At 42.3% G+C, this 72089-nt stretch overlaps 1 protein-coding gene across 2 annotated transcripts; it reads left to right on the top strand.

Annotated features, from left to right (window-relative positions):
- The first annotated feature begins 32704 nt into the window (after nucleotides 1-32704).
- On the top strand, nucleotides 32705-58882 carry MAT2B (methionine adenosyltransferase 2 non-catalytic beta subunit). Of its 2 annotated transcripts, none has more exons than XM_072145959.1 (7): nucleotides 32705-32862; nucleotides 44001-44195; nucleotides 45987-46101; nucleotides 49279-49431; nucleotides 49518-49711; nucleotides 55596-55709; nucleotides 56770-58882. In XM_072145959.1, exons 1-7 carry the CDS (start codon nucleotides 32833-32835, stop codon nucleotides 56938-56940), a joined length of 972 nt encoding a protein of 323 aa, XP_072002060.1. In that variant the 5' UTR covers nucleotides 32705-32832; the 3' UTR covers nucleotides 56941-58882. The 2 variants fall into 2 exon arrangements, with proteins under 2 accessions (XP_072002060.1, XP_072002059.1); XM_072145958.1 differs by lacking the exon at nucleotides 32705-32862 and adding an exon at nucleotides 41283-41444.
- Nucleotides 58883-72089: the final 13207 nt, after the last annotated feature.

The raw sequence follows: 72089 nt of genomic DNA, 5'->3' as shown, positions 1-72089 counted from the left end.
CAGGCACTCAATCTATTCCATTTTACTGGAGGGCCACCTACCTGCTCCTCTGGTTTGAAACATTTTTGGGACTGCCACATACAGGCACTCAATCTATTCCATTTTACTGCAGGGCCACCTACCTGCTCCTCTGGTTTGAACAATTTTTGGGACTGCCACATACAGGCACTCAATCTATTCCATTTTACTGGAGGGCCACCTACCTGCTCCTCTGGTTTGAAGAATTTTTGGGACTGCCACATACAGGCACTCAATCTATTCCATTTTACTGGAGGGCCACCTACCTGCTCCTCTGGTTTGAAACATTTTTGGGACTGCCACATACAGGCACTATCCAAATTAAATTGTCTCCATAGCAGCCTCCACACGTTGTCTCCATTGCTACCTCCAAAAGTCGTCCATATAGCTGCCTCCATACATCGTCCCTTTATCAAACGAGGTGTGTCAGGCAGAAATTTGGGTTGTTTTCATGGATTCCACATCAAAGTTGTTAACTTTGTCGCCACCCTGCTGTGTTATCCACAAAATATACTGGCAAACTTTTACCATTTAGGGATATTATTTCAGCGCTTCTTGCGCATCTGTTTACATTCCCCTCACCCGGCATATCCTAAACTTATAAGAACGCTACTACACTTGATCTTATACAAAAGGTTCTTAGAAGTGCTGTTTGGGGAGTAGCCTAGAGACAGGGGCTTGGATTGGCGAAAGCTCGCCTGGCAGCGGAACGCCAGCTCCATGCGCATCATGCGCTTCTTGCGCATCTGTTTACATTCCCCTCACCCGCCATATCCCAAACTTATAAGAACGCTACTACACTTAACTTGGTGCAGGCTGGGACCGAGTCTGACCCTGGGGCTGGTCATATACTGCCGACGCAGAGAATTGCGGGGCCTACCTCGGTCCAGGTCTCAAAGGCCTACTATACCTCCTCCCACCCCTCCTCCACCTCCTCCTCCTCCGAATTACCATCCGTGGGCATGGCGCCATCAGTCGGTAGCTCTAGGCACAGCAGCAGTGCCGTCGCTAAGCGACAGCAGGCGGTGCTGAAACTGCTGAGCCTAGGCGATAAAAGGCACACCGCCCAAGAGCTATTACAGGGCATTCCACATCAAAGTTGTTAACTTTGTCGCCACCCTGCTGTGTAATCCACAAAATATACTTGCAAACTTTTACCATTTAGGGATATTATTTCAGCGCTTCTTGCGCATCTGTTTACATTCCCCTCACCCGCCATATCCTAAACTTATAAGAACGCTACTACACTTGATCTTATACAAAAGGTTCTTAGAAGTGCTGTTTGGGGAGTAGCCTATAGACAGGGGCTTGGATTGGCGAAAGCTCGCCTGGCAGCGGAGCGCCAGCTCCATGCCAAGATCCAACTAACATAGTTTTAACTGCAGCACCTTTAATCTACTACTAGTTCACTGCCTCCATACATGGTCCCCTTATCAAACGAGCTGTGTCAGGCAGAATTTTGGGTTGTTTTCATGGCTTCCATGTTAACTTTGTCGCCACCCTGCTGTGTAATCCACAAAATATACTGGCAAACTTTTATCATGTACCGATATTATTTGAGCGCTTCTTGCTCACCTCCTTTGGTTCCTCTCTGCCACCCATTGGTTTGAAGCCTGAGTCCATTTAGGGTATGTCGCCATGACACTCTCTAGCCTGCTGCCGCTGCCTCTGCATGCCGTCCCCTATAGTGTCAGGGTCAATTATTGGATGTTTTAGATGCTATCTAGCTTCATTCTGTCACTCTGTCATGGCCATGCTGTTGCCCATAATTTTGGCATAATGGTGCGATTAGGCAGCCTCAGAGGCATCCATGCATGCTGCCCCTGCTGTTTCCTGTCCATTTCCGTGGTGTTTCCATCCTTTTCTGAGGTTCCCAGGTGTTTGGCCAAGCTTCCCTGTGCAGAGCCTTGGTCCCCTTGAAAAATGCTCGAGTCTCCCATTGACTTCAATGGGGTTCGTTATTCGAGACGAGCACTCGAGCATCGGGAAAAGTTCGTCTCGAATAACGAGTACCCGAGCATTTTAGTGTTCGCTCATCTCTATTAAAAACACTTAAAAGATGTACAATTACATCATCAAAACCTTGTGGTTCAAAGCCAATCACAGAGAACCACACTCAGCCACAAGTCAGCACAGAAAGGTATATGAGCACTATCTCCTCAAATGGGTAAACATTACACAATAAAAGCAATAGCCTGGTACAGTCCCGGAAAACACATATGAAGTTTTTTCCAAAACCCTTGAAAAGTGGAGCCTGTATATGAGGTCAATAGGTTCCCAGATGATAAAAAAACAAATGCCAAAGTGAGTATGCTCATAAGGGGATCATTTCAAGCAAAAACAGGGACCATGCACCTAAGGGTGAAGACACACGTGGCGTTTTTAGGCTGTTTTTGGGCCGTTTTTTTTAACACATGGTAAGGCTGCTTAGTGAAGAATCCATGGTAAGAGGAGTTGCTTGGTCACAGACCTGTGGCCGGAGGCACCCCACGAGTTACGTCGCAAATCTGCAACTTCCTCAGGGGTCAGTGCCTCCTGAACTGTGGAGCCTACCTTTAAAGTCCCGAGATGATCGCCCGCCTCCAATCAGGAATGCTCACCATGTGATGAGCACCTGTAGGCTGATATTAGTCCATTGCAAGTTGAATAGGATCTTGCGAGCATTGTGACAAAAGACGCATGCGCACAAAGTAAGACCGATGGGTCCGGCATGAGTATGAACAGCCCCGAGCCAAGACCAGCCCGCTCAAAGCTGCGAGAGGTCTCGCGAGATTGTCAGCAGATGACGCACGCGCACAAAGCAAGACCCATGGCACTGGCAAAAGCATAAGCTATTCCACTTCTAAATGATGCGCAGGGACATTATGCGCATGCACAAGTGTCCCTGGTTTATCATGCTCAATTTTGATGGTAGATTTCCTGTTAAGGGGTTGTCTCGGAATAAGTATTTTTAAATATATGGCTGGGTGTCTTTCAAAATGAAAAAGATATGTATACACTCACCTTTCTCCCCACTCCTGATCTACGATGGCGTCCCCGTCACTGCTGGTTTCTATTTGTATGCATAGGTTATCTACAGTTGCACTCCTGCTTATGTACTGAGTCCCAGGCAGTAACAGAAGCGAGGACGGGTGTCACTGCTCTAGACAGAAGCCGGTAATGATGAGCAAAGCCGAAGGAGAATGGGAGTGAGAGAGATGATAATTTATTTTTTATTTTTAATGATTCCCAGCTATATATTTATTCTTGAACCAGTTATTTCTAATCCCAACAGTGTGATTAGAACTATATGTTTATTAGGAGCTCTGCTCTTGTACTTTACTTAGAAAATGAACTTTTATCTTCATTAGAGATGAGCGAGTATACTCGTCCGATCTTGATGCTCGTTCGAGTATAAGCATACTCAAAACGGTATTTCCCCTGCTCGAGATCGAGCATTTACTTAAGAAAACACAGTGAAGAACGGTGAAGAATACAATGAAAATAGTGAACACAGGATCATTTAAGTGAAGAACACAGTGAAGAACACATTGCAGATGTTTCCGTACATTTGCTAACTTATCCGAAGGCACGCGTGCAGAACGGTGTTCTTCACAATAGTATGCGTAGAACAATATGTGTGAAGAACACATTGCAGATGTGATTGGTAATGAGCACCCGGTGTTTCGTATGCAAACAATGCAAAGCACCAGGTTCTTGTTAGCGACTGCATGAGCTTCAATGGAAAAGCATATATGTTATCAGGCTGAGCCCTGCCCCAGGGCATTTGCATTGCGTTTCTAAACTCAATGCAAGCGCCATATGTAACCGCTACTTGAATGTATTTAATAATTACAAATTCACATACCCTGCCACACCCTCTCCTCATTTAATTTCATATATACAGTCCCCTCCTCATTTAGTTCCATATATACAGCCCCCCTCATCTAATTTCATATATATATAGCCCGTTCCTCATTTAATTTTACATACACAGGCTGAATGTACTGTAAATGATTAAAAATTCACATACACTGCCCTTTCTTTCATTTTAGATATACAGCCCCCTCCTCATTTAATTTCATATCTATAGCCCCCACCATATTTAATTTTATATACAGCCCCCTCCTCATTTAGTTCCATATATAAAGTCCCCTCATTTAGTTTCACATATACAGTCACCTCTTTACATAATTTAACATATCTAGACCCCTCCTCATTTAGTTGCATATATACAGCCCCCTACTCATTTACTATATTCAGACCCTACTTTATTTTCATATGTTCCCCCCATCTCATTTAATGTTATATACACAGCCCCCCACTCATTTAATTTTATATAAATTCATTTATATATGCATATATTTCATATATGCAGCCACCATCTCCATTTTATATATACCCTCCCAGTTCTTTTATTTTATACATACAGACAACACCCCCCTTCACTACAAATATATCCCCAATGCTTTTCATTTATAGTGATAATAATAAATAATAATAATTCTTTATTTATATAGCACACCCAGATTCCGCAGAGCTGCCCAGAACTTGGCCTAGTTTGGTGGCATAATCCAGAAAATTAACTATGAAGTTAAATGTAAGTTAGGGAGGCAGAGAGTTTAACACTGCCTCTGAACACCTCCTACCACATGATTGACATCATGTGCCAGACTTCAGGAGGTCTGATCAATGATGTCCCTGGATGCTGAACCATCAATTACAGTGCAGGGGGCATTCTAAGGCAGGAAAAGCTTAACTTCCGTGTTAAACTCTCCACCTCCTTTCAAAGTTGATTTTCTGGATGATACCACCACACCAGGCCATGAAAGAAACATGATCTAGAAGCTGCTCAGCTGCTTGACAACATACTTCTAGTGGTTTACTAGGCCAATTTCTGATGACAGCTTCCCTTTAAATTTTTAAATGGACCATCTCTGCTACCTGATAGACTCCCCTTTTGACTCTCTGTAAAGGGGGCGAGCTCTGCACCATTCAGACTTAGCTCTTTTGCATAGACCACCAACAAACACTGTCCCATCTCCACTGTTTGTCCGTGTCTCTCCAGGCATCGCTGGAATCATCAGACAGCAGCTTCTCCACCACACCCAGTGTGAACATTACAGAAATGCTGTAGTCATGCCTGATTCTGGATACATTACCACTTCTCCTTTGTTTCATTCACCGTATTGTTCATGTAGGGAGCATCCCCAGATGGACACATTTTGCAGTCTTGTATTTGATGAGATCACTTCCAGTAAAAGGCTATGGTAATACGGAAAACATCTGCCGATGCTGTGTTTAACATTACTTCAAGCCTGGAGGTCTTTCACAAAACAATAAAAACAAAGGCCACCTCATTCAATGGACAGAGGAGGTTTTGGGGCCTTTTCAATGGAAATTTCTAAGTCATTTTTCATCATGTTTGAATTCTTACATTTTTCTAGTAAATACTGATCTCATTGTATAAACCTGAGGGCAGATTTATCAAAAGTGTAGTAAAGTACGACTAGAGAAGAGTTAGACAGTTATACGCTGCTTCAGGTTTATCAGGTGTAGCATAGGCTGTCTGCTCATACTTTGTACCTTGTTAGTTGCCATTTTTTACCCTTCAAAAGGTAATTATCCATGTTCACATTCACATTTCAAAGCTTAACCTATTTAAATGAAGTAAAAAACTTCCGGCCAAAAGGTGTAGGCAACCCTATATATTACCTTTTGGATTTTTAAACATTGGGGCAGATATATGAAATATGTCAAAAGGAAAGACAGCACAGAGCTGAACCAGGTTTTTCAGTGTGTTTGATGAGAAATCAGGTGAAGCCAATGGCATAACTATAGTCCTCTGGGCCCTGGAGCAAGATTCCTTACGTGGCACCCCTCTCTTTTATTAAGGGACTCCTGGAAGTCCCAAAGGAGATTGTTATATAAAGAGTCCACTATGTAAGCCCAAGTGTTGCTGAGCGCCCCCTTTCTTTTTTTGTCAAGCACCCCTCTTTTGCAATATGTCCCTTTTTCCAAATGCCCCCTACTTTTTTGCAAAGTGTCCCCTTTTTTGACAAATATCCCTCTTTTTTTTTTTTACCAAAACCCTCGCTTCAAGCAAAGTTGGAAAAAAAAAATTGTACTCGCCTTTGCCAAGATGCCTTTATGAGTGGCGGATACTTTGGCACCCTAAGTAGGTTAAGCAAGTTGCTCTCAACTCCCATTCTGCTAATGATGGTGAGAACATAACCTAAGCAATGGATTTTCATAGTCTCATTACAACACATACATGTATGTCATACACAAAAACATATTTGTATAAGGCTGTATTACACATATGTAAATCACATACATGTATGCATGCTACAGACATACATGCTCATGTATATGCATAACAAAGATATATATACAAACACATATTTGCATAACACAGACATATAGACACATGTATGCAGAACACAGAGATATACACACACATACTGTATATGAATAACACAGACATATACACACATACATGCATAACACAGACATATATACACACACACACACATATATATATATATATATATATATATATACATAGCACAGATTCATACAGATATATATGCATAGCACAGATTCATACAGATATATATGCATAGCACAGATTCATACAGATATATATGCATAACACAGTCATATACACACATATATATGCATAACACAGATATATTTACACAAAGAGTTTTCCGTATTTTCATCACTTGTAGATTCACACTGAAGGCATCAAAACTATGAATTAACACATGTGGAATTATATACTTAACAAAAAAGTGTGAACCAACTGAAAATATGTCTTGTATTCTAGGTTCTTCAAAGTAGCCACCTTTTGCAAAATCTTGGAATTCTCTTGATGAGCTTCAAGTAGTCACCAGAAAAGGTTTTCACATAACAGGTGTGCCAAGGCTATCATTACTTTAAGAAATGAAAGTCAGTTTTAAAAATTGGGAACACTTTGAAAGTGCCGTTGCAAAAACCATCAAGCACTACAAAGAAATTGGCTCGTATGAAGACCGCCCCAGGAAAGGAAGACCAAGAGTCACCTCTGCTGAGGAGGATAAGTTCATCTGAGTCACCAGCCTCAGAAATCTCAGGTTAACAGCAGCTAAGATTAGAGACCCGGTCAATGCCACACAGAGGTCTAGTAGCAGACACATGTCTACAACAACTGTTAAGAGGAGACTGTGGAGCAGCCTTCATGGTAAAATAGCTGCTAGGAAACCACTGCTAAGAAAAGGCAACAAGCAGAAGAGACTTGTTTGGGCTAAAGAAGACAAGGAATGGACATAAGACCAGTGGAAATCTGTGCTTTGGTCTGATATGTGCAAATTTGAGATCTTTGGTTCCAACCACCATCATCTTGTGCAACACTGAAAAGGTGAACGAATGGACTCTACATGCCTGGTTTCCACCGTGAAGCATGGAGGAGAAGGTGTGATGGTGTGGGGGTGCTTTGCTGGTGATGCTGTTAGCGATTTATTCAAAATTGAAGGTATACTGAACCAGCGTGGTTACCACAGCATCTTGGAGCGGCATGTTATTCCATCCGGTTTGTATTTAGTTAGACCATCATTTGTTTTTCAACAGGACAATGACCCCAAACACACCTCCAGGCTGTGTAAGGGCTACTTGATCAAGAAGGAAAGTGATGGGGTACTACAATTTTTATAGTCAGGAAAATACAGAAAACTCTTTGAACTCTACACACATATATATGCATAACACAGATATATTAACACATATACACTCACCGGCCACTTTATTAGGTACACCATGCTAGTAACGGGTTGGACCCCCTTTTGCCTTCAAAACTGCCTCAATTCTTCGTGGCATAGATTCAACAGGGTACTGGAAGCATTCCTCAGAGATTTTCGTCCATATTTACATGATGACATCACACAGTTGCCACAGATTTGTCGGCTGCACATCCATGATGCGAATCTCCCGTTACACCACATCCCAAAGGTGCTCTATTGGATTGAGATCTGGTGACTGTGGAGGCCATTTGTGTCCAGTGAACTTATTGTCATGTTCAAAAAACCAGTCTGAGATGATTCCAGCTTTATGACATGGCGCATTATCCTGCTGAAAGTAGCCATCAGATGTTGGGTACATTGTGGTCATAAAGGGATGGACATGGTCAGCAATAATACTCAGGTAGGCTGTGGCGTTACAAGGATGCTCAATTGGTACCAAGGGGCCCAAAGAGTGCCAAGAAAATATTCCCCACACCATGACACCAACACCACCAGCCTGAACCGTTGATACAAGGCAGGATGGATCCATGCTTTCATGTTGTTGACGCCAAATTCTGACCCCACCATCCGAATGTTGCAGCAGAAATCGAGACTCATCAGACCAGGCAACATTTTTCCAATCTTCTACTGTCCAATTTCGATGAGCTTGTGCAAATTGTAGCCTCAGTTTCCTGTTCTTAGCTGAAAGGAGTGGCACCCGGTGTGGTCTTCTGCTGCTGTAGCCCATCTGCCTCAAAGTTCGACGTACTATGCGTTCAGAGATGCTCTTCTGCCTACCTTGGTTGTAACGGGTGGCGATTTGAGTCACTGTTGCCTTTCTATCAGTACGAACCAGTCTGCCCATTCTCCTCTGACCTCTGGCATCAACAAGGCATTTCCGCCCACAGAACTGCCTCTCACTGGATGTTTTTTCTTTTTCGGACCATTCTCTGTAAACCCTAGACATGGTTGTGCGTGAAAATCCCAGTAGATCAGCAGTTTCTGAAATACTCAGACCAGCCCTTCTGGCACCAATAACCATGCCACGTTCAAAGGCACTCAAATCACCTTTCTTCCCCATACTGATGCTTGGTTTGAACTACAGGAGATTTTCTTGACCATGTCTACTTGCCTAAATGCACTGAGTTGCCGCCATGTGATTGGCTGATTAGAAATTAAGTGTTAACGAGCAGGTGTACCTAATAAAGTGGCCGGTGAGTGTATATTGTTACTGCTGTTCTGGGGTCTATGTCTATATAGGAATTTGGTTGTAGAATCTTATAACTTGATGTGAACAGAATGTGTGGGGTTATCCCTGTGTTTAAATACCTTGGACAATCCCCCAATTATAATGGAAAATTGGAAGGGACGCTCAGTATTTCTCTATCAATGACATCCATGTGGAACAAAGCTTAAAGGAAATGAGCTGAAGTAAAGATCAAGAAATGAATCTGCTTTTTGGATGCCTCCCCTGACAATACAAACAATACTACTACTGTAAAGCTGTCTTTTTGGCAAGGTATTCTTAAATAGCTCACAAATGACTGCAGCCATAACTTCAATGACATCCTCTTTATTATACGTCTCTATTACTTACAGATGTAGCTCTTGTATGCAGAACAATGGAATCTCGTTATTGCTATGATCTGTCCTTGCCTTTGCTCAGTTACAGGAGGCAATAATTCATTCTCTGCAAAGTTCTTGGACATTTTCAGGTCCTCCCGCATTGCTTCATTTTTAGCTCCTGTCCTTTAACATCTGAATAAAATGGAATGAAGATGTAAATGTCTAAGAAATAAACTCTCTAAGAAATCCAACACACAAGAATTGTATTCATAGTGCGTTCTAGTTCCATATATTCTCTATAGACTTTACCTTTCAATCATTTATGGGCTAATTTCACTATATATTTTTAATGATGACTTCCTTGATCATGGGAAGAGGTAGGTAGGCAGGTATGTAATTTCCAAAATCCAATGTCTATGTGTAACATTGTGAAGAAAACAGTAGCAAATGTTTTTTAATGAGAGCAAGTAAATACAAATTTTCAAACAAAAAAAAAATTCCCAAAGAGGCAGATGTAATGTAGGTTAATACATATTACATGCATCTTAATTCTTGAAGTAAAAAGAGTCAAAGGCGAAATTATTTTCATGTATCATTTTTTTTTAACACTCCATGGGGCTTATTTACTATGGGTCTGTGGATCACATTTACGTTCATGGTATACGGGATTTGCGCCGCTGGGGCAGGTAATTAGAAGGGGAATGTGTCGCAGCTGCGCTGGCTTTCATGTGACAGAAATCCTACCTTTTTGGTAGTATTTGCGTATCTGCTCATGCAGATGTGTTCATGGAGCCTTTTAATAAAGAAGTGTCGTTCATACATGGAGCTGAGCCACTGTATCAAAGCGGTCTTTAAATATGTATTATTGATATTCTATTTCCTAAATCCATATAGATTTTTCTGTAATGGGAAAATTATATATTTGAGCCCAATCATTAAGACCCTGGCAATGAACTTTGCTGCTAGTGTTGCATGAAAAGGTTATCATGGACATAACTACAGTAGCATCAGCCATATCAGCCACTATGTGGCCCTCAGTGTGAGGGGGCCCTGAAATCTGAGGTATTGGGAGTGTATATGCTGTATGTGTGTGTGGTGTTTATATACTGTATGTGTGTACACTCACCGGCCACTTTATTAGGTACACCTGTCCAACTGCTCGTTAATACTTAATTTCTAATCAGCCAATCACATGGCGGCAACTCAGTGCATTTAGGCATGTAGACATGGTCAAGACAATCTCCTGCTGTTCAAACCGAGCATCAGTATGGGGAAGAAAGGTGATTTGAGTGCCTTTGAACGTGGCATGGTTTCAGAAACTGCTGATCTACTGGGATTTTCAAACACAACCATCTCTAGGGTTTACAGAGAATGGTCTGAAAAAGAAAAAACATCCAGTGAGCGGCAGTTCTGTGGGCGGAAATGCCTTGTTGATGCCAGAGGTCAGAGGAGAATTGGCAGACTGGTTCGAGCTGATAGAAAGGCAACAGTGACTCAAATCGCCACCCGTCACAACCAAGGTAGGCAGAAGAGCATCTCTGAAAGCACAGTACGTCGAACTTTGAGGCAGATGGGCTACAGCAGCAGAAGACCACACCAGGTGCCACTCCTTTCAGCTAAGAACAGGAAACTGAGGCTACAATTTGCACAAGCTCATCGAAATTGGACAGTAGAAGATTGGAAAAACGTTGCCTGGTCTGATGAGTCTCGATTTCTGCTACGACATTCGGATGGTAGGGTCAGAATTTGGCATCAACAACATGAAAGCATGGATCCACCCTGCCTTATATCAACAGTTCAGGCTGGTGGTGGTGGTGTCATGGTGTGGGGAATATTTTCTTGGCACTCTTTGGGCCCCTTGGTACCAATTGAGCATCGTTGCAACGCCACAGTCTACCTGAGTATTGTTGCTGACCATGTCCATCCCTTTATGACCACAATGTACCCAACATCTGATGGCTACTTTCAGCAGGATAATGCGCCATGTCATAAAGCTGGAATCATCTCAGACTGGTTTCTTGAACATGACAATGAGTTCACTGTACTCAAATGGCCTCCACAGTCACCAGATCTCAATCCAATAGAGCATCTTTGGGATGTGGTGGAACGGGAGATTTACATCATGGATGTGCAGCCGACAAATCTGCGGCAACTGTGTGATGCCATCATGTCAATATGGACCAAAATCTCTGAGGAATGCTTCCAGTACCTTGTTGAATCTATGCCACGAAGAATTGAGGCAGTTCTGAAGGCAAAAGGGGGTCCAACCCGTTACTAGCATGGTGTACCTAATAAAGTGGCCGGTGAGTGTATGTGGTGATGAAATTTAAAGAGAACCCGTCATGCAAAATAACCCCCTAAACTAAATATATTTTCATAAACTGCCATTAGAAAGCATTGCCTCTATCCCTTCACTGTCCCTCTACATGCCTGCAAACTTAAGCAACGAGGTCCTAAATCTGTATGCAAATGACCTGTGAAATGTCCAATGAGTCATTAGCATATTCAAGCTGTCCAGCTTATTCATGAGTGGGAGGTACAGACACACCCCCAGTGTAAAAGCTGCTCCATGTAATGGCTGCTCCATGTGCTTGCTGGTGGCCACGCCTCCTGCAGCCTGTGTGTGCATGTGTGTGTGTGTGTATAGGAGAGATACAAAAGCTCCAGGCAGCCATGTTATAGCAGAACATGTCAGGTACTTGTGTAGCTGATGTCTGTGTCTCTGTGAATTAGGAGGATGCAGCACACACACCAGCAATGCTTTACTATACATTACACACAGACATGAGCAGGGGGAGGAGAGGGGAAGGGGAACAGGGGTGACATCACTGCCTCTGACCATGTGACCAGCCTCATTTACATAATAAAGAATAGATGATTTTATAATGATTAATGTATGAAATTACTAGATGAAGGCTGGGATGGGATCCATGTGAGCTGCTCCAACAGGTAGAGGTGACAGGACTAGTGACATAGACCTGATGACAGGTGTCCTTTAATGCTCATTTCTCGCTCTCCACCTTCAAAAATCCATAACTTTTTCATTTTTATGTGTACAGACCTGTGTGAGGGCTTATTTTGTGCGTAACAAATTTTACTTTCCCGTAATGTTATTTATTTTAACATGCCGTGTACTGCGAAGCTGAAAAAAAATTCCAAATGTGGAAAAATTGAAAAAAAAGTGATGCCAAATTTATATAGGTTTTATTGTGTTTTAATACATTTTCAAAAATTAAACGAATGTGTACAAAAAAGAAAATTTTTTGTCATCTTCTGAAGCTAATAACTTTTTCATACTTTGGCGCACGGAGCTGTGTGAGGTGTCATTTTTTGCGAAATGAGCCGACGTTTGCATTGCTACCATTTTGTGGTCTGTGCAACATTTTGATAATTTTTAATTTCATTTTTTATGTGACGTAAAAAGGTGTAAAAGTCGCATTTCGGATATTTGGGCGCCATTTCCCATCTCGGAGGTCACCGCTGGCCGTAACCGTTTTTATATTTTGATAGGTCGGCGCATTTTGGGACGCGGCTAAACCTAATGTGTCTGTGCTTTATATTAGTTCTAGCGAAAGGGGGGTGATTTGAATTTTTAATATTTTATTAATTTTTTTTAAACTTTTTTTTCCCACTATTTCCTAGACCATCTAGGGTACATTAACCCTAGATGGTCAGATCGTTCCTACCATATACTGCAATACTTCTGTATTGCAATATATAGCATTTTTGCAGCTCATTCATTACAATGAGCCACTTGCTTATTGTAACGAATCTGCAGAAGCCAGAGGCTACCATGGCAACCGATCGCCACTCCTGATGACGTTCGGGGGCGCGGCGATCGTAATAAAGATGGCGGCACCCGCGCGCCGCCGTCTTTTGAATGCCGCCGGCGACAATGAAAGGGTTAATAGCCGTGATCGGTGCAAGCACCGACCGCAGTTATTGGCGGTGGGGGTTTGCTGCAATATGCAACAATCCCCACCTTTGTATGAAGAGGACTCAGCCTGTGAGCCCTCTTCATACATTCCCTATACCTCTGCGCCGTAGAGCTACGGCGCAGAGCATTAAGGGGCTATTGTCGGTCGAGTCTTGTTTTTCTCGTGGGGCTAGGCATTCTTTCTGGGAGAACTTCAGGGTTTTTTTTGAAGGCATCTTTCAGAATCTCCTTGGGGTAAACTTTTTCTCTGAATCATCTTTGTAGGATTTTTGATTGTTCCTTGAACGTGGAATCTTCGGAGCAATTTTTTCTAATACGCTTGTATTGGCTATAGGGGACATTATTTAGCCACTTTCTGTAATGTGCACTGGTATATTCGAGAAAACTATTCACATCAACAGATTTGAAATAAGTGCTTGTAACGAGGCCATTCCTATCGGTGTTTGCTGATATCAATAGATCAAGGAATTCAATGTGGGTTGCGGACCCTCCTGCGCATGCCCTCCGGGCATAAAAGGCCGGCAGCTGGAGACGCGATCACACAGCACTCCCGACTGTCTCGGCTGTTTTAAGTAAGTATAGAACCTCCGTCCACAGTCACTTCGAACAGTAAGTCTATTCTAACCTACTATCTCTCTACACCTCCTCCGGCTCAACTTTCAACTAACCACGGCCGTGCTATCCTTAACCCTTCATACTCGGGGTAGGTTAATTTACTCCCAGCAAGATAAAAACATATACCATCTACAATAAATAGGCTTATTGTCAACTTCCTTTTATACCCAGTTAACAATACCATCAATTAAGGAGGACCACTTACCCTTAATATCCTCACAGGAGACTCTCGGGTTAGTGCAATATATCTACGAACCCTTTTTTCCCTTCACACCATTTATTGGTTTATTTATGTTTTTATAACAATTGATGTTTATTTATTTATATATATATATATATATATATATATATATATATATATGTTTTTTTATGATTTCACACTGTCCTTTTATTTTCTATATATATGGACTATATTATATAACGTACAAAGACTATAGCATTACGTTTTAAAGAAAATAGATTTTAATTTCTCACATACTATGAGATATGCTAAATATAGGTAGGCTGTTCTACTATGGATTTGTTCTGTCCCTACTGAGACCAAAACCTTACAATTATGTATTTTTTAACCAGAACCCTGTATGTTTGTATGGACATTGTTTACTCTAAGAAGCGTGGTTTTACGTCCCGTTTTTTTTACCTCCATGAATACTGTGTATATTTTGATAGAGCAGACATTTTAGGATGCAGCGATTTCTAAGATATTTATGATTTTTACTGTTTATTTATTATTTATTTATCATTTATATCAGTTCTAGGGAAACAGGGGTGATTCGAATTTTTAGGTTTATTTTAACATAATTTTTTTTTTTACTACTTTCAGACCCCTTAGGGTACTTTAACCCTAGGTTATCTGATTGATCCTATCATATACTGCTATACTACTGTATGGCAGTTTATTGGCATTTTCCTAATCATTCATTACAATGTGCAAATTGCACATTGTAATGAATAAGTTAAAATCAGACTGCCTCAGGTCTTCGGAATATCAGAGGCTGTCATAGCAACCGATTGCATCAGCAGGTTTGAAATGCCTGCAAGAGGCATTTACAGGGTTAACATCTGTGATTGGTGCCAACACCGACCGATGGTGTTACCAGTGGGTGTTTGCTGCGATATGCAGCAAACTCCCACCTTGAATGGAGAGGACTCAGCCCTTTCTTTACTCTGTAAAGCATTGGGATATGCTTCTGGCTCCACCCTATATCTTTATACTAGCCTGAAAAGTTGATCTGTGCAGGGGGAAAGAGGGGTCATTGCAGACCCCCACCGATCACATCAACATCCAAAACAATCATCTTAGGCATCCATCTCGGTCTTTAAATCAAACATATACTTTTTCATGTTATATGTTAAATGGAGGCAAAAAGCACAGTGGGACACATTTACAAAGACCTTGACGCCAGTTTTTTGTTGGACTTTAAATGTTCTTTTCAGTGAAAACTGCTTGCACATGTAATTAAGAAGTGTCCATGCAATTTCTGCAATGAAAGTGGCATTCCGGTGCTCAGTTGAACCATAATTACAAGCTCATGTCTAATGCGTTTGTCTAGACAGCCAGACTGACCCAGCTTTCCCAAGGTCCTGAATGTTATAATAGTATTTTCAGCAAAACCACTCCGCTCAGATAAACCAAGATATGATCCTGAATTAGTGTAGCTACAGCATTCTCAAAGTATGTTTGCTTCAAAATGCATCAAATCAAATCAAATGGTAGGTTTCCTTTATAGGTGCACCAAAAAAAGCGGCACAAGGATAAAACATAATACTCCCCTAATCATTGGGGGAAAGTTATCATAAGCCGGCGCTTGGATACATCCAGAGGATTAGTTCTCCGGATGTCTTGGGCGGGATGGCAGTGCATGTTTCCATGCCAGGTCACAAGGCCAGTGCCCTAGACAGTAAATGAAGTGCCAACGGACATGTTACCACTCCATTCATTTTAGGGTACAACAGTACTGGTGCCCTTTTAGTACCACAGCCCTTTTTTAACTCCTCCCCTTCCAAAGGCCATAACTTTCTTATTTTGCCATTTCCAGAGCGGTCTTGTTTTCTGCGGGACAGGTTGTGCTCTCTACTGGCACTATTTTATATTTAAAGAGGACCTGTCACCGCGGAAAATCCACCCACCAAATGTGCCCCCACAATCCTCCCCCCAGCCATTTTCTTTAGCCTTTTTTTTAAATTTATGTGCAGTAAATTGATTTAAAACGATCCGACCTCTTACCAAATAAGAGGTTGTATCGTGTATCTGACGTGTTGGCAGTCGGCGGTATTCATTAGGGGGTGTGCTGACACACCCCCAGCACGCCAGCAGTCACATTGTAGGAGAAGCCGGCAGCATTGCATCGCTGCCCGCTCTCTGCGGTGGGGCCCGCGCCGCAACCTGGCTTACTCACATTGCCAGCCGGCTGCCTAATGAATACCGCCGACTGCCAGTACGCCAGATACACGATCCGACCTCTTATTTGGTAAGAGGTCGGATCGTTTTAAATCAATTTACTGCACATAAATTTAAAAAAAATGGCTAGGGAGAAAGGGGCTGGGGGGAGGATTATGGGGGGCACGGTGGGTGGGTTTTCCGCGATGACAGGTCCTCTTTAATATATTGTACTAGAATGAAAAAAAATTCAAATGCAGTAGAATTAACAAAAAACACATTTCTGCCACTTTGTCATTCTGGTTTTGTTTTTACAGCTTTCACTAGCAATCACACCTCTGCTTTATTTTGTCACATAAATTTATACAGATGTTTCAATACCTATAAAACAAAATGACAATCTTTTGAAAAAAAAAATTAGCTGTAATGTAACATATGATATGTAACATCCATATCTTTCTCATACTTCTGTGAACGTATCTGAGAAAGGTGTCATTTTTTCCGCTGATGTTTTCATTCCTACAATTCTGTACAAACTTTTTGGCGAAGTAGGGAAAAAGTGGCCCATTTTTCCATTACTATGTTCACCTTGTTATGATTGTTATGTAAATATTTTCATTGGTCGGGCATTGGGACATAGTGACAACTTGACCTGGTTTATGAATTCAGTGGTGCAACTATGGTTCTGTCATGTTATGCTAACTCATTTGTGCACAGGGGCGTAGCTACAGGGACAGCAGCCATAGCAGCTGCCATGGGGCCCACAGTGTCAGGAGGCCCCAATACCTGGACTGACACACTAAGAAATGCAGTATGTGAGCCATTTTATACTTGTTATTCTGCACATAACACTGTGACCAGGTGCTATAGCCCTGTATGGGGACTGTGATACTGTAAGTATAAAAAAGGGTGCAAATATGAGTGTATAAATGTGTGTAATGGTACCTCACATGAGTGAATATACAAATATATATTTTTTCTTTAAGAGGGAAGGAGGCATTCAGAAGGCTGCTATGTGGTCCTGCCTCTGTTTGTATAAAGTAACATGAACTAATATGTTTATGTGGAACCTTATCTCTACTACATCTGCCCTTATGTTTGCCCCTCTCCTCACAGACTCCCGTACACATTCAGTTAGCAACATGTTCTTTCCCTCTGCAAACTACGAACCTGGCATTGTTTTGTTTAAAGAGGACCTGTCTTCCCCGAAAAATACCCCCACCAAAATATGTTCCCACTAATCCTGTCCCCGGCCCCTTTATATTTATTTAATTTTTGTTACAATTTGTGTGTGTAAACTTAGTTCTAATCGATCCGACCTCTTACCAAATAAGAGGTTGGATCGTCGTACAGGTCTCCTGGCAATCGGAAGTGTTTGTGAGGGGACCAGCCGACACACCCCCTCCATGCCCCCTCCACGCCCCTGTCAGTCAGGTACCTGTAAGAATCACCGGCAGCAGCGCATATATTGTGCAATCGCTGCCGGCTCTATGCAATGCGGCGCACTAACAGCAGCTGCAGAGGGGCTTATTCACAGCGCCAGGTCAGCACGCCACAACACATAGAGCGGGCAGTGAATTTGCAATTAATGTACTGCTTCTACGCCATAAAACTGGCACTGATATATCTCCCCCGATATGATTCTGAATCAGTGTAGCTACAGTTTTCTCAAAGTATGTTTGGTTCTGCATGAAAACAAATGGTAGATTTCCTTCAAGTACTTAGGTCTTGCAAAACTAAAAAGCTTCACACTCATGACAAAATGCAGATTGCACTGGCATCTAGTGGCCAATGTAAAGATTACAATCGTAATATCAGAACAAAATATACAACCCCCCCCCCCCCCAAAAAAAAAACAAAAACAAAACAAGTGAATTCTTTGAAATTACCTGGATTTCCTCAGTAGTTACTAATAAATTATGGTGGATTATTAACTAACACTAATAATAATGATAATAATAATACGTGATCTTTTTATACCAACAGCATATTCTACAGCAAATCAAAGGGTATATTTAACCACTTCATTACCGAAGTGTTCACCGCCCCCCTCTCGATTTTCGAAATTCAAAATGTTCTACTTTTTCCCTACATAGTCATAACAGCAAAAAACCATAATAATTAACATAAACCAAATGTCTGCTTTATGTGGAAATGTTTTTTTTATGCATCCTCTCATTTTTGTAGGATGTTTTGGGGCTTTGAATTTTAGCTGTGATTTTTCACATCTTCATAAATAACACAAAATCCTGCTATTGAGGGACCTGCTCAGGTTTCAAGTCACTTTAAGAGGCCTAAATAAAAGTTAAACCCCATTACAGAAACTACATTAAACCCCATTACAGAATCTACATCCCTTAAAATATGCCAAACAACTTTCATGAAATTTGTTAACCCTTTAATTGTTTTACAGGGGATGAAAGAAAATTGTGTGCAAAATTCTGAATTTTGCATTTTTTTGGCTAAATGATCGTGTTTTTCAAAAAAATGTACAAATTCTCAGTGTATAAAATACCAAAACGCTCCACAAAGTTTGATCTCTCCCAAGTATAACAATACCCCATATGTGGTGGTAACCTGCTGTATGGGTACCTGCCAGGGTATTGAAGGGAAGCTGCGCCATTCAGAGTACATTATGCATCTTCCTTTTTTGACAAATAAGAGCTGGTTTAGGGCTTATTTTTTACATGTTGAGTTGTCTTTTTCAGTGGTAGCATTTTGGTGCACATAACTTTTTTTGATTACTTTTTGGAACACTTTTGTGAATGGATTTTATGAAAAATTAATATTTTTGGCAAGTTTTATGGGTTTTGTTTTTACAGCGTTCACCGAGTGGGTCCACTAATGTTACTGATTTATTGTACAGATTGTTACGGACGTGGTGATATGTAGGGTTTTCTCATGATCGGTGTTTTTTGGTACTTTATTAGGTATGTAAAGGGAATGTTGGTGACTTTCACTTTATTTAATTTAAAAAAAAAATGTTTTTATAAAGTGTTAAAAACTTTTTTTTACTTTTACAGGATGGCTTGAACAAGCGATCTGATCTTAAGGACTTAACGAAAATTTTGAAAATGAACATTTTTGAGACGTGTAACAAATGTCACAAAGAGATCTGAAAAAAAAAAAAACATTTTACACAAGGAAAAAGTGAGATTGATAAATTTCCAAAGTAGCAGATGGAAAAAAGATCGGCAAAAACAAGCCAAAACAAACAGAGATAACATAAATGACCCAAACAAGTGTGATAAGAGTTATGTTTGATAGTCTTGATCTTGATCTCCTTGCAACAAATTCCTGAAATACTGAAAGAATGTAGATATCCAAGAGTTGTCCCTTTTTCCTCATATATTATACCCACTATTATCTATAATTTATCTATGACAAGTAACATTTTTTAATGAAAACCATGATGTATATTGTAATCCTGTATTAACACACACATATATACATACACACAATATACTAATACATAAATCATTTCTATAAACTATAGATAATTATGTGTATATGGTATATATACACACATGACCACCAGAAAGACCAGTGTATGGTTCTGCAGAGGGTGCAGAATGGTTGTGGACTATACCCAGTGGTAATTCAGCAGCTTTTCCGAAAGCTTCAGAAATGAACGTCTGGTTTCTGTTGTAGTTTTATGCAGTGATTTTACTGGAGGAAGAGCTCAACCTTTGTATTGGAAACTTGAATTCTGCTCTGGGATGTGCATGTAACGTCCGTGCCTAAACGTTGCTCTATATGCAGTTGGCAGAATAGATGGCGTTTATTTGTGTGTGAACTGTGGCTTAGTGTTTGGATTAACTGAGCCACACCCTGCTCCTTGCATTTGTCCTGACCAGCAAGGATTACTAGAATGATGGACAGTTTCCCCAGTGTGCTGCTGGGGTCCGGGAACTGCCTTATATACCTGCCTACTCCCATCAGACCTGGCTGGTTAATTCAAGTCTTACCTGCAACCTACGTGCTCTTGCTATCTTGGTGAAGCACGGACAGAGTGCATTGAGGCAATGCCCTGTGCCAATATATGCAGTAGCACCATTTAGTGGCCATTCAAAAATGAAATGCTGCAGCAAGTAGAAAGTAGGGCACCTCCAAGCAGCCGTAACCCATTCTCCAGCAGTCATGGCCCCTCCATCCCAGCAAATGAAAGCTGTGCATGAAGTACATGTTTTATTTGGTGGCATTATTTGTGAGTTGCCAGAAGTATGGGATGAACTATATACTGCCGCTCCTAAACATCCTGGAGAGGGTTCTGTTCAATATGGCTGGCTGAGAGAGACAGGAAAATGGGGGCTTTTCTCCCACTACTAGAGAATGACAACTAAATTACTATCAAGACATTTTTATGTTCGGCATCAGAAGAAATCAGCATCCTGACCTGGAGCAGAATCTGATGCAGGTGGTGTTTGTCTACTTGGAATGCAACATTTTACCCTACATCCAAAAAGTTGTCACCAGGGTTAGATGGAAGCCGGTCCACACACATTGCACATCGCCAAGTGCACTCTGGATGTCGTGGGCAGAGCCGGAAACAGTTCGTTGCAAGGCAGAGGAGAGGGCTGGAACCCGAACAAGGTCTGGACTGGTTCGGGTAAAGGACGAGTCCCCGTGCCTAGTTGTGATCTCCCTTCACTGTCCCAACTGTAGGAGACGAGGAGAGATCTTCTCTCTACTCTCTCCTCTGTGTAGGGACAGGAAGGCACTGGAGCGTGCATGCAGGGTTGGGCCATTTAACTCACCCTGCGATGTCCCTTTTATGCTATGGCCCTGCCTCCTGCAGATAAGCCGCCCTGACAAGGACAAACTTGCTATCAAGAGCCTAACTAACGGTCCCTGAGTGACCCTTAGAAGGTGACAGTGAAGACTTACTTTGTCTGGCAACTGCTGGATGGTGGAGCGGACAGGTAACCGGAATTTGGATATGGACCAGTGTACACAGAAAACCCACATGATTCAGAGACAGAGAAAATTGGGTAACTCCGGCAGACACACGACACTGAGGGGCAAACAACAGATGCAGACAGACAAGTAAAGTAAGACAAAGCGGGTCAAAATCACGATGGAGGCAAAGGTATAGAGTCGTATAGCAATAGAATGGTTGGAAGGCAAAGTCAAATATTCAAGACAACAAACAACAAGAGAGCAACAGCACTAGATAGCAGAGATCAGACTGAATAATCAGCGCCCTCTGAAGGAACTGGGTATAAAGGAAGTAATGGTCACTGCCCCAGCTGTCCATCGCTCAAACCACAGCTGCAGACAAAATGAGCTCAATCAAACACCCAGCTTTCCCAAGGAAAGATCCTGAGATCACAGGCAGCTCTGGGTGTGTTAACAAGCACACAAGCCTAAATCTGATCCCATTCAGAGGAATTTGTGAGCTCTGACAAGTATATTATCTCAAAAGAATACCCATATATGATGATTTACCCCTGTTACAATGCCCTTGTAACAGGCTGGAGGTCATCAATAATATAGTGAACCAGGGTGCTCTGGAGTTTGGTTGATGTGTGTCACGGGTGCCCCGTGCCCCTCTCCGTGGTGCTTCCCCGGGCTCCTCTCTGAACTTACCTCTCCACGCTCCAACTCCTGTCCGGCCTTGGCCCTGTGCACATCCCCGCTCCCTAGGGCACGTGCGCCGGCACTCAGAGATTTAAAGGAATCGTGTTGGATCCAAATACATAGATGGAAAAACAGGAGTTACTTACCGGTAATGATGTTTCCTCGTACCACGACGGCACCAACCAGAGGGATCCACCTCCAGAGACAGGAAAACCTGAGCATAAAAACTTTGCTCCTCCTATCTTGCCTCAGTGGTTACAGAGACTTGGAAGAGACTTTTGTTAATACATCAGAAATTTAATTTCTATGCAAGCGTAATTTGTATACATAAATATATATACATATATATTTTTTTTTTTTTTTGCAACACCCTTTTTTGACCTTCACCAAGAAAAAATTAACACCAGGGTGGGAATAAACCAGGTGCCATCGTGGTACAAGGAAACATCATTACCGGTAAGTAACTCCTATTTTCCCCAGCACCACGACGGCACCAACCAGAGAGATTTTCAGAGATGAAAAAAATTAGGGAGGGATAATGAAAGAGAGTACTTTTCTCCCAAAAGCAAGATCAAGAGAATCCGCCACATCTAACCGGTAGTGCTTAAAGAAAGTGTGGGGAGTCGACCAGCATGCAGCCTGACAGATCTGATCTAGATCAGCATGTCTAAACTCTGCCCAGGACGTAGCTAGTGCTTGGGTGGAATGAGCATGACTTCTCGTCTACTTCGTAGGCCAACTGGATAGTAGTTCTAATCCATCTAGCGATGGTGGATGAGGATGTCTTTGTTCCTTTGTTTTTTCCTGAAAAAAGAATAAACAGATTGACTTTCGAAACGACTTTGAATCCTTTAAGTACTGGAGCACAGTACGCCTAACGTCTAGATTATGAAAATATTTCTCTTTCTCTGACTTTGGGTCTGTACAGAAGGAGGGAAGAATAACTTCTTGGGACCTTTGAAAGTTTGAAACCACTTTAGGAGGAATTCTGGGTCAGGTCTTAAAATTATCTAGTCTGGAAACAGATTAAAGTACGGGGGTCTACAGGATAAGGCCGCAATTTCTCCTACCCTCCTAGCTGAAGTAGTAGCTACCAGAAAAACAGTTTTAAATGTAAGGATTTTTAAGGGGGTGTCTTCTACAGGCTCGAATGGGGGTCCTGATAAAGACTTTAAGACTATTAATAAATCCAGATTTACACCTTTGGATTTAATAGAAGGACACAGTCTTATGGCTGCCCTCATAAATGCTGTCCACGGGTGACTAGCTATATCCTGGTCAAAGAAGCCTGCCAAGGCTGACACCTGAATTTTTAATGTGGCTGGTTTTAGACCGTTTTCTAGTCCCAACTGTAGGAATTTCAGAATAATACTAAAGTTTGGGTTTGACATGTCTAACGGTCCCTTGCCTATAAATGGAAAAAAAAGGCTTTCCATGTCCTTAAATAAATTCTATAGGTTATGGGTTTCCTACTCTTCTGTAAAGTTGTGATAACCGTCTGAGACCCTTCTTTTTAAGTATTAGCCTTTCAATAGCCATGCCTTGAGATGAAGACCCTTCACCTCTGGATGACAAATAGGCCCCTGGGATAAGAAGTCTTTCCTCTCCAGAAGAATCCAGGGGTCCGCTATCGACATTTCTCTTAGGCTTGAAAACCAAGCACGGTGAGGCCAAAATGGGGCAATGAGAATAACCTTCACCTGGTCTCATCTTATTTTCCCTAGGGTTCTTGGGATTAGAATCATAGGGGGGAAAGCATACAGAAGACGGTAATGACCCCAATTTTGGGAGAAGGTGTCTATAGTGGATGATCTCTGACATCTAGAGAGAAAAAACGTTTTACTCTGCAATTTTTCCTGTTGGCAAAGAGATCTATCTTTGGATTACCCCAAAGATCGATTATCATGTTGAAAATTTCTTTGTTGAGGACCCACTCCCCCTGTTGTAGGAGATTTCGACTTAGAAAATCAGCCTGAATATTCTCTGACCCTTTTATGTGAAGATCCACGAGGTACTCGAGGTACTGTCTCGCTCTTGTGGGCGCTGCTACACTCGGTGAGTAGATGGATTCTTGTAATCATAAAATATTTTAATAGGAAACACTACGCGTTTCGGCCCCGTTCCAGAGCCTTTGTCAGGTGAGAAATTACATTACATTCGTCACCTGACGAAGGCTCCGGACCGGAGAGTCCATCTACTCACTGAGTGTAGCAGCGCCCACAAGAGCAGGACAGTACCTGGAGTACCTCGTGCATCTTCACTACACTGCCAAGTCCGTCATTGCTAGATGCTCGGACCAGGAGTCCCGTTGGCAGCAGCTCCTCTCCTTTAATTGACTTATGACATGCTCCATTCTCTATTGGATAAGGTGAGAGTCACTCTTTTATATATATCTCACTCCCAGTAGAATACACTTGAATCTCTTACGCTTTTGTCTCCTCTCTCCTTTTGGCAATATTGGTGCACATCCGTGGATCCCCACACCTACGCACCCAACGTTAGCATTTTGTCTGACCCTTTTATGTAAACTGTTTTTAGGGATGTATTTTGGCTAACTGAAAAATCTGGGAGGCGACTTCCATGAGGTGTGAACCCTTTGTCCCTCCCTGTTTATGTAAGATATTGTCTTGTTGTCTGTAATGTTGTCTGATCTTACTAAGATTCCCCGGTTTCTTATTATTGGAAGTGCTTCTTTCTATCCCTTTAGAATGGCTAGCAATTCTTTTCCGTTTGAGGATAATTTTGTGTCCTGCTTTCTACATGCGCTCTCCAACCCCATGGACTGGCATCTGTTTTTACTATTTTACATCTGTGATTACTATTTATGGGTCTGCTATCCAGGAGAGACCTCTGTCTAAGTTTTTTTCCACTAACCACCAGTCTAGGGATATTAATATCCCTATTTTATATTCTTGTCTAGGGAGTTTGGGTTTTTGTCCCAGGACTTTAGCATGAAATTTTGTAGTGTTCTCAGATGAAATTGAGCCCAGGGAACCGCTGGGATTGAGGCAACTAAACCTCCTAGAAGTGACATGGCTCCTCTGATGGAGGTGAGGGGGGATACTTTTATTCTGGCTATGCTTTCTCTTATCTTCTCCTGTCTTTCTAAGGGAAAAAAAGATTTTTCACATCTGGAATCTAGGAGTACTCCTAAAAATAATTTTCTTCGTGAGGGAATTACCTCTGATTTCTCCATATTTACTATCCATCCTAAAGACTCTAGGATTTTGATTACTCTGCTCACCTGTTTTTTTTACCCCCTGTTCTGAGGAACCTACCAGAAGGAAGTCGTCTAGATAAGGAATAAACAGCCCCTGATCTATTCTTATGAATGCTGCCATTTCTATAATTTTTGTGAATGTCCTTGGTGCTATGGCTATTCTAAAAGGAAGAGCTGTGTATTGAAGATGAACAATTTTTGGCCCTATTTGAATTGCAAATCTCAGGTATTTCTGGTATTCCCGATAGATGGCTATGTGATAACAGGCATCTGCTAGATCTATGGACACCATGACACATCCTGGAAAAAAGCAGATTTACTGTGGACTTTAATATTTCCGTCTTGAAATTTGGTACTTGAAGATATTTGTTTAACTCTTTTAAATTGATTATTGTTCTTAATGTCCCGTTTGGTTTCTTTACCCAAAAGAGGGTTGAATAATACCTGACCTTCTTCTCCTATAGGGACAGGACAAGGTACCTGTTTGGAAAGCAACATAGCTATCTCAGACATCATGGCACTGTCTTTTTCCCCTGTTGGAATCTTTGTTAGACAGAACTACTGTGGAGGAGTATACTTGAAGTCCAGAGTTATCCCATGTAATATGGAGTTGAGGATCCAATTGCTGTTGGAAATCTGTTTCCAGGCATGGAAGAAATGGGATAACCTTCCCCCAACCTGGGGCCTCACGTTATTGTGGACGAGGATTGGTTTGTCTGGGTTGATGATTGAATAAGGAACCCCTGTTTGTCTGGATTGATCTCGCAGAACCAGACCTAGGGTCTCTTTCCTTTCTCTGGAACCTTGTTTTACGAAAGGCCCGGAATGGTCTGTTTCTGTATGGAGCGGAGGAAAAGGGAAATTCTTTTTTCCTATTATCCGCTTTCTCCAATAAGTCATTAAGTAATGGACCAAATACCATGACAAGGGATGCCACAAAATTTACTTCTAGATTCTGTATCTCCCGACCAGTTCTCAGGAGCTTCACGTCTGTCCAACATCTTGGCAGCGAGTGAAAGCCCTGGCTAGCATTTGCCAGGGTTTTTTATATCTTAGTTCCTGCCCCTATGGGCGTGACCTCAGCATGGGGAAGACCTACTTTCTTACATTAGCCATAATTCTAAAAAAAAAAAACTTATAATAAGTTAATATTAAGCCCAGGAGGACTACAATCCCCTGGGCTCCCCCTGGTTCACTTGCAGCGAGTGACAGTGCTGACTCCCGGTTCCAGTGACAGTATCGCGAGCCGGAAATACTTTGTACCTTACTTCTGGTTGCGTCCCTGGCTCACAGTGCGCTGCTCCACGCCATCCCCGAGCGCCAGCCAGAGTCCGGACCTCAGCAGGAGCCGTGTCCCCGCCAGAGACCTCCCCACCAGGGTCCTGCTATACACCCGAGCCCATGGAGGGGGTGAGTGAATTCATCAACGTATGCGCTCCCTTATATTAGAGGCCGCCGTTGTGAGAGTGTACCGTTTCGACTGCCAACCAGCAGTCTCAAAAAATAAAAAAGGAGAGATCCAGAGCTCAGGTCCCTTCCAGTTTTTATGTTCCAAGTTTTTATGCTCAGGTTTCCTGTCCCTGCGGGTGGATCACTCTCTCTGGTTGGTGCCGTTGTGGTGCTGCGAAAAAGACAAACAATTACACACATATTCATGCATATATGGTTAGTAACATAGGATAATAGATACACAATGGTAAGTATATAATCATATCATATGAAGATAAACAAGAGTTTTAATAAAAATATGTAATTAGTATTTGTTTGTAACATATATGTCTATATAGAAAATAGAACATATACTTTTTTTATATACACAATTGTTTATGTGGTCAAGCTGATTGCGTATCACCGGATCTGAAAGATAATGGTACATCATCATTATTCAGCAAAATCTTTGTGTATTGTATTCACGGTTCAAACCGTGTCTGCAAAGTATGTATCCAATATGATTCACGGAATTTTAACAGTTTGACTCGATCCCCTCCACACGTAGATGTATTCCCTTGTTCAAAAACTTGACATTTGAGTTGGTTGCTTGAATGGTGAGCTTCGTGAAAATGTGCAGGCATTGGAAGGAGTAAATTGTTAGCACGAATTGTTGATTTGTGTTTAGATATTAGTTCAAGGACATGTTGGGTGGTTTCGCCCACATATCCTAGGCCACAGGGGCATTTTCTCAGATAAATTACAAATGTCACATGTAAAGAAATCTTTGATGGGGAATCTTTTTCCAAAGAGTGTCTGCTCGGACAAATTTATACTTTAGATTGGGGCTTTTTTTTTTAAAACAAGGTAAAAACGGTTGTTGAAATTCTAATATATTTGGATGGCCTTTTTGAAAGATGGGCCAATGCTTCCTAATGTGTTTGTGAATTCTATAGGCAAAAGGGTGAAAATGATAAACAAATGCTATGCGGTTCTGATTGTCTCGTTTGGGACGTTATGCATGCCTCCGGTTTTGGACAGCAGGATGAAAGAGAACACTCTCCTGGATGGAGGCATCAGGTGATTTTCCAGACAGTAAACACATCCACAAGGATCGGGGCTCAGAGGTCTTTAAATTTCAAAATAAAATTCAGCTGTTATCCCATCTGGACCTGGTGCCTTCTTCAGATGCAACTTATCAATGGCCTCTTTAACCTCCTCCTCTGTTATTCCTGCTGTCAAATGAGAAAAGTTCAAATCTTTAGTTTCAGGACCTGGAGTTGCCTCCAAGAATTGAGCCATTTTCTCTTTATCCAAAACCTTTTTCTGAAATAACTCAGCATAGTACGATCTCACCACCCCCATGATACCCTCCCGAGATTCCTGCAAAACACCCTGGGAGTCAGTGAGACATGTGATCGTTTTCTTAGCTACCCGTTCCCGGGAACTCTCATACGGATCAGGCGTGACCAAGTTCCCAAAGTCGTGCTTAACAACCAGGGACGTGTAGCGGCCGTTCTGATGCTGCTTTATTTCAGATTTCAGTTGGTCGATTTTTTGTTTTGCATCCCCGCCCGCCAAATACAGTAACTACAATTTTTTACGCAGCTTGAGATACTGGCTGTACTTACTCTTACCCTTCTTAACTGACAGTCTCTTTAAGAGGGACCGAATCTCCTTCTTGACATCCTCCCACCAGTCAGGTATATGGTTATAAAAATCCATTCTCTCAAGTTCACACTGGAGAATAAAATGGACAAGGGCTTCTTCTAACAGACTAGAGTTGAGTCTCCATAGTTCCCTGCCCATAACAGGCCGCTCAGTAGGACCTAGGCAAAGTTATAAGGCTAGGTGATCGGAGTATGGAACAGTCTTCTCATTTTTATCCCCAATGACCTCCATTGGACTCACCAATGCCAAGCCTATTCGACTAGATCTTTCCTACCAGCATGTACAAACACATCAGACAAGCCTGACTACACGATGAAAGTGTTCAGAACCTTAGTCTCTGGCGAGCGATCTACCTGTCGGTCTATCAGTGGTTGTTCTAGTGGCATTAAAGTCACCCGCCATGATCACAGGAACAGATTTGAAGAGATAGGGTTTCACCTCATTAAATTGATTCACCCTTTCAGCCACTGTCTGTGGACCATAGATATTTATAAGTTGGAATCTCCTACCTCGGATGGTAACCCCCAGCACCAGACACCTTCCCATCAATACCTCAGTTAATCTATGTACGGTGACATCGTGGGTATTAAAGAGTATGGAGACCCCAGCACAAGGCTCCACAGACAGTGACCAGAAGAATGGAACTAAGTGCCATTCCCTCTCTGCTTCTCGTAAGAGACTAAGACTGTTGAGAGGAATCTCCTGTAAGAAAAAGACATCAGCATCCAGATATTGGAGATGTTCATACACTACATGTCTCGTCTTCCTTGCCCTAATGCTATTCACATTACTAGATATAACTTTAAAGTGAAAGTTCACCATTAGAGCCAGAGCAAGAAGCAGAGAGAGTAACCCATCATCATAAATCTGAGTCCTGCTGAACACTGGTCTCCATGTCTGATTCAGACTCTATTGCATGAGGTCTCCGTTTTGAGGGGGGGGATCTACATCTGGCTCATCCTCATATTCTGCCACCATTCTCTGCAATTCATGCTCCAGTTCTTCCTCTGCATCTGACAACACACTAAATCTGTTTACAGTCATTGTCCCATCTGCCGTTCTATCCACCCTCATCCTAAATGATTTTTGCTCAGTGGTCCACTCACATCCATCCGTAAGCCAGAGGGTATCTTTTTTCCTTCTCTTTGTGGATACTGGAGAAGGAAGGGGCACTGAGGGTTGTACAACCTGCTGGACAACCTGAAACTCCATGTTCCCCTCAATGCTTGGTGTTTATTTGAGGCTGCTCTTATACTGGTATGGTGTCACTTTCCATCCGCTGAGGTTCTGGCCCAGCCTGTGCTGACCCTGACAACAAAGCTTCCTCCTTCCCAGGTCATCTGCCCCTGCCAGTACATCTTCATCAGGGAAGGTCTTGCAAATATTATGCCAGGCACTAGGACAATTCCTGTGGGCATGACCGATCTTGCAAAATTTAAAAGAGATATCACCCCTATCGCATGCAGCAATATATTTATAGATCAAATATGTGTCACAGGTCCGTAATGTTGTCACATAGTGACGGTGCCAAGGTGCAAGGGCCAGAGACGCGGAAGTGGCAAATCAAAATATCACATCTAGGCAATAGTTTCTTAGTCATCATAAAGATCAGATATTATGCAGATCAGATATTTATGCAAAAGCGAGCAGTAAACATCCAGAATATACACATATACACGTGCTCATTGAAGAAGAAAGTTTTCTATCATAAACCCTAACGAAATCCAATAAATAAATTATAAAGTTATAACATACCGTTTCTGGTGTATTTTTAACCATGCCCTGATGCCCAGTGTGAACAATTTGCAAATATTTAGTTCTAGTAAAAAGGCCGCCAACACTGCAGGTAAGTCCCTTCATGCAAATATAAAAATTCTAAAAAAATGCATCCGAAACCCGGAAATCTGAGAACATGTCTTAGGGGATATACTAGAACAGTGGTGACCAATCCTATATACACAACGCTGTACATAAATCACTTGAGGGAACATTGACCATCAGGTAAGTGTCATAAGAAAATATTTGCACTGTTTTGGGGTTATTTCACAAACAATGTAAATAACAAAAGAAAAAGGATATGCTAATTAAAACATCAATGGTATTTGCAAAATTCAAACAAGGTGTGTCACCCCGGTTACATGCAACACAGATCCGTAGTATTCTCTCACATGATATTGGTGCCAGGGTAGGAGAGTCTATTCATAAGAAGCACAGAAGGAGTTGTGACCATCAAATACCAAAAACACTTATTGAATAGTGTATAAAAACCCAATACATGTCGTGTTGTGGCGAGCATGATACCATCACCCTGCAGGGTAAGAGATCAACCAATAGTCATATCTAGGACAGCACAGCTCCTCCTGTCAACAAAGTGAAGTTGCACGAAGCGGCGGCACAACCCATTCTAATTAAAGACAACACATGCGTATCCATAAAAACAGTCATCATCTCATATTTGTTAAAATGACACGAAAAGTATCAAGGACACTAAAGTGCCAAGTGCATATAAGTTATTCAATATATCAGCAAACCTGTATTCGGTGTAAACCTGGAAGTTGTGTACAGATAAAGCGTACTATCAAAAAAGTATACAGTAAAGGTTGAGAGTATGGAAAATAGCGAGCACAAAAGTGGAGGCTGCAAGGAATAGAAGGCAATACAAGTCTAAACAATAAGTACAACATATATCATAGTACAAAGCATACAGAAGAAATAATAATGCAGTAATCAAGTCACTGGTCACTCAATTTGTATCCAAGTAAAAACATATGAACAGCCGTCCAACAAAGCGGATCTGCCAAAATAAATGGAACTGCTGGACACCATCAGTGCTGGTCTCAGGTAGAGGGTGCAATGATCTGCCATGATGTTCCGGCATCTTGAACCTCTCCTGGTTCCTGTAGGTCTCGGCGAGGGGTCCCATCTGCTCTAGTTCAGCCTAAGTCTTGGCGATGTTATCAGCCAGCTCCTTGGCCAGTGTGGTCAGCTTCTTATCAAGCAGCTTGTGCTTCTCAGGGTTCGCCACCTTCAGTTGAAGGTACAGTCTATCTTCTTTTGTAGCAGCAGCTTTTGTTGTGTTAGACCCTCCAGTGTTTTCACCAGTGCTGGGATCTGGTCGGCCAGGTGGAGTTCCGGTGCGCGCTTGGTCACAGTGCTGGGAGGTGTTATGGACTGCTTGCACAAGGTGGGTACTGGTGCTCTGCTGGGTCCTGGTTGCTGGTGGGCTCTGGCATGCTGCAGTTGTCACTGCTGGGGGGTACAATGTCCATGTTGGGGACTGAGTCCCACTTTCCTGCCAGTGACAGCTTGAGGCCTCCCTGCTGGTCTCATCTCAGACTCCATAGATCTCCCACCTCTGTTCTTCACGCCGTTTCCAGACCATGTCCTCTCAGTCCGGATCAGGACCGGCTGCTGCAGGTTCTCCAGGATGGTCTGGCTCTCCAGAGAAGTCCTCCTGTGCCTGGATGGAGGTGTAGAGGGCACAGCTGAGGCCAGTAATGGCGGCTGCCTCTGCTCCTGCACAACTTGCCTGATACTCCACACTGAATCACTCAAAGGTTTCTGCTGCACAATCATACTGCTACTTACTGCTGCTTCTTCCTGAACCACTTTCTTTACTTCTCTTCTGGCTGGACTGGAGCTGCTGACATTCTGCACTTTACTGGTGACTTTAGGATTTTCATCCATAGTTTTAGGAGTTTTTTTTCTCCTCCCAGAGAAAGCCTTGGAGCCTGGGCCTTGCATGGGGAAGACTTCAGGAGCTCACCTAACACACGTCCTCACAACAAGGGGGCAGTATTATAGTAGGTAATTAGGGATCAGTATTATGGTAAATGTATTCTTGTACATAGGTGGCAGTATTATAGTAATTATATTATGGTACATAGGGGGCAATATTATTGTAGTTACATTCTTGTTTATTGGAGAAGGTATTGTAGTGAGCATATATTGTGTATATATAAGTCAGTATTAAGTTGTGTTCTTTTAAAAAAGACGCTTTATTCCTGTATAAGGGAGACAGTACGAGTCTCTTTCGCTGTGCTGTACATGTTGATTTAGACCATCTATCAACAGTTTGTGTGGAGTTTAGTAACTCTACCCACATCACAAGGTCACGCCTACTTGTTTTGACCCCCCGCCCACAGAATGTGGCCACTTTTAAATTTTTTTCCAGGGCCACTTTAAATTCATAGTCTGGCAAAAACCAGCATTTATATTGCTCTATATGCTATAAAAAACAGTGGAGTGAAAATATGAAATAAAAAAGGAAAGATGAGCTAATAATATTTATTTCAATATCACATAATTTAATACTGAAACAATAAACATATGTAGAAACTAGACAGTGTCAGCTTCCACATATAGCACACTGCAGTTTCATTTATACAAGCCCCTCCTCCTCCTCCTCCCAGGGAATTACAGTTCTTGAGTTGAGGGAAATTTTTCTTGTATTAAATTTCTTTAAATCAGGAATTTGTGATAGCTTAATTTTATGTAGCCAACATGTTAATGTGTAATAAGAATACTAATGACTAAAAGCCTTAACTGCCTGTGTGCAAAGGGCAGCTGCTGCCTCCTCCCCCTCTCATGTGTTCAGTCCTCAAAGACAAAGACTGGAGCAGTGATCTGCGGCTTTCTCAGCGTTCTCACCCTTCCCTGAATACTACAACGCTGCAAAATGCCCGAAATGTTGATGGAAGTAGAGGAGGTAAGCTGCATGGCAGATTTTATTGTGGTGACTATAAATGAAAGTGTGGATGGGGCACCGGGTGACTACATCCTGTAGTTATAGAGCAGACTCGTCCTGTACATACATAGGTTACTCGATGAGTCTAGCCACTTCAGGGTGATGTGTTACACAATGTGTGCATACAAATGCTGTACCCACAGAAAATATACCGTATACAGTGTACTGATCACTGGATTATACTACTTTGTACAGTAGGTTTTCTCTGAACAGCCCTGTTAACCGTGTGGTGACAGCGTCGCTATGGCTCAGTCTATAGCCCCAAATACCCTTAGTATTTAGGACATTGTGCCTGACATTTAGCAAGGAGTGATTGTAAATATGTGTAATATAGGATAAAAAATGTCTTCTAGTATTTGGTGCACAACATTATGTATAGTCTCTATGATCCACTTCCTGAAACTTAAAATAAAAAGAGACTTGGGTAATACAATCCAATATACTGTACTGTCTGCTCCAATTCGTATATAGGTTTTCACTTTGCTAGAACACTTGCTGTCAGAAGGAAGAAACTATAATTAGTACATAGCCTCCTCATGAAAAAAGCCCCAAAAAACAACACAAACCCAGTACCACCTAAATACAGGCAGTCCCCGGGTTACGTACCAGATAGGTCACTACTTTTGTTTTTCTTTCACGCCATTCAACTTCATTGGCCAAACAAGCCCTTTAATGGTATTATTTCTTATCTGTCTACCAGTTCATGTCAGGTAACTCCAAGCTACACCCAAATCTAAATAAGGATTAGATATCCAGGATTAAATATTAAATGACACCATTTTTCATCCAAATACTTTACCAAGCAGAAAGGTGTCATTTTTGACGATGTAATAAAGAAAGAGAGAAAACTATATACAGTACTTTACACAGCACAATAATCACACCCACCATCCCCACTGCAGAATAGTATTATTTTTATTCCGCATATGTAATTCATAAATAAACTTCCCATATGATAGTCATATAGGCCTTTAGAATCATACTAGCAAAGGGTTAAAAAAAAAACTGTATTGTCACCGTGGCCCTAGGAAATTCATAGGTGACAATGTGAGGGACTGGTATCCTCCATGCAGGTGTCTGCAGGAGCTGGAATCACAGACGTATCGGAGGATTTTCCTCTAAAGCATATTCCTATATCCCATATAAACCTATTGCAGTAAGAGGATTTTAGAAAGCCGTGCTTTCAGGGAATAAAATCCCATGACATGATCAACCCCTTAAAGACTTGGTCACCTTGCACCTTCCTGAAACGGCTTCTAACATGTGTCAGTTTAGGTGGTAACTAGTTTGGAATGCTAGAACTTATCCAGGTTACTCTGAGAGGTTTTTTTTTTTCGTGACACAGTGTAATTCTTGTTAGCTGAGAAATTTAGGCAATATGTATTTATTTATGAAAAAAATGAAATTTGACAAAAATGTTGAAAAAATGATAATTACTGTATATTCTTAAATTTTTCTTTTACTTTTGGAAAGTTCGTCATATCAAAATAACTTGATAAATAACACTTTCCATATACAGGCGGTCCCCTACTTAAGGACACTCGACTTACAGACAACCCTTAGTTAAAGACGCACCCCCCTCACCACTGTGACCTCTGGTGAAGCTCTACTTTAGTTCCAGACTGCAATGATCAGATAGATGTAAGGTGTCTGTTATGAAGCTTTATTGATAATCATTGGTCCAATTACAGAAAAAAAAATTAGAAACTCCAATTGTCACTGGGGCAAAAAAAATTTGTCTGGATCTACAATTATATACAGTTTTGACTAACAAACAAATTCCACTTAAGAACAAACCTATGGAATTGATCTTGTATGTAACCCGGGGACTGCCTGTATCTGCTTTAACTTGCCAGCCAGCCCCATGTAGTATATAGCCAGCCCCCAGTTTGCCCAGCACAAAAAATGAAAAATAAACTGAATACTCGCCTTTAGTAAGAATCAGATGATCAGCAATGTACGAACAATATCTCCTAGTGGTAACAATATTTAGAGAAAGTCTTATCATTAGCACACAAAACTAGAAAGAGATAAATTAAAGGGGGGGGGGGACTAATAAAGGAATGTACCATAGGTGATCGCAAAGGCTATTAGAGCCATTTAGTGAGGAGACCAGGAGTTAAAGGGATATTTCCATTACAGCAAATTAAGGTTAATATTTCTATGATAAAGTTATACACTTTTCCAATATACTTACTGTATCAATTCCTCACGGTTTTCTAGATCTCTGCTTGCTGTCATTCTATAGAAAGCTTATCTGTTTACTTCCAGTGGATAGAAATCTGACCCTGGTCACACAGGTGCACAGCTCGTTTTATCACAGAGTTATCAGAGCTGTGTGATATATAACGAGCAGTGCACCTGTGCGACCATGGTCAGATTTCTGTCCACTGAAAGTAAACATAGAAGCTTTCTACAGAAGGACAGCAAGCAGAGATCTAGAAAACTGTAAGGAATTGATAAAGAAAGTATATTGGAAAATTGTATAACTTTATAATACAAAAATAACATAAATTTGTTGTAATGGGAATACGCATTTAATGATTAAGGGTTGGACTAGGACAGTGGTGGCGAACCTATGGCACGGGTGCCAGAGGTGGCACTCTGAGCCCTTTCTGTGGGCACTCAGGCCATTGTCCAAGGACAGAGTTCACCAAACACTGAATCTTCAACTTAAGAGATGCTGCTCTCAGCGCTATTGTAAAGCGACACTTTATTGGCTGTTTGGAACTGCAGGGAAAGTAAAAAGGTGTTGACAGAACTGCATTATCTTTGGAGATCGTCCTACTGGACCCACCCTTCTTCCTGTACATAGAGGCCCTGGAGAGCAGCTACAATGATAGTTTGAATTTGCCCTCCTTCTGTCAACTGTATTGGTGGCCTCAGGTGGCCGATACAATAGAAAGATGTGGAAGAGCAGGTAGCAGTAAGTTACTGTATAAAATTCCATGCTGGCACTTCACGGTAAAGAAGTGGATTATGGATGTAGTTTGGGCACTCGGTCTGTAAAAGGTTCGCCATCACTGGACTAGGACAAATATCTTCTACATGTAGGACTAATGAAACATTGATACCATGGGGACCATGCCTCTGTGTTTTTAGGGTGATTTCTATTCTCAAATGAGCATAACTCCTCTAACCTATCAATTATGACCCAGTGCCCAATGGTTGGGGAGAGTTGTTGGGCGCCAATAAAAGGAAAGTAGACTTTCTGCTGTTGCCATAGTGGCCTGTTCGGGAATTTTGGGTGTGACAAAGGGAAAATATGCAAGAAAAAAAGTTTAGGATTTATCCTGGGAGAAGCGTTTCAGAGGGCCTATGTGAGTCCAGTACGGCTTAATTTTGCTGCCTGCATTTCCACCAGATGTGTAAATATATGTAGCTATATCTATCTATCATTGACTACATATGTCAGGATTCATGTTGTGAAGCACATAGGGGGTTTTGTACCATCCAGCAGTTAGGCACCTTTCACACTTGCATTTTTTACATGCGCGTTCTGTGTGTGGTTTTGACAAGCAAAACTTGTATTGTACTCTGACCCGCTGTAATCAATGTTTTTTTCAGACTTACATTTATTTTTACGCACACATGCACGTTTTTTTTTTAACGCACATAGAAATCTCCGCATGCTCTACTTTTGCAAGTCAGGTGCCTGAAAAATGCACCATACAAGTCTACGGAGACACATGCAAGGGCAATGCGTTTTTCACTGAAACATATTGAAAATGAGTCTCAGAACAAACTCTGATGAAAAATGTCATCGCACCCTGATCAGACTTGGCCTGCGATCTGCAACGCAAGTGTGAAAAGGGCCTAAGTTTATAAGAAGATTCCTATAAAGTCATACATCTGGATGGACCGCTGGCCTTGTAAATCCACCCAATCTCTTTCAAAGAAAGTTTAAGCTCTTATTCTTTCTCCCAGCATGTATGGAAGCAGAGTGAGGGGGATCTGTATTTGACAATTTTCTATATAATTTGGACAATTTTAACGGAATTTTGACGGAAATTATGAAGAGGTAGAGTGGCCAGAAATGAATGCACAATGTAAAATGTTTGTGGAGTGCAGATGGGTATAAGGTGGTGGAATATATGCAGGAAAAACAACTAATATTACTCTGGAGTTGAATGGTATATTATGAAGCACTCTTTCATGCAGAGGACAATTTTTTTTTAGGGCAGGTGTCACGATGGTTAATAGTGTCCTTACACCCCTTTTGTTACAGACCCTGAATGGGGGGTTAATGGGGCGTGGTGCTTCTCGATTTCTAAAAATGAGGGCCTTGATCCCCATCTCCTGAAAATAAGGGAAAGATGTGGTGTGACCGGCACATTGATATAGCACCTAAGAGTTGTACAGCGGCATCTGTATAATGTGCAAGGCCAACGTTTTATGCCATATGTTTTCTGTATGGAATTATACGGCTTCAGCACCTGAAAGATCGACCCCACAAACTTGTTGTGTGCCAGAATGCAGTCTGGCCTGGATGCAGGGGTGAGAGCGCTTAGTAAGGTTAATTGTGCCTGTTCTTGATGACAGGTTCCCTTTATGGATGAGCTAGTAGACTCTCTTTAGGACATCTTTGGGTCCATATATTCTGTTATGTAGTCAGTTATCTGCTTGGATTGTAGAGATGATAATATTGTCACTTATTACAGGGACAAATATATGTAGAAACTTTAGAGCATCTGTGCTTTTAACCTGTGCATTGTCACAACCACTCAGCTCGGAAGAAAACATCTGATGAGATTACCTGTTTACCCAATATTCCTCAAGGGAAACCTTAAAGCTTCTCTCTTTATCTTAATACTTCTTGGTGCCCATCTCCTACAATAAGAGACAAACTACTTTATCTACAGACAGCTCATTCTTTCAGCTAATGGGAATAAAATTGTACAATTACCTTACCATTGCTTGCACCAACCAGAAGGCGGGCATAATCCAATTGTACCTACCTCCTGTATATAATCCAGCTCTCTGCCCACCTTCCTCAATGACTGCTCACTTCTCCATAGAGAAAGAATTGCTGCTCCCGAGATGTTGATGTTCTGTGGTCTCTGCCCTCAGTTCTTTAGCATCAAGCAAGAGGTAGGAGGTTTCTCTGCTATGTAGTTCTATCTGACATGTATATTATATGTCACCTTTGGATTATGTAACGATATTAGACCATATATAACTACGTGAGTTTATTATTTTTGATAATTAGAAGTTATTGCAGTCATTTTAGGTGTTTATGCAATTTAGTAAAAACCCAAAATATGCAAAATACCTTTATACTTCAGTCTGTTCTGACTCCTGAGCGAAGCAATTTAGGCTGAGGTTCTCCGACAGCTACGATAATGTTATTTATTCCAACAATTCACTATTCAGAATTGTATTCGGAATAATAAAACAAGGATAGACCTTTATTAACCAGTTCATGACAAGGGCTCTGGTGCTTTACACATTGTCCTCTATGTGCAACATTGTTTCTATTATTTTTACCGTTCAACTATTAGCAGTTTTGGGTTTCTATCCCCCCCATACCACACATTATACACCGCTCTATACCACACATTATACAGCGCTCTATCCCCCCTATACCACACATTATACACTGCTCTATCCCCCCTATACCGCACATTATACACCGCTCTATCCCCCCTATACCGCACATTATACACCGCTCTATCCCCCTATACCGCACATTATACACCGCTCTATCCCCCCTATACCACACATTATACACCTCTCTATCCCCCCCCTATACCACACATTATACACAGCTCTATCCCCCCTATATCACACATTATACACTCCTCTATCCCCCCTATACCACACATTATACACTGCTCTATCCCCCCTATACCGCACATTATACACCGCTCTATCCCCCCTATACCGCACATTATACACCGCTCTATCCCCCTATACCGCACATTATACACCGCTCTATCCCCCCTATACCACACATTATACACCGCTCTATCCCCCCCTATACCACACATTATACACCGCTCTATCCCCCCTATACCACACATTATACACCGCTCTATCCCCCCTATACCACACATTATACACCGCTCTATCCCCCCTATACCACACATTATACACAGCTCTATCCCCCCTATACCACACATTATACACCGCTCTATCCCCCCTATACCACACATTATACAGCGCTCTATCCCCCCCTATACCACACATTATACAGCGCTCTATCCCCCCTATACCACACATTATACAGCGCTCTATCCCCCCCTATACCACACATTATACACCGCTCTATCCCCCCTATACCACACATTATACAGCGCTCTATCCCCCCTATACCACACATTATACAGCGCTCTATCCCCCCTATACCACACATTATACAGCGCTCTATCCCCCCTATACCACACATTATACAGCGCTCTATCCCCCCTATACCACACATTATACAGCGCTCTATCCCCCCTATACCACACATTATACAGCGCTCTATCCCCCCCTATACCACACATTATACAGCGCTCTATCCCCCCCTATACCACACATTATACAGCGCTCTATCCTCCCTATACCACACATTATACAGCGCTCTATCCCCCCTATACCGCACATTATTCACCGCTCTATCCCCCCTATACCGCACATTATACACCGCTCTATCCCCCCTATACCGCACATTATACACCGCTCTATCCCCCCTATACCACACATAATACACTGCTCTATCCCCCCTATACCACACATAATACACTGCTCTATCCCCCCTATACCACACATTATACACTGCTCTATCCCCCCTATACCGCACATTATACAGCGCTCTATCCCCCCTATACCGCACATTATACAGCGCTCTATCCCCCCCTATACCACACATTATACAGCGCTCTATCCCCCCCTATACCACACATTATACACCGCTCTATCCCCCCTATACCACACATAATACACCGCTCTATCCCCCCTATACCACACATTATACACCGCTCTATCCCCCCTATACCACACATAATACACCGCTCTATCCCCCCTATACCACACATAATACACCGCTCTATCCCCCCTATACCGCACATTATACAGCGCTCTATCCCCCCTATACCACACATAATACACCGCTCTATCCCCCCTATACCACACATAATACACCGCTCTATCCCCCCTATACCGCACATTATACAGCGCTCTATCCCCCCCTATACCACACATTATACACCGCTCTATCCCCCCTATACCACACATAATACACCGCTCTATCCCCCCTATACCACACATAATACACCGCTCTATCCCCCCATACCACACATTATACACCGCTCTATCCCCCCTATACCACACATTATACAGCGCTCTATCCCCCCTATACCGCACATTATACACCGCTCTATCCCCCCATACCACACATTATACACCGCTCTATCCCCCCTATACCACACATTATACAGCGCTCTATCCCCCCTATACCGCACATTATACACCGCTCTATCCCCCCTATACACCGCTCTATCCTCCCTATACCACACATTATACACCGCTCTATCCTCCCTATACCGCACATTATACAGCGCTCTATCCTCCCTATACCACACATTATACACCGCTCTATCCCCCCTATACCACACATTATACACCGCTCTATCCCCCCTATACCACACATTATACAGCGCTCTATCCTCCCTATACCACACATTATACAGCGCTCTATCCCCCCTATACCGCACATTATACACCGCTCTATCCTCCCTATACCACACATTATACACCGCTTTATCCTCCCTATACCACACATTATACAGCGCTCTATCCCCCCCTATACCACACATTATACAGCGCTCTATCCCCCCTATACCGCACATTATACACCGCTCTATCCCCCCTATACACCGCTCTATCCTCCCTATACCACACATTATACACCGCTCTATCCTCCCTATACCGCACATTATACAGCGCTCTATCCTCCCTATACCACACATTATACACCGCTCTATCCCCCCTATACCACACATTATACACCGCTCTATCCCCCCCTATACCACACATTATACAGCGCTCTATCCTCCCTATACCACACATTATACAGCGCTCTATCCCCCCCTATACCACACATTATACAGCGCTCTATCCCCCCTATACCGCACATTATACACTGCTCTATCCCCCCTATACCGCACATTATACACAGCTCTATCCCCCCTATACCACACATTATACACCGCTCTATCCCCCCTATACCACACATTATACACCGCTCTATCCCCCCTATACCACACATTATACACCGCTCTATCCCCCCTATACCACACATTATACACCGCTCTATCACTATATTTCTCCCGCTGTATACAATGTATTGCATTGGCTGCACACGATCCAGGACTCGGCACCACGTGACTTCATGTGTCACATGACCCGTGTATACGTCAGAAGCTCCGCACTGAGCAGCCTCTACCCTCCAGCAGTAAGTGTAAGCAGTGGGTGTGAGGAGTGGACCGTGTATTGCTATGGAGGGGAGAGAGCCCGAATATAAGATCCGGTTCTGGCCCGGCTGCGTGGAGTTGGTGCAGGTAAGGAAGGTGCAGCACCCCCAGACCTCGCCCCGGGTCCCTGCCATGTAGTGCGATGCGGATCATACTATGTACAGGGGGAGGGGAGCACGCATAGGAGAGCTGCAGTAGCCCTGTGCTGCCACCTGTGCAGAGGCTGCAGTCACCCCCGCGGGCTGGGAAATGGATGTGACCGGAGCAGTGCAGGATCTTATGCCCTGGTTCACACTGCACAGGATGCGTTATGTATGTATTACAGGCAGCATGCACTTGGGCCACCTTTGGATGAGGACATCTATGTATGGCAGCTGTAATGCAGACATGTCTGGCATCCTGAACTTTATGTCTGGCGGTGAAATGTCAGGGTTGTGCAATAGATGGAGAAGATTCTGTAACATAAACATCTTCAGAAGACACAGCTATATATAGAGTGATACACAGCCGCGTATATAGAGTGATACACAGCCGCGTATATAGAGTGATACACAGCCGCGTATATAGAGTGATACACAGCCGCGTATATAGAGTGATACACAGCCGCGTATATAGAGTGATACACAGCCGCGTATATAGAGTGATACACAGCCGCGTATATAGAGTGATACACAGCCGCGTATATAGAGTGATACACAGCCGCGTATATAGAGTGATACACAGCCGCGTATATAGAGTGATACACAGCCGCGTATATAGAGTGATACACAGCCGTGAAAACCTGGGGGGCTAGGTGTCTGTGGAGGGGGGGGGGGGGGGAAGCAGTTTTATAGCACATAGGGGGCAGTATTATAGTAGTTATATTCTTGTACACGGGGGGCAGTATTATAGTAGTTATATTCTTGTACACATTGGGGGCAGTATTATAGTAGATATAGTCTTGTACACATGGGGGGCAGTATTATAGTAGATATAGTCTTGTACACACGGGGGGCAGTATTATAGTAGATATAGTCTTGTACACACGGGGGGCAGTATTATAGTAGATATAGTCTTGTACACACGGGGGGCAGTATTATAGTAGATATAGTCTTGTACACATGGGGGGCAGTATTATAGTAGATATAGTCTTGTACACACGGGGGGCAGTATTATAGTAGATATAGTCTTGTACACACGGGGGGCAGTATTATAGTAGATATAGTCTTGTACACACGGGGGGCAGTATTATAGTAGATATAGTCTTGTACACACGGGGGGCAGTATTATAGTAGATATAGTCTTGTACACACGGGGGGCAGTATTATAGTAGATATAGTCTTGTACACACGGGGGGCAGTATTATAGTAGATATAGTCTTGTACACACGGGGGGCAGTATTATAGTAGATATAGTCTTGTACACACGGGGGGCAGTATTATAGTAGATATAGTCTTGTACACACGGGGGGCAGTATTATAGTAGATATAGTCTTGTACACATGGGGGGCAGTATTATAGTAGATATAGTCTTGTACACATGGGGGGCAGTATTATAGTAGATATAGTCTTGTACACATGGGGGGCAGTATTATAGTAGATATATTTAGTACTAGGGTCTCAGATCACGTGCATGCAGCCAGTTATTCACAGTTACTTGTTGCCATGGGTTCAGACAATTTTCACCATCATTATAGTATTGTCTGTGCGCTGTATTGTAGTCTGCTCTGAGGTCTTAGTTACCTATTATAAAAATTCAGCAATTTTTGGTGCATCTAGTGTTTTGGTTAATAGTGCGCTCCCCTGAAGGTTAGCGGTATGACAATGCAGCCCTTAGGCCAAAAATTGTTGTGCACCCCTGCTCTATAGCCGTCCGCACACCAGTGTGTTAATGGCTTCCGTTAGTGTCCGTTTACACCACTTCTGTTAGATTTCCGCTATTCACACTTGAAATTAGCTATTGTTTCCGTATCACCTGAAAGCCTTTAGAAGTCCATTAGACTTCCGTTATTATTGTTTTATTGTCGGAAGATAATAACAGAGATCATAGCGCAGGTTTGATGTTGGCCTTACCAGTTGAGAATAATTATTTTATTTTCCCACATTTCCTAATTTGATATCCTGGAACACTCAGGCCGAATGCCACATGCAAACATAGACATTTCAGGGAAGTGGAAATTTTACATATGTCATTCAACCCGAATGCAATATTTAAAAGGAGATACAGCAGAAACTTGACATTCACTGATGAATCTGGTGTTACATTAATAAACATACAGTGAACTGTTCAGTGAATCATCCCAGTATCTACGTCCATATGAGATCACCTCAGGGAAAAGCCATCCTAAACCACAGACCTGTCTGTTCACATTACTCCAAGCATTGTAAAGGTCAGCAGACACAAAGGGTTAAGATAACAAGAAGTATTCCTGAAATTTTTATTCATAAAACAAGGATGAAAATCAAGGGAGTATATTCAACCTTGAGATTTTTCAACCTCCTCAGAAGAATTCACCATTATCTTGAGCTCATCTTGAGGAGGTCCTTGGGAACTTACTAGTGTGTGAATATTTCATATTTTGTTGTAATATATTCTAGATCAGACGTAGTATAAATATGAGATAAGTATTCAGTTGTTATAGTTACCCACTGTTTTGTCTTTTAGGAGGATGATGTTGTTCCCAATGGAAGAGTCCTGATTACTGGAGCCACCGGTCTCCTCGGGCGAGCTGTGTACAAGGAGTTCAAGGACAATAACTGGCATGTCTTGGGCACCAGTTATAGCAGGTTGCGACCTCGCCTTGAGATTCTTAATCTGCTGGACTCATCTGCTGTGAACGGATTGGTCCAGGACTTTAAGGTGAAGTATTTAATAAGAAAGGAAGATATAACACTCCATGTAGGCTTACATTTCTTAGGAGGTATATATTATAGTATTGGAAGATTGATTTGAAAAATCTCTTGTCTGTTTATTTAATCGAAAAGGTAAATCTATGATAAAAAAAATTGTAGCAGATTACAGCTTAAAGCGTAACTGTAAAGTTCTAATGATTTTGCCAAATTATTATAGGTAAAGTTGGCGGAGACTAATGTATCTGCCTATGCCCTCAAGCGAGGCCAGTTAGCTTGCCCACAGATCCCAAGATGCCTTGTGTTCTCTCTCAGGGCGCGTTTACACAATGCGTTGCATCGCGTTTTTTTATGCGGTTTTGACTCATTTCAAAGGCTTTAACCTTGATCACATGACAAGGTTACATTGCGTTTCCACTGCATCTGCTAAAATGCAATGTAACCTCAGCATGTGATCAAAGCTGAAGCCTTCGGAATGAGCCAAAAACGTGACGCCACGCATGGTGTAAAAGTGCATTCATAGTAATTCAGCATTAAATCCATTAGTTTCCCACAAGTAAATCCAGTGAACACTGCACAGTGCATATACAGAATGTATTTGGTGACAGCCTGGCATCTCTCATCACATGGAAGAAGAGGGAACATGTAATAAGTGAAATAAATCATAAGTAAACCAGTTTCATGAAGTCTATGCCTGTGTTGTGTGAGCACTAGGGGTTAATAGCTTATCTGCACAGAGCTGATACTGTCGATGAAGGGTGGGGGAAGGGAGCAGCATGAGTAGAGACACAGAAAAAGTGCTGTATAATCACAGACTGGGATAGAGGGACTAACAGGGGAGATCTTGTACCTCACATCTGTATCCACAGTCTTGAACACATCCAGCTCTGTTACATACACAGAGAGAGCTCTGTCACATGACCTCATCCTCTGTGAGCACGGAGCAGTAGCCCCTCCCCTACCATAAAAACCCTACGATATCCAGATCTACAAACTCCAGGGCTTGTCAGCACAAGCTGAAGAAGCAGCTACTGCAGCACCTAGGTAATCTGAGGGGGATAGCAAGGATATAGGTAACAAAGATAATAGGCAAAGTAGTTTTACATCCAAAGAGCTATTGATCTGTGGAACAAAAACAAAAACTTTACAGTTACTCTTTAAGGCAATTGGGTCTTGTGTTTTTGGAATGAGCAAGTTCAGACCGAGAAACTCCTTCTGAGGGCTGGCAGGATTTCCCATACTGAGCCTCATATCGCTGGACTAAACTCAGCATGTCATTTCTTTGTTATTGTCACAACAGAGACTGCTGGAATCAGAGGGGTGCCCAGCGGGTTGAACCCCTTAGATCTAATATTGATGACCTGTCCTACGGATAGCTTATCAATAGAGGTGAGTGGACCCGAACTTTAGGTTCAGCAACCTCTGTTTGGCACTCATCGCTACTAGTTAACATCATAAGCCTATTGACCGCTGGGTGATGCTACTCTCTTTGTAAATGGGATGTGACCGAACTGTGATCTTTGAATGGGTCATGTCAAACACCCAGCTGTCAATTAATTCATATATTTTTGGAAAGAATTTAGGAACAACGCGAGATCCAGTTGAAATGTATCATGTGTAAGTCTTTTTAATTCTCTGTAAGAGGAGGCTCTGCAATATAGTCAGGAAATGGTTCATGAAAAACAGGTTTGCTAATAATGTGACAATGGCCGAGGGCATCCATTTCACATGGTATATCTGTTTAGCTGTATCCTGGAAAGTATATTTTTACTGTCTCTAAATTGTACGCTTCTTTTTTCAGCCACATGTGATTGTTCATTGTGCTGCTGAAAGGAGACCCGATATTGTTGAGAATCAACCAGATTCTGCTGCAATGCTAAACGTGGGGGCATCTGAAAATTTAGCTAAAGTAGCAGGTAAAATGTTGCTCCAATCCTAACATGTTATGTATTGTTTCTCAATTATGTGTTATGTAATGTTACACATTAGTTTCTATGTTAAAATATAATGCTATTGTAGTATCAGAGTGAAAGGATGCTTTTTATAGGAAAACTTTACAATAAGAAGGGGCTCCGGTAGTCTGTTGGGCCATCTCTAGCCTGGGTGCAGAGACATTTATGGTAAACCATTATCCTGCCAAAAAATGCATGAGAAACTTGTGTCTGCCTTGAGCTGTATAAACACGATGGGTGGCTGGCATTGATCCTTGCACAAAGCAATTTTATTGTATTTTTTCCACAGTACACCACAAAAAAAAAAAGAGAACTGTAAACTCGCATAAGGTTTGTGGGCAAATCACTAAATTATACTTTTCTACTAGAAACATGGAGTGCACCACTTTAAAGGGGTTTTTGGAGATTATGTATGGCAGGAGATATTTTAATGAATTACACATATTAAAGAGTAACTGTAAAGGTTTTATTTTTTCACAGATCAATAACTCTTGGGATGTAAAACAGCTTTGAAATCTTTGTTACCTATATTCAGTAGTTTATTTGCTATAGCCCTCAGATTACATCATTGCTGCAATAGCTGATTCCTCTCCCTCTGCTGATAAGCCCTGGAGTCTGTACTTTGTTTATAGTTTATTAGTTGGTTTTATGGGAGGAGAGGAGCGCCTGCTCGCAGAGAAGGAGGTCATGTGACAGAGCTCTGGATGTGTTCCAAGACTGTGAATACAGATTCTCCTGTACAGAATAGTGAGGTACAGGATCTCCCCTGTTCCCTATCAGTCCATCCATCCAATCTGTGATTTTACAGAACTTTCTCCGTCTTGATGCCCATACCAGGAGTGGAGTGGAGTGGAAATGGAGGAGGAGCAGCTCTTCTTAATGATAAGTCCTCTCCCTTTATCTCTTTATAAACTACATCTGAACGTGTGGCTACACCCTCAGTGCAAACACAGCGCAAGCTATAGGCTTCATGTACTAATGATTTCAACCACTTATTACATATTCCCTGCTCCTCCATGTGATGGATTGGATTTAATGCTAAATTAAAGGACACAAGGCATCATGGGATCTGTAGGCAAGCTAACTGGCCTCAGTTTGAGGGCATAGACAGACAGACAGACATTCGTCTCCTCCCACTTCAGCTCTGGTAAAAAAGATTTTTGTCAGAACAGAAAATGCCATAACTTCGGAAAGAAAAGGATGAGCAGCACAAGGTAGGCATCATTCTGTTTGTTTTCAAAGGGGGGAACACGTATAATAATTTGGTAAATCATTATAACTTTACAGTTATACTGTAAACAACTATTTTTCACACTCCTTTTTTCCGTGGTGATGGACGGTACTGGTGGCTTCTGTTTTCTCTGTATACAGAGTGATTGTGTCATGCTGACAGTTCGTGCACCGCTACTGCTGGAGATTCAGGCAGCAGCGGTACATACTGTCATTGCCTCATCACTCCCAGCCTCTTTATGCAAACAAAAGTAGCCTGTAACATCCGTCGCCACAGGAAAACAGCGGTGCGCATAGAGGTTAGTATGTATATATGTTTATATTTTAAAATACCCCCAGCCATATATGATCTCAGACAACTCCTTTAATGTGGTGCACTGCATGTTTGTCGTGGCAAATTATAATGATTTGCCTAAAAACCTTATGTGAATTTAGGAATTTACATTTTTTTTAGACTTTCCTATTGAGAGGGTGTGGCTTAATGGAAACGGGGGTGAGTTGTGCCAAAAATAGCCTCCAAGTGGCATAGATACAAGAAATGATGGTGCTCGAGAAGGGTACTACTTCTTTTTCTTATTATTCAACAATAACTCAGCACTCCAGTTATTTGAAAAAGCATATTTTTTTATTTTCAGACATATCAGATAGCAATCCACATTCATATTTCATTCTCCTAGAACAGTGATGGCTAACCTTTTAGCGGCCGAGTGCCCAAACTGCAACCCAAAACCCCCCTTATTTTTCGTGAGGTGCCAACCAAAAATGAAAGCAGTAAGTTATTGCTCCCCGTTTTTTTTTAAAAACTTTTGGTCATATTGGCCTCCTTAGGACAAGATGGAAAATTTGCATCATTTTATCTTCTTTCCAGTGTCCCTCTGTACACAGAGAATCGTAGGGCAGCAGAAGGTCCTCCAAAGATAATTCGGCCCTGTCTACTCATTCTCCCTCTTCCTACAGTCCCAAGTAGGGAAGCAAGTATCACTTTAAAATATGAATGAAAGCAGCCTCTTTTAAGTTGCTTGGAACTGCAGGAAGATTCTTTGAGTCCTGGTGTGCTGGGGCGATGGCCGGGTGCCCACAGAAAGGGCTCCGAGTGCCGCTTCTGGCAATCGTGCCATAGGTTCGCCACCACTGTCCTAGACCTTCATGAAATATGGATTGCTGAAGGGTAAAATGTAGAAGAATGCGTTACAGGATAAGCCAACCATGCCATGTTACTGGAGTGTAACTGTCCGAAAAGTGTTGTATTCCCTGGTGGGGTGTACACCGCAGACCCCACCAACACTGCCACATTCTTCTCTTACCTTTTAACCTTCAGCAATCCATATGTGATGAAGGACTATTGGACCGAAACATTAAAAATGTGGATTGCAATCCAGATATATAAAGGTCATGACTCAGCCTTGTCCAGTCCGGCAGGAAGTGTTCTTCTGGAGTATGCAGTGGCTTGAAAAGATGAACCCAGTGGGCAAGGGATTACCCAGGTGGGCTCCGAAATCAATGGGTATCTCTATGGCACTGGCAGATCACCATAATCTAGACCAGATGAAGCGCCCATTTGATATGTGCGAAACGTGTTGTCTACTATAATATGTTTTTAGATCACTTTTATTTTTAAATTTTTATACTTTGGTTGTTTTTAGTCGTCTTTAGACATTAAGCCAATGTTGTAGTTTCTGATTAGGGTCACCTGCCAGCGCCATATATATGTATATATTTTTTTTAGCCAAATATATCACCTAGAGTGAGCCACTCTGTTTAATTTAAGTCGTACATGGTCTACATTTTTAGACCATATTGATAAATCTGCCCCAAATTCTAATACTCTTTCAGTTTATGGAAGGGTGGATAAAGAGTTCAGCAGTTCTTACTTTACCATCTAATTTTTATTCTATTGTCTTGTGTCCAAAGCTGCAGTTGGAGCATTCCTCATCTATATCAGCTCGGATTATGTATTTGATGGAACCAACCCTCCTTACAAAACAGACTCTGTGCCCAATCCCTTGAATCTGTATGGGAAAACCAAGCTAGAAGGAGAACGAGTAGTTCTGCAGAATAATGATGGTAAGGAAAGGTATTCTGGCCAAACCTTATGCTATAATGTCTATTAAGCGATGTTGACTAGTTTTCTTGTGTAACTTTAATGGAAGGTGCTGCAGTGCTGAGAGTTCCCGTTCTGTATGGAGACGTGGAGAAGATAGAGGAGAGTGCAGTCACTATTATGTTTGACAAGGTGCAACACAGTAACAAATCGGCCAACATGGACCACTGGCAGCAGAGGTTTCCCACATATGTGAAGGACGTGGCTAGCGTGTGCCTACAGATGGCAGAGAAAAAACTTCAGGTACTGCAGGACACCTTACCATGTATGCAAGTTACAGATATAACTTTTTTTTTTTTTTTGGTTGCATGACACTGAAAGGCCACTTTGTATATACACAGTGAGGAAAAAAGTACCACCAATTGTGCAAGTTCTCCCACTTAAAGATGAGAGGCCTGTAATTGACTTCATAGGCCAAATCCAGAAAATCACAATTTATTTGAAAATTATGGCAGAAAAGAAGTATTTGGTCAGTAACAATAGTTCATCTTAATACTTTGTCTACAAAGGATATATAACAATGACAGAGGTCAAACATTTTCTGTAAGTCTTGGCAAGGTTGGCACACACTGTAGATGGTACGTTCCTCCGTGCATATCTCCTCTAGTGCAGTGAAGGTTTGGGTCTGTCACTGGGCAACATGGAAGGTTTTCTGACTGGTTGGAGATTGGTTAGGCCACTCCAGGACCTCGATATGCTTCTTGCGCTCCTTTGTTGCCCTGGTGGTGTGCTTGGGATCCTTGTCATGCTGAAAGACCGAGCCCGGTTTAATCTTTAATGCCCCTGCTGATGTTTGCACTCAAAATCTCACAATACATGGCACCTTCATGTACACAGATCAGTCTTCCTGGTCTCTTTGCAGAGAAATAACCCCTCGTCATGATGTTGCCCCCCCCCCCCCCCATGCTACACAGTATTTTTGGTGTTCTTTGGATGCAACACCAGACCATATAACATTGTCCCAATACTCTTCTGGAACATCCAAATGCTCTAGCAAACTTCAAACTGGTTCGGATATGTACTGGCTTAATCAGGGGCACACGTCTGGCACTGCAGGATCTGAGTCGGCTTAGTGTGTTACTGACGGTAACCTTTGTTACGTTGGGCCCAGCTTTCTCCAGGTAATTCACTAGGTCCCCCCTGTGGTTCTTTGATCACTGTTCTTGTGATAATTTTGACCCCCACAGGGTGAGATCGTGCGTGGAGGCCCTGATCGAGGGTGATTATCAGTGATCTTGTATGTCTTCTGTTATTATTGCTCCTCAGTTGATTTCTTTAAATCAAGCATCACGCTTATTGGAGATTCAGTCTTCCGAGCCTGGTGCATGTGTTCAGTTTTGTTTCTGGTATCCTAATACACATGTGTGAGAAACTGACATCAGCTGCACAAGTACCTGACATGCTCTGCTATAACATGGCTGCATTCTGGAGCAGTTGTATCTCACAGGCTGCATGGAGCATGGCCGCCAGCACCTAGAAGCACATAGAGGAGCCAGCACAAGGAGTGTCACATCGTTATGCAGGCTGGCAGTCATGTGTATTGGAGCATATCATACACACATGCTGCAGGGGGCGTGGCCACCAGGAAAACATAGAGGAGCCAGCACCAGGAGTGTCACATCATTATGCAGGCTGGCAGTCATGTGTATTGGAGCATATCATACACACATGCTGCAGGGGGCGTGGCCACCAGGAAAACATAGAGGAGCCAGCACCAGGAGTGTCACATCATTATACAGGCTGTCAGTCAAGCACTGGGGGAGGGGGGTGTTGTGGCTGTTTTTCCCACTCATTAATTAAGCTGGGCAGCTGAATATGATAATGATTCATTGGACATCTCTCAGGTCAGTTGCATACAGCTTTAGTACCTGATTGTTTATGTTTACAGGCATGTAGAGGGACAATGAAGGGATATGGACAATACTTTCTGATGGCAAATTATGAAAATATACTTAGTTTTGAGGGTTAATTTTCCAGATGGTTACTCTTTAAAAATCAGTGTGATTTTCTGATTTGTTTTCACATTTTGTCTCTCATGTTTAAGGTCTCCCTATGACAGTGATGGCAAACCTTTTAGAGACAGAGTGCCCAAACTACAACCAAAACCCACTTATTTCTCTCAAAGTGCCAGCAAAGCAATTTAAGTAGTAATTTATTGCTACATGTTCTACCACAACTTTCACTCCTATTGGCCTCTTGAGGATAACAATACAGTTGATCGAAGAAGGGCAAATTTGGACTAAAAGATTAGCTTCTCTCCAGGGTCCCCCTGTGCAGAAAAAGACAAGGGGCTAGCAGGAACTCCAAAGATAGTCTGCCCCCTTCCATATGCTTTCCTTCTTCCTGCAATCACTAGCAACCAAAATAGCTGGATGTGCTGGATCGATGGCTTGGGTGCCCACAGAGAGGGCTCAGAGTGCCACCTCTAGCACTCATGCCATAGGTTCACCACCACTGCCCTATGATGTCAATAACAGGCCTCTCATCTTTTTATGTGTGAGAACTTGCACAATTGGTGGCTAAATACTTTTTCTTTTCCCCACTGTACATTCACCCGTTCAGTTAAACACAATTTCTCAAAGTCGCATTATAGAAATAGGCTCTGATTCCAGGTTTCCTAATCTACCGTACTCTTCACCCACTAAAGAACGCAAAATAGGGATGTCTGAATTAATTCTCCTCCCCGCAGATACCGAAAACAAGGGGTCCCAGGTACCGACGGACCCCTCGTTGTTCCATGGAAGTAATGGTGCACATCTAGGAATAAGACTTTTTATGTAGTATATATGTAGTATAAACGCTTAATACATCCTTTATTGAAGTGAAACCCTCCCCAGTCTGATCCCTGACCGAGTCATTTAATCAGGAAACTAAATTACCAGTGCACAATGCATTTCAAGTATTGCCTGAAGCAAGTTTTCCCAATCACTTGTGTGACGTGCACTTTGCAGGAAGATACATTAGTACTCATCTGTTAGTAGAGGCTTACATTGCAGTTTATTTTATTTATAGATGTATATCCTAAAAAAATGTCTTTAAAGGGAACCTGTCAGCAGAAATTGGCCTAAAGAATCACTACCAGCATGTTGTCAATTAGATTAAAACCATTTCATAACCCAACATGGTGGCATCACCCAGAACAGCTTTGAAAAGATATGTAAATTGGTTGATGTATAAAGTCACACGGGCGGAGAGCTCCGAGCTCTCAACACCCTGTTTGTAGTGATATACATCATTCACCAGCCTACAGGACAGCCTATTACTTCTGGGTGCATGTGTGTTAATAATACTGAATGAGACATACATAAGTGTCCTTAATTTTTTTTTTTTTTCGTATGATGCCACCACGCTGGTATGTTATAAACATGTTCTGGAAAGTGATGACATGTTTGATAAGATCCTGGTAGTGGTTTATTAGGTCATTTTCTACTGATAGGTTCCATTTAAACCTTTCCACAGATGTGTCTATGTAAATGAAATCTCTTATCATTGATGTGTGCTGTTGCTTTTAGGCAGCAGCATGACGGCTCCACTGTATCATCATCACTGGCTCTAAAGTATTTTATATTGTGTTAGGCTAGAGATAAGAGATACAGATGAGACTGCACTATGTCATAGGCTTGTATCACATATTGTGGACTGTTCTCGGAATAGACAAATCAATATCATCCCATTTTATGGGAACTGCAGTGTATATTCAAGAACAGAACAAGTTGTGTTTTCCTGGAGTTATAATGCACCTTACGCAACAATGGTAGCATCACTATGATTGTCTGTTTATTTCACCCCCACAGTTTTAAAGGAAATCTACCATTTGATTTTCATGCATTATGAACCAAACGTACCTTGAGAATGTTGTAGCTACACTGATGCAGAAACATATCTTGTTTAATCCCTGAGTTGAGTGGTTTTGCTAAAAAAAAAAAATAATAATAAATTTCCGGACATTATGAAAGATGCATTGCATGCAGACTGCCGTTCATAAACACATTACATGGAGCTTCCTGAACTGTCCAGACAGGACTAATCAATCTGAGCTAGATGACTCATACACAGCATGGTACATCGATTTGATTACTTCTGCCTGTCAGGCACAACACATTCTCTGGAGCAATGCATACTTAAAGAGGACCTGTCACGCGGAAATTCGGCACTTGGAGCTGCTTACTAAAGTTAAGTGAGTTATGTACAGTACTCTCAAAGCGGTCCAGCGTATTCATGAGAGGGCGGTCCGAGGCGCTGCCTCCTCCCCGCAGCGCCCCGCTCACTCCATAGGTGTCATGCGGCAGTCGCCGCCCCAAATCCTGCCCACAACCCCGACCCCTCATGAATATGCCAGGCTGCTTTGAGAGCGGACCGGCGTTAGTACTATACATCGCAGCGGTGTTAGATAGCGGTATCGGAGGTTTCGGATAACGCTATCATTGTAACACTGCTACATTAGTTTTAGCACTAGGAGCTGCTTACTTTAGTTACAGGTCCTCTTTAATGTAAGAGGAGAAGTGCTGGAGCCAGGCACAGAAGCAACAGAGCCTCATCATAATTTTATAATTGTTTTTTCAGCAAAACCACTCAACTCAGTGATAAAACAAGATATGTTTCTGCATCAGTGTAGCTACAGCATTCTCAAGGTATGTTTGGTAGGTTTCCTTTAAAGCTGTGTAGCTGGAGGTACCTTTTATGTTCCCTGAAATATCTGATTTTACTGGTCACCCATTCTTTGGTAAACTCACAGGTCAGGCACTTATCCAAAAACTGTAGGTACTGAACAAATGAAAGTTTCTTGCACTCGGACAAACTGATCAAACGTAGACCAAAAGCTCAGTCTCGACATAGAAGTCATTACAAATCTTTATTAGTTCATTCAAAAAGGCTTAAAGAGGACCTGTTACCCTTAAAAAATGCACTAGCAGCTGCTTACTAAAGTAAGTAGCTCCTAGCGCTCACCCCTTGTTGGCAGTGTTATAGGGAGGCACAGTGGCTGAGTGGGTAGCATTTCTGCCTTGCAGACCTGGGGTCCAGGGTTCTAATCCCACCCAGGTCAACATCTGCAAAGAGTTTGTATGTTCTCTCCGTATTTGCGTGGGTTTCCTCCCACACTCCAAAACACACTGTTAGGTTGTTCAGATGGTGAGTCCCATTGAGGCAGGGACCAGTTTGCCATGCTTTGTGCAGCGCTATATAAATATAGAATTATTATTATTAAACTGCTAGCTTTGTTCGAAACCAAAATAAAGCTAGCAAACACTGCAAACGCCATAACCTCAGAAACGAGTTTACATCGGTCCAGCGTATTCATGAGCGGGCGGTCCAAGGAGCTGCTTCTTCCCTGGGCCGCCCCTCCCGCGCCATAGGACTTCATGTGGCAGTCACCGCCTCCTGGTACCACCCCCTCATGAATGAGGGTTCCGATAAAGCTAGCAGTTGAACACTGCTAAAAAACGGGTAGCGCTAGGAGCTGCTTACTTTAGTAAGTAGCTCCTAGTGCGTTTTTTAGGGTGACAGGTCCTTTTCAAAAATGTAGCAAATGGTGACAGTGTGTCATAATTAATATTAAAAACATTGCCATTAGGATGGTAAAATATTGTATAGTCTAATATGCTGTAACATATGCTGCCGACATCACACCGAAATAGACCCCTGTAAGAATGTTAAATTTACCGAAACACATATCTATATTTTCAAAAGTTTCTAAAGTTCATCAGATTTTAGTGGTAAAAAACCCCCCTAATAACGGACACTAGGCTGACGTCCTGTTCTATAGGCGGTAGTGATCTCATTATCCACATGGGCAGGATAATAATACATTCCTACCATTGACAATACGTTATTTAACCCTCTTCCCAAACTATTGTATTTCTCCCCATGCTAAACGTCATAATAGTGTGCACAAAATGCTTTCAGAAAAAAATGTTGATAAAATGTCTGGTTATCTGCTTTTAGTGAGGAAAAATGTAAATAATGGAACAAGTATTAGAATAACAATGACAAACTCTGATACCTTATTCCAATGCAAGTGCCATCATGTGGAAGCACGCCAGATGTGTAAGAGAAAGGCTAGTGAGGTGGGGATTATAGTTATATGTGCCTTCTGAAGAGTCATCGCTGTGTTTTCTATCATTTCCAGGATCCTTCACTGAAGGGAATTTTCCATTGGTCTGGAAATGAACAGATGACAAAATATGAGATTGCTTGCGCCATGGCAGATGCGTTCAACCTTCCCTGCAGCCACTTAAGACCAGTAAGTAACGGAAGAGGAGCATATAGCCACACCATTTTTCCATCCCACTGTTTTTTGAAAAAAAAAATGGGTAAAAGCTAATTTCAGTTAATTTCAGTGGACAGATGACAATGGGGCAGCCATCCAGAATTTAAGTACCATCGACTCCAGTCCTGTGCTGGAGTCCATTGTAGCGAGGCCTGTAGAGAAAGTGCTGTGCGTCAAAAAAAATATAGCGCCTAGTCTTATTACCATGAAGGAATGTCACTTTTCATCAGAAAGGTGAATAAAAATGGTCTAAAATCCTCAATAAATGTGGTCCCCATATATATATGAACCCCCTCCCTAAAATATACATTGATTGTGACCCTTTTTAACAGTCAAAAGCTGCACAGTTCCCCTATTGCGCACCCAAAACCAAAATAAAAAAATATTACCCACTTTTCTACTCTGGTGACATTAATCCTCCCACCATTCAGTTGGATGTTGTATAGTACATTTTGGGTCTTTCTAGGTCAGTGATGGCAAACCTTTTGGAGATGGAGTGCCCAAACTACAACTAAAATCCACTGTGAAGTGCCATTTACTGTGAAGTGCCAACATGGAATTTGGCAGTAACTTATCGCTACCTGTTCTTCCACATCTTTCAATTGTATCGACCCCCTGAGGTCACCAATACAGTTGAAAGAAGGAGAGCAAATCAGACTCTCATAGTAGCTTCTCACCAGGGTCTCTCTGTAGAGAAAGAATGGAAGGGTCTCACAGGATGACCTCCAAAGATAATGTAGTCCTGTCAACACCTCACTTTTCCCGCAGTTCCAAAGAAATGTCGCTTAAGTTGCCTAGGACTACAGGAAGATTTGGTGAACTCTGTCCTGGGGCGATGGTCTGAGTGCCCACAGAAATGGCTCCGAGTACCACCTCTGGCACCCGTGCCATAGGTTCGCCACCACTGTTCTAGGCCCCTTTCTCAGCATCGTCCAAAGTAATTTTAATATAAGAGATCTGGTATCATTGCCTTTGGTGGATATTTATATATAGTATATAAAGGTGATGATGGGATTTCCTTGCATTTGTTTAGATCACAGATGAACCTGTTGGAGCTACTCCTCGTCCTTGGAATCCACAGCTTGACTGCTCCAGACTGGAGGCACTTGGCATCGGGCAGCGGACACCCTTCAGAGCCGGCATCAGGGAATCCCTTTGGCCATTTTTAGTGGAAAAGAAATGGCAACAAACAATCTTTCATTAGGTTTTTATTGTTTTTTTTTCTCCTGTAGGTGAAAATAATATTTCTAATTTTTCTTGAAGAAATTTAGTTTTGTATTAGTGTTGTTAAAATCTATCTATATATATATATATATATATGAGCATTGAAAAACAAATGTTCACTGCTGGTTTCTATGTTGTTTTTGCATACTGTTAACACTTGAAGTTGATTATTTCATCCTAGGTCCACAGTTAATCAGAATAATTCTTGTGACTACTTGTCCTCTCCCTCAGGCAGATGCTCCTCTCTATATGCTGTAAATCGCCATTCGATACTCCAAGGCCTCAGCATTGCAGGTATAGCCTTAGTGTCATCTAGTCAGTGGATTATGATTGAGTCATCCCGGATACAACTTTTATTTACCGAATAACTGATGCCATGCTAAAATATATACACACCATATACATGTCGCATGCTCTGCCCACTCAGGATTACATAGCAATTTCTTAGAATTGTTACCAAGAAAATGGTCGATCTTTGAAATGCAAATCATTGTATTCCCCTTGATAACAATTCTGAAGTATCTTTTCTTTTATCTCTTAAAAAAACGGTTATTTCGGGGTACATCCCTACACAAGCTGACATTGTCTGTGTAGGCCCAAACCCAGGTTAATGCAGATACTGGGTACAAGAAGAAAAGATGCTTCAGAATGATTTTATCAGGAGTACAAGTGATTACAGGTCATGAAGACTTGTCAGGAGAGCTTCCATTTCATCTTTCAATGTATTGTTTGTGTTTGGTGAGTAAAAAAAAAAATTAATCACGACAATAGGAAGGAAAACGGTACAGTTCAGGAAGTGGACAAACAGATTTGATGCACCCGATGCATTGGCTATTTGTACCAGCCTCATCCCAGCTTAGCGGAATACTTACTGCGAGCACTTCTGCTGAGCTGAGTTCAAATTTGGTCCCTAAGTGGCCCTAAGACTAGCAACACGTGGCTGTGGTCTGTCTGTGGAAAACTGACCGTCCTCTGGCTGGATTACATGGACCGACCACAATGTCAAGGACTGAACTTCATGTCTCATAGTGATATATGGTGCAAAGTGTCCTTTATTCACGGTTTCATGATCATAGTTTGTAGCTCTGTTTTGTGAGAAAGTTGGGATTCCCTACATTGTCAAACTGTGGTCCGTCTGTAAAATCCGACCAGTGCACATCATCTGCCACCAACCTAACTCCAATGACCGAAAAATCTATCGAGGGAATTCATTATTGCTCCTGCTTCCGAAAATGACAGACTTGCTTCAAAAAATAATAGTCTAAATAATCTTCCGACAAATTTGTAAAGGCTTTTAGACCAACTTTGTTGGCTGGTTTCAGGACCTCATGAAAGAGGGAATAGTTTTGAAGAAGGTGGGTGTGGACATTTGCAAATTGGTCCATGCGCCAAAATGTGTCACACAGTTTAGACCAGCTAAAAACTGTTCTAAAAGTAGAAATTGTCAGTCTTGTACTTTGAGAGATTATTATCACAATGATGAATTGGGTGCAGCACAAGTCTCTTGGGGACCAGCTCTGCACGCTCCGGCCTGAGACACATTAATGAATCTCCCCCTATCTGTCGGTCATATGACAAGGACAGATTTTTTGTCACTGATAATAAGCAATGAGGATCACTTACATCTGCTGCAATTAGTATTCATCTATACAGATTGAGGTATAATTATTATTTTTCTTTCTTATTTGATTGAAAAGGAATGCATTACAGTTACAGATCTGTCAACCTCATGTTTCTGATGGCATAGATTGTGTGTAACACACTTGTATCTATAGCATATACTACACATGCTTTTTGAGATTATTGGCAAGTAGCCTCATTTCAGGTTTAGACAATTGTTCTTCCTTTATTCTGACCGTGTTCAGCACTTGTATGTTGATGTGCTTGGTTGAGTACAAAATAAAATGCAATATATTTCTAAAGTTTCGGTGTATTTTGTACATTGTATTTTTCTTCTCCTAAAAGTCGAAAACACCTGCATAAGAATTACAGATATTCCCTATTTGTTTCATCTCGTGATTCTCTTTAGAATGGGGTCCATAGTCCTTCAATTAACTCCATCATCACTACCATACGGTTATATAGATACTATTTGTACCTACCCCATGCAGAACATGTACAGGCATCTTGACAGTGGCCCATTTCAAACATTTATATCTTCAGAACCATAGAACCTACAAAGTTCTGGTGTCATATTAAAATGGAGAATCTCCCCTTTAATATGAATTTCCAGGTGGCACAGAACTTGAGCAATATAGTATACATTTAAAATTGCAGTAAATGTTAATTTTATATACAGTTTGTCATTCCCAATTTCAACAACTGATATCTCTGGGCCTGTGATGCCTAGAAACACAATCCATATTAAAGGGCAGTATTTCTAAAGATATAGCCATATATGAAGTGTTGCTCTGCAGGAATGCCCACTTGCGCGCTCCTCTTCTTTTTTAGACCTCTGCCCCGGCTATATTGATGACACGTGCCTGCGCATGCCGGGTGAGATCCTTATCTTTCAAACACCGCAGAGGCTTCTGGGGCATGCGCCCAGCTTGCTGTCATTTTACAGAAAGCTTTAATGTTTACTTCCAGTGGACAGAATTCTGTTGCACGGTTTGTTATAGCACGGAGAGTAATCAGAGCTGTGTGGTATAATGAGCTGTGCACCTGTGTGACATCACATGACCAGGGTCAGATTTCTATCCACTGGAAGTAAACCAATGCCAAGTGATGCAAATTTTGGTAACTGCACAGATGTAATGAGGCTGCATCCAATCTAGAATGTGAACAAATAAATCTGCCCAGAATCCAGTGCTGTATGCCCAGATTTTCAACCAGATTCTGTGGAGGCTTTCTCTTTGCCCACTATTCACAGTAGAATGTTGTGGATCCTTATAACCTGCACCTCACATCAATATCCATGGTGGAAAATTCCGCAACACGTGCACAGTACCTCTTATTAATATAATCGTATTCTGCATTCAACCCCATGTGCGCACAAGGGCCGTTTGAAAAGCCACTGCCACAGGTTGTAACCTGGAGTCTGGATACGGACTTCATCCCAAAAGGTGCGTTCACGCGTTCAGTTTTGCAGATGCAGTTTTTGAGGCCAAATGCAGGTGTGGATCATAATGATTGAGAAGAAGAAGCTGCTCCACTCTACTCCTGGTTTGGACACTACAAAACTACATCTGACACACGTGCGGCTCCGTACCCGGGAAAAAGATAGGACCTGTCCTATTTTTACCCGTAGTACGGTGCCGTGCGCCATTACTTACTATGAAGAGGGGCGGGAGTGAGCTCCGCTCACCTCCTCCTCCTCTCCCCGTGCACTGCCGTTGCCTGCTACGGTACAGTACGGGCGGGCAACCGCAGTGTGAATATAGCCTTTGGATTGTGTCAAAATACAACAAAAAAACGCAATGCATCGTGTGAACGCAGCCTGAACTGACTACCTGGGCTGCAAAAGCCGTTCATGTTCATAGTCTTTTTGTAATGTCATATGTAGAAGTGCAGATTTTGAGTTTTCATCTGGGTTATGGTGCATTCTGTTTAACCCTAATGATCAGTGGATGGTTACGCACTGCAGTGTCATTGCATTCGCTGGTATTAAAACCTAGGCAACTGACTTACTGTCTACCATTTACATAAAGGGATTCAGATTTCTGGAGTTCATACACCCCAATTTCAATGCATTCCCCTCATTAGCTATAACTATGGTTCACAATTGCTATATATGCAGTTCCCTATCATAATATATTAATGTTACTTCACTATAGGTAATACTACTTAAGGTTTTACATTCTTGGCACACTATAAACCTATTAACTTCAACAAAAAAAACAGCTGCAGTACCGCACACAGCCTGTAGAGAAGACTGGCATTAAATCTGGGACCAAAATACTGCCTATGTATTGCTAAGTACATTTTGTACAGGAATGAAGCCAGTTTGCACCATTCTCATGCTATACAGTTACATTCTCATCTTTTCTTTCCAGCTGACATGGCCGTCCTACTGTTATCATGTCTATGGAAACTGCCAGGAGGGTTATTAGATCCTTTGGCAGACTATAAATGGTTTACAGCCAGAAGCATTAAGCTACAGCTTGGCTGAATGGAAGAGCTCTACGGCCAGTTGACATCCTGCTCTCTAATAAGCCAGCCCTTGAGGTTACCATATACATGAGCCATTTCATGACATTGTATGAAAACCACAGGAACCTAATCTGGTGCTTGCAGAGCATGCTCTCCATATGGCTGCCGTCTGCAGACACAGTCATTTATTAGATTCCAAAATCCATGTAGTTGGACTTTTGAAGATTTTATAAGCAAAATGATCCTCTTCAAAGGGAACCAGGGACCTCATTTTCATTAAGACATGTGAAATTATATACTTAACAAAACAGTGTGAAACAACTAAAATGTGTCTTATATTTTAGGTTCTTCAAATCAGCCACCTTTTGCTTTGATTACGGCTTTGCACACTCTTGGCATTCTCTTGATGGGCTTAAAGAGGTAGTCACCAGAAAATGTTTTCACATCACAGGTGCCCTGTCAGGTTTAATAAGTGGGATTTCTTTCCTTATAAATGGTATTGGGACCATCGGTCGTGTTGTGCAGAAGTCAGTTGGATACACAGCTGATAGTCCTACTGAAACGACTTTTGGCCGCTCGTTTTTCTGTCTTAGAATCTGTATTATGGCTAGAAAAAAAGCAGCTAAGTAAATTAAAATGAGGGGTCAGTCATTATGAAAAATTGGGAAAACTTTGAATGTCCCAAAGTGCATTTCCAAAAACCATCAAGCGCTACAAAGAAACTGGCACACATGAGGAAAGGAAGACCAAGAGTCACCTCTGCTGCGGAGGATAAGTTCCTCCGAGTGACAGCCTCAGAAATCGGAGATTAACAGCAGCTCAGATTAGAGACCCGGTCACTGCCACACAGTCCTAGCAGCAGACACATCTCTGCAACAACGGTTAGGAGGAGACTGTGCAGCAGCCTTCATGGTAACATAGCTGCTAGGAAACCACTGCTAAGGGCAGGCAGCAAGCATAAGTCTTTGTGCGATGCAGAAAAGATGAACAAATGGACTCTACATAGTGCCTAGTTCCCACTGAAGCATGGAGGAGGAGGTATGATGGTGTGGAGGTTCTTTGCTGGTGACACTGTTGGGGTTTTATTCAAAATTGAAGGTATATTGAACCAGCATGGTTACCACATAATCTTGTAGGGGCATGCTATTCCATCCGGTTTACATTTAGTTGGACCATCATTTATTTTTCAACAGGACAATGACCCCAAACAGCCCTCACACCCTGGAGGTGTTTTTTGTTTTTACCAAGAAGGAGAGTGATGCGATGCTATTCCAGATGACCTGGCATCTACAAATCACCAGACCTGTACCCAATGGAGATGGATTTGGCTGAGCTGGGCTGCAGAGTGAAGGCAAAATGGCTAAGCATCTCTGGGAACTCCTTCAGGACTGTTGGAAGACCATTTCAGATGACTACCTCTTGAAGTTCATCAAGAGAAAGCCAAGAGTGTGCTACTTTTAAACACCAAGAATAAAAGACATGTTTTCAGTTGTTATACACGTTTTTGTTAAGTATATAATTCCACATGTGTTAATTCATATTTTTGATGCCTTCAGTGTAAATCTACAATTTTTACAGTCTTGAAAATACAGAAAACTCATTGAATGAGGTGTTTCCAACCTGTACTGTATATGTTCATATGCTCTTTGAGTGTATATGATGTGCATGTGTCTGTATGTTTATGTATATATATGTGTATTTGGTGAATGTATGTATATAATGTGTATGTAATATACAATATTTGCAAATTTGATGTATATATTATATGTTTGTATAAATGTATGGGTGTGTAAATACTGTATGTGTCTGTATATACTGTAGGTATTAGTGTATAAATGTATATATGAGTGCGTAAATGTGTGAGTATACATGTAAATAAAAGTGAATGTATGAGTTATGTGTGTATATAATATAAATGTGTCAATATATGAGTGTGTGATTGTATAAACATGTCTGTACAAATATGTACAGGGAAGGGGGTCCCTGGTAATAGGGAAATAAAAATGAGTAGCTCCCTGCACTATGCAGCAGACACCCACCGCTACATGGGGTCTAGTTCAAAGGCAGTAAATTGCCAACATACTGCTGTTCAGTATATTGTTTCAGTGGTCACCTAGGGAGCTTTAAAAATAGTAAAAAAAAAATCTTTTTAAAACACAAATCATCCCCCATTCTTAGAACAGAAATCTAAATATATAAACATGTTGGGTATTCCCACATACCAAAATGACTGATCCATCAAATGTAAGTATTGTTCCCCTAATGCAATGCAATGGAAAGTATCCAAATTTTGGAATAACTGCTTTATTGCAATATACAGAAACGAAAAAAGCGGGACTAGCACACCTAGGATGAGTATAATGAGGGCCAAGGCTATACATATAAACTATGGAACTCACAAGAAAACAGAAGTATGCCAAAGGACCATAAAAGGTAAAGTATAAACAACTTTTATTGATATATAAACTACACCACAACACAAAAAAAAACATAAAAACATTTAAAAGTGTGAACAACACACAAACAAACAATCCAGCAAGGGGACCTAGCATGTGATAGTGCTGGTCACCCCTACAAACCACCAGCTCCCCCTCCTGAAATAACACCCCCCTAGCTGCACAAAATCCAGAAATGTATCTTATAGTGGATGAAATATCCAGTGTGTGTGGTCAAAGCTCATAATCCCGGGAGAATCAGCAAAATGTAAACCAACAATCCTCCAACAGAACAATCTATAAGCAAGTGCAATGAGGTATATGTACAAGATGGATACACATATCTACCTGCTGCAACTGGGATAGACGCAAAGGGGAGGTGAGGGGAAGCTGGGGCACACAGCCCCACGTGTATCGCCACCCAACTGGCTTCCTCAGGGGTGTTGTGGTGTTGGGTGTTGTCCTAATTATGTGCTGGCGTCTCTCATGGGGCAAAACGAGCCGCAGCTGATGACTTCCGGTCCAGACCGGAAGTCTAGTATGTCTCTGTCATGTGTGTGTTAGCGCGGTCTCAGAAGTGTAAGTGATCGCGCGTGCGCCAGAATTTGGCGCACGCTGCTGCGCATGCGCCACAAACTGGCGCACACTCCTGATCGTGTCCTCTGCTGTTCCCCAACGGTATTGCACAATTGTGCAGGTGAATATGTGAACTAACATCGTGTGGGCAGTAATCCCAAACCACGATGGTATGTGGGGTAAAGTGACATCGTGCATGCAGACTCTAGAATGCGTCAAGCAGTCTGGGGTTAGGGAAAGGATACATGGATGTTATGTATTAGTGTATCCTGAATTCTTGGATTGCAATTGAAAAATTAGTGTTCAAGTGGGTACACATATAAAAATCCTATTTAACAGTATGATACAATATAATATAATTATACAGCTAAATGCCAAACTAATCTAGATGAACAATTCATTATGCATTTATGTGTCAGTGATTGAAGTTGTGCCCAACAAGGGTATTCATACCCACGCGTATGCCAAGATGTACATTAATTCTTTCATGGGCCCATGAACCATACATCCACACACCCACTCACCATACATACCAAAGCCTCTGTGAAAAAAAAGTTATTAGACATGCAATAAGCCCTTCAGAGGACAAGAGGAGCAAATGCCAAGCAACATAAAACCAGAACAACAAAGTATAGTACTATAATCAATAGAAACAAATGTATCTCAAGTAGAAATAGAAAGATCATAAAAATACATAATACAACAGTCTTATATCATAAATTTACAATTTCGACCGCTGGTGCATCCGGCAGGGGAGTCAGGTTTTTTGAAAAGCAAGTCATCCAGTTGGGCTATTCAATGGATGTTATTATCCGATGTAGTCAAAGGTCAGGAGGATGCATATGTGCAGAGTCAAACAAATTAATTTTTATTATTTAATATATACAAAGACATACAGTTTTAAAACATCATTAACCACTTAGCGCTCCGCGCCGTAGCTGTACTGCGCAGCTTCCGACTATTAGCGCTCAGCGCAGTACAGCTACGGCGCGAGCGCATACTATTTTAGAATTGTCACCACGTCTCGCGACGTGGTGACATCGGGACGAGAATTGGGTGACAGAGGCAGGAGGAGTTCCTGTCTCCGTCACCCGACCAATCAAATCGGTCCCGCCCGCCGATCGCCGTGATTGGCCAGTCAAACCTGACTGGCCAATTACAGCGATTTTGGGCTAAAAAACGTGCTTTTAGCCCTTTCCTCTTCCTCCAGCGGCACCATTTTGGTTTGGTATCGCTGGAGAGAGGAGAGAGCGTTACTGTGTGCACCAAAATACACTTTTACACTAAAAATAGTGTTCTGATCCTTATCTGATCCCTATTGTTCCCTACAAATTCCCATCCCTATCTGTTTTTTCCTGTGTCCTGTGTGTTCCCTGTGTGATCGCCTTGTGTGATCCCACGTGTCTTCCGTTTTTCCCTGTCTGTCCCTTCTGAACCCAAACGCACTTTTCAGTGCGCTGTGTTAGCGTTGTTCTGCACTGGACGCACTTTTCAGTGCGCCGTGTGAATAGCGCTGCACAGAATCTTTAGCAGTCTTAGCGGTAGTTAGTTTGTCTTAGGGCAAGCTAGGTGCATTTGTAGCGCCTTTTTGCGCGGTGCACATAGGTTTTTTTTCGGTGCCTGGTAATATTTTTTTCCAGAGTGCCGTAGGTGTACCCATACGTAGCTACTTTTTGTGTGTGCCATCTGTGCGGCTGGTCCGTGTGGTTTGGTGTGCATTATCTTTTTTTTTGTGTGCTATCTGTGCGGCTTGTCCGTGTAGTTTAGTGCGCATTATTTTTTTTGTGTGCTATCTGTGCGGCTTGTCCGTGTAGTTTAGTGCGCATTATTTTTTGTGTGCCATCTGTGCGGCTTGTCCGTGTGGTTTGGTGTGCATTCTCTTTTTTTTTTTGTGTGCTATCTGTGCGGCTTGTCCGTGTAGTTTAGTGCGCATTATTTTTTTTGTGTGCTATCTGTGCGGCTTGTCCGTGTAGTTTAGTGCGCATTATTTTTTTTGTGTGCTATCTGTGCGGCTTGTCCGTGTAGTTTAGTGCACATTATTTTTTGTGTGCCATCTGTGCGGCTGGTCCGTGTGGTTTGGTGTGCATTCTCTTTTTTTTTTGTGTGCTATCTGTGCGGCTTGTCCGTGTAGTTTAGTGCGCATTATTTTTTTTGTGTGCTATCTGTGCGGCTTGTCCGTGTAGTTTAGTGCGCATTATTTTTGGTGTGTGCCATCTGTGCGGCTTGTCCGTGTAGTTTGGTGCGCATTATCTTTTTTTTTTTGTGTGCTATCTGTGCGGCTTGTCCGTGTAGTTTAGTGCACATTATTTTTTGTGTGTGCCATCTGTGCGGCTTGTCCGTGTAGTTTGGTGTGCATTATATTTTTTTTTTTGTGTGCCTGCTAGACGGTTTATCCGTGTAGTTTGGTGCACATTATCTAATTTTTCTAGTTCTCTATTTTTTTTGTGTGCAATGTCTCAGAAGACATACACCGTGTTGGAGGCATATAACATGCTTGCCTCCGACACCGAGTCAGCTAGTGGGGATGATGGTCCCTTTTACCTATCCTCATCCTCCTGCTCATCTTCCAGTGACCTGGAAGGACCCCCAAGAAGGCGCCGTAGGGTTCCAGGGACTTCTGCAGGAGAAGTGCCTGGGACTTCTGCAGGAGAAGTGCCTGGGACTTCTGCAGGAGAAGTGCCTGGGACTTCTGCAGGAGAAGTTTCTGGGACTTCTGCAGGAGAAGTTTCTGGGACTTCTGCAGGAGAAGCGTCTGGGGCTTCCACTGACCCCACATGGGTAGCCCCAGATAATTATACCCCTCAGGTCCCTGACTTTACGGGCCATCCTGGAATTAACTTTGACACGACAGGGCTCAGAGCTGTGGACTTTTTTAAGTTTTTTTTTGATGAGGCGCTGCTGAATATTATTATATTTCAGACAAATCTCTACGCTGCACAACATATTGCCCAAAACCCCACGTCCTTTTATGCACAACCCTACAGGTGGACCCCTGTCACTGCAGCAGAGATGCACAAGTATTGGGGCATAATACTCCTTATGGGGATAGTAAAGAAGCCTTCAATCAGGGACTACTGGAGCACAGATATACTGTACCACACCCCCATGTTCCGCATGGCAATGAGCAGGATGCGCTTTGAAGCCATCCATAAGTTTTTGCACTACACTGACAACACACAGTGCCCACCCAGAGGTGACCCCAGTTATGATCGGTTATTTAAGGTCAGGCCCATATTAGATCATTTTAGTGCCAAGTTTGTCCAGGCATATACCCCCGCCAAACATGTGAGCATAGACGAGTCCCTGGTACAATTCAAAGGGAGACTTCAATTCCGCCAGTACCTGCCCAATAAGAGGGCAAGGTATGGTGTGAAGATGTATAAGCTGTGCGAAAGTTCATCAGGGTACACATACAAGTTTAGGATATATGAAGGGAAGGACTCCACTATAGTGCCCCCAGAATGCCCCCCCTTCCTGGGTGTTACAGGGAAGATAGTGTGGGATTTAGTGCACCCACTGCTGGACCAGGGCTACCACATCTACTTGGACAATTTCTACACCAGCACCACCCTGTTCAAGTGCCTCACTTCCAGAAATACTGCGGCATGCGGCACTGTTCGCAGAAATCAGAAAGGTCTCCCTAAGTCGCTGCTTGGGCAAAAACTTAAAAGGCACGAAAGCAGGGCACTATGCAGCGACTCTGTATTGTGTGTTAAGTACAAGGACAAGAGAGAGGTCCTTGTATTAACCACAATACATGAGCACACCACCACCCCTGTCCCAGTACGAGGTGCCAGTACAGAAGCCCCCAAGCCAGACTGTATTTTAGATTATAACAAATACATGGGAGGGGTGGACTTGTCTGACCAGGTGCTTCAGCCGTACAATGCCATGCGGAAGTCGAGGGTGTGGTACAAGAAGCTGGCCGTGCACATCATGCAGATGGCATTGTATAATGCTTATGTGCTGCATCGATATGCCGGCCAGAGGGGAACTTTCCTGGAATTTCAAGAGGTGGTAATAAAGTACTTTCTTTTTGGAGACCAGGAAGGGGGGAGTGCTAGCACATCTGGAAGTGAGGCCACATCACGTATTGTACCAGGGCAGCACTTTCCAGGAGTAGTTCCCCAATCAGCCAGCAAGGGAAGGTCACAAAAGAGGTGCAGGGTGTGCTCCAAAAATGGCATTCGGAAGGACACCATTCATCACTGTGAGACATGCCCAGAAAAACCAGGGTTATGTATGAAAGATTGCTTCCGAATTTATCATACATCCCTGGATTTTTAGAGTACCCTGTTGTTACCCTGACGCACAGCTTATACATCATGCCGCATGCCGCACCTTCCCTTCTAAGCCCTGCCATGTGCCCAGCCTGTAGATTACTGTCCCGTATGCTTTACCCGGGAAAACATGCATCATGATTTTTAGGGTGTTTGTCTCCCATGGCAGCAGCTGGGCACAAAATGACATAATGGATATTTTTTACTATGCACTATCCATTATGCACTTTTTCAGGGGTCCACCTGTGGGGTTAAAATGCTAACTATACCCCTAGATTAATTCATGGAGGGGTGTAGTTTCCAAAATAGGGTCAGTTCTTAGGGGGTTCTACTGTACTGGCCCCTATTGGCATCTACAAATCTTTCATGATGCCAAAAAGAAAAAAAAATGTACAATGTCTGTGCTCCAACATGTTATTCCCTTTTGAGCCCTGCCGTGTCTCCATCCTACAGATTATTGCCTCCTATGGGGTATTGCCCTAACCGGGGTAACCCGCAGAATGATTTTTGGGGTGTTTGTCTAAAGTGGCATGAGTTGGGCAAAATACTTTTGTCACTTCAATGGCATATTTGATAAATTGCAATACAATTGTTTCTCTGCACTACTCACTTTGTATTACATTTGAGCCAGCACCTTAGTGGTTAAAATGCTCATACAAGCCTACATACATTCTTTGAGGGGTGCCCTTTCCAAAATGGGTTCACTACTTGGGGGTTTCTATTGTACTGGTACCTCGGGGGTACCCCCCATTACCAATCTAGTGAAAACGAAGCTTGAAAACCTAAATTGTGCTTCTTTCTTCCTGACCCCTGCCGTGTGCCCAGCCTGTAAATTATTGGCACATGTGTGGTATTGCCGTACTCGGGACAACCCGCAGAATGATTTTTGGGGTGTTTGTCTAAAGTGGCATGGGTTGGGCACAGTACATGAGGCACTAAAATGACATTTTTGAGATAAAAACACAATTTTTACTCTGCACCATTTACTTTGCACTCAATTTTGGCCAGCGTGTTGGGGGTTAAAATGCTCATACAAGCCTACATACATTCTTTGAGGGGTGCCCTTTCCAAAATGGGTTCACTACTTGGGGGTTTCTATTGTACTGGTACCTCGGGGGTACCCCCCATTACCAATCTAGTGAAAACGAAGCTTGAAAACCTAAATTGTGCTTCTTTCTTCCTGACCCCTGCCGTGTGCCCAGCCTGTAAATTATTGGCACATGTGTGGTATTGCCGTACTCGGGACAACCCGCAGAATGATTTTTGGGGTGTTTGTCTAAAGTGGCATGGGTTGGGCACAGTACATGAGGCACTAAAATGACATTTTTGAGATAAAAACACAATTTTTACTCTGCACCATTTACTTTGCACTCAATTTTGGCCAGCGTGTTGGGGGTTAAAATGCTCATACAAGCCTACATACATTCTTTGAGGGGTGCCCTTTCCAAAATGGGTTCACTACTTGGGGGTTTCTATTGTACTGGTACCTCGGGGGTACCCCCCATTACCAATCTAGTGAAAACGAAGCTTGAAAACCTAAATTGTGCTTCTTTCTTCCTGACCCCTGCCGTGTGCCCAGCCTGTAAATTATTGGCACATGTGTGGTATTGCTGTACTCGGGACAACCCGCAGAATGATTTTTGGGGTGTTTGTCTAAAGTGGCATGAGTTGGGCACAGTATATGAGGCACTAAAATGACATTTTTGAGATAAAAACGCAATTTTTACTCTGCACCATTTACTTTGCATTTAATTTTGACCTGCGTGTCGGGGGTTAAAATGCTCACCACAACCACCGATATATTCTTTGAGGGGTCTAGTTTCCGTAATGGTATCATTTATTGGGGGTTTCTATTGCACTGGCACCTCACGGGCCCTGCCAACATGACATGGCACTCCAAATCCAAACCTGTGAAAACGGAGCTGGAAAATCAAAATTTCACTCCTTCCGTTCTCATCCCTTCTGTGTGCCCAGTCTGTAAATTATTGGCACATGTGTGGTATTGCTGTACTCGGGACAACCCGCAGAATGATTTTTGGGGTGTTTGTCTAAAGTGGCATGAGTTGGGCACAGTATATGAGGCACTAAAATGACATTTTTGAGATAAAAACGCAATTTTTACTCTGCACCATTTACTTTGCATTTAATTTTGACCTGCGTGTCGGGGGTTAAAATGCTCACCACAACCACCGATATATTCTTTGAGGGGTCTAGTTTCCGTAATGGTATCATTTATTGGGGGTTTCTATTGCACTGGCACCTCACGGGCCCTGCCAACATGACATGGCACTCCAAATCCAAACATGTGAAAACGGAGCTGGAAAATCAAAATTTCACTCCTTCCGTTCTCATCCCTTCTGTGTGCCCAGTCTGTAATTTATTGGCACATGTGTGGTATTGCTGTACTCGAGACAACCCGCAGAATGATTTTTGGGGTGTTTGTCTAAAGTGGCATGAGTTGGGCACAGTATATGAGGCACTAAAATGACATTTTTGAGATAAAAACGCAATTTTTACTCTGCACCATTTACTTTACATTTAATTTTGACCAGCGTGTCAGGGGTTAAAATGCTCACCACAACCACCGATATATTCTTTGAGGGGTCTAGTTTCCGTAATGGTATCATTTATTGGGGGTTTCTATTGCACTGGCACCTCACGGGCCCTGCCAACATGACATGGCACTCCAAATCCAAACCTGTGAAAACGGAGCTGGAAAATCAAAATTTCACTCCTTCCGTTCTCATCCCTTCTGTGTGCCCAGTCTGTAAATTATTGGCACATGTGTGGTATTGCTGTACTCGGGACAACCCGCAGAATGATTTTTGGGGTGTTTGTCTAAAGTGGCATGAGTTGGGCACAGTATATGAGGCACTAAAATGACATTTTTGAGATAAAAACGCAATTTTTACTCTGCACCATTTACTTTGCATTTAATTTTGACCTGCGTGTCGGGGGTTAAAATGCTCACCACAACCACCGATATATTCTTTGAGGGGTCTAGTTTCCGTAATGGTATCATTTATTGGGGGTTTCTATTGCACTGGCACCTCACGGGCCCTGCCAACATGACATGGCACTCCAAATCCAAACATGTGAAAACGGAGCTGGAAAATCAAAATTTCACTCCTTCCGTTCTCATCCCTTCTGTGTGCCCAGTCTGTAATTTATTGGCACATGTGTGGTATTGCTGTACTCGAGACAACCCGCAGAATGATTTTTGGGGTGTTTGTCTAAAGTGGCATGAGTTGGGCACAGTATATGAGGCACTAAAATGACATTTTTGAGATAAAAACGCAATTTTTACTCTGCACCATTTACTTTACATTTAATTTTGACCAGCGTGTCAGGGGTTAAAATGCTCACCACAACCACCGATATATTCTTTGAGGGGTCTAGTTTCCGTAATGGTATCATTTATTGGGGGTTTCTATTGCACTGGCACCTCACGGGCCCTGCCAACATGACATGGCACTCCAAATCCAAACCTGTGAAAACGGAGCTGGAAAATCAAAATTTCACTCCTTCCGTTCTCATCCCTTCTGTGTGCCCAGTCTGTAAATTATTGGCACATGTGTGGTATTGCTGTACTCGGGACAACCCGCAGAATGATTTTTGGGGTGTTTGTCTAAAGTGGCATGAGTTGGGCACAGTATATGAGGCACTAAAATGACATTTTTGAGATAAAAACGCAATTTTTACTCTGCACCATTTACTTTGCATTTAATTTTGACCAGCGTGTCGGG

This window comes from Engystomops pustulosus, chromosome 4 (genome assembly GCF_040894005.1).
Source record: "Engystomops pustulosus chromosome 4, aEngPut4.maternal, whole genome shotgun sequence".
In the NCBI taxonomy this organism is placed as follows: Eukaryota; Metazoa; Chordata; class Amphibia; order Anura; family Leptodactylidae; genus Engystomops; species Engystomops pustulosus.
The sequence above is the reverse complement of the archived record's forward strand: the minus strand, read 5'-3'. Positions and strand labels throughout refer to the sequence as shown.

Coding starts and splice junctions, on each gene's coding strand:
- MAT2B (XM_072145958.1), top strand. CDS start 41,382: ATGGAGGGGAGAGAGCCCGAATATAAGATCCGGTTCTGGCCCGGCTGC. Junction 41,445..44,000: donor GCTGCGTGGAGTTGGTGCAG/GTAAGGAAGGTG, acceptor TTTGTCTTTTAG/GAGGATGATGTTGTTCCCAA. Junction 49,712..55,595: donor TGGCAGAGAAAAAACTTCAG/GTACTGCAGGAC, acceptor TATCATTTCCAG/GATCCTTCACTGAAGGGAAT.